This window comes from Nuphar pumila, chromosome 1 (genome assembly GCF_984573655.1).
Source record: "Nuphar pumila chromosome 1, dmNupPumi1.hap1.1, whole genome shotgun sequence".
Classification (NCBI taxonomy): Eukaryota; Viridiplantae; Streptophyta; class Magnoliopsida; order Nymphaeales; family Nymphaeaceae; genus Nuphar; species Nuphar pumila.
This window is the reverse complement of record NC_143249.1, coordinates 71250260-71322348: the sequence shown is the minus strand read 5'-3', so window position 1 is coordinate 71322348 and position 72089 is coordinate 71250260. Positions and strand designations below refer to the sequence as shown.

Sequence of the window (72089 nt, the reverse complement as noted above, 5' to 3'; positions counted from 1 at the left end):
GCGGGAAAAATGGAGAGACGGGATTTGCTCGTCGGTACGAGGTTCGACCATTCCTGGCGCCTTTACCAGGGGTAATCGAACCAAGGATCGAATCTATGCCTTTTGCTTTGCCTAAATATAATCTAAGGTTTTATTCTAACTCTAAATGCACAAGGAATCATGCTTGTGCAATGCGAGGATGTATGCTCTTTCGAAAAGATGTTTTGAAAAACCTCCAAGTATTGAAGAAATGATTGAATCTAACTTTAGAACTTGAGATAGATCAGAGAAGTTCTAAGTTTTTGAAATAAATCAGGATTGGAAGAATAAATGAGAAAGAAGGACTTTGAAGCTTTGAAACGAAAGGAAATGAAGTTTCAAAGTCAAAAATGGACTTTGAATTTGAATTTGAATTTAAGAAAGGAAATGAATACTTGAAATGGAATTGAATTTGAAATCTAGAATTGGGAATGGAATTGGATCTAAAGATGGATTTAAGATATGAGATATGAGATCCGATATAAAATTGGGTTCTGGATCCTAAGATGGATTTGGATCTGAAGTTTAAGATTCAAAGTAGAATTGGATTCCGGATCCTAGGATGGATTTTGGAGTTGTAATTTGAGATCCAAGGTGAGGTTGGATTCTGGATCCTAACATGGATTTGGATCTGTATTCTGAAATCCAATGTGGAATTGAATTCTGGATCCTGAAATGGAATTGGATCTGAAGTCTAAGATCCAAAGTGAAGTTGGAGTCTGGATTCTAAAGGGGAATTGGATCTGAAGTCTGAGATCCAAAAGTGGAATTGGACTCTGGATCCTAAAGAGGAATTGGATGTGAAGTCTGAGATCCAATATGAGTGTCGAATCCTGGATCCTAAAATGGATTTTGAGTTACATTCAGAAGATGAATCAAGAACTTCCAAGTTTAAATCGAATCTTGAAAATGAGATTTAGAATTTGAATATACAAACGAATTTCAAGGTCAAATTAGACCTTGAATTTTTGAGTTTGGAATTTAGAAGATGAATCAAGAGCCTCAAAGCTAAAATTGAACTTTGAGTTAGGGTTTTGAATATAAAATGAATTTGGAGTTTTAAAGTCAAATTGAACTTTGAAATCTGATTTGATTTTGAATACAAAAATGACTTTGAAATCTCAAAATTAAATTGAACTTTGAGATTGAAAATAGAACTTTGAAAAATGAAAGGATGAACTGGATTTGATAAGGATAGATTGAGGAGGATATTTACATTTACTTGAAGTTTTTGAAAAAAACGAATTTTTGAAAGTATGATGTAATTCTATCCTAAATGATGAATGAATTTGAAGAATTTGAAATTGGAAAAAGCTATTCCATTCTTTAAATGAATTAAAACAAGATTGAGGATATAATACATCCTTGACTATGGTCATTGAATGTATTATATAATAATCTATATTTAAATTCAAGAGAAGAATAAAATACATTTGGTGCTTTTATAGAATTTAACATGAAATTAACCCTCAATATACCCTGACTATGGCCATTGGTATATATATTGAATTAATTTTAAGTTAAACTCTGATAAAAGATGAAATATTTGAAAATATGATGATTTTTGAAAAGGATCCAGTGTGGATCCAGTGTTATTTCATAAAAGATAAAAATACTAAGTCTTGTTTACATCCCGACTATGGCCGTTGATGTAAATCATCAACTTAGCATTAATTTACCTCTTACGAAATGGTGCATGTGCCATTCGTGTTTCACCATTGTGAGATTTTTGCAAAAAAAAGAGAAAATGATGTGGAAAACAAACAACTCTAGAGAAATATGTATGCTCCTACATTCTGATCTAGTGTAAGGAATAAGAATTTCTTATTACAATATTAAATTGAATTTGAGATTTGGATTTAACATTCCTAAGCTAAAATGATATTTTTAACTTACTTCCTACAAAATAGAGTTAGTGAAGCAAGGACATAACTTGAGAGAAATAGTGGAAAACATCAAACCAAAATCTATATATTTGACTAATGAAGATGTATATACCTGAATGCCTGATGACTGAGTCACCTACATGATTCATTTATATTTGTACAAGCAATTTGTAAGATGATACATGAATATACTGAGATATAACAATGTGGATATGAAAGCAATGCCACAAGAGGTATGCTAAAGGGGAATTGATTACTAATGTAGGTTGCTGATATATGTTGTGTATTGAAGGTATACAACAGATGTGCATAAGTGGTACTGGAGGTGCTTTTGAAACTGTACCAAATGTGTCACATTTGTGATAGCAGTGAATGAAGGCAATGGGGGATTGAGTGCCGACGATGGTATGCAGCAGTGGTGTGCACATAGCATCCATGCATGTATTTACAGCAGGAAACGATGTATGGTGGCAATGTGTTGAAGTTTATGGGGTATAGTTCACTGTTGTTCATATGAAAATGTTGGAATACAGGGAAGATAAAGATGCAGTGATAGGCTGGGATGCAATGCTATAATGGATGAATACTAGCATTAAGGTGAGGAAAATGACAAGGGGCAGCAATATACTATGCTTATGGATGTTGCTGTTTGAAGGATAATGGAACTGGAGGTATGACTATTTAAAGATAGCAGGTGCGGCTGGGAAGAAGAGATACAACCAATTGATGGCTGGGCTGCTGCACAGGGCTATGAAGGCATGGACTGGAGCAGTGAATATGATGTTACAGAGTGGCTGGATTGCTGTGAAGGTGGGTGGATGCTTGTGTGGTGGGCTGTGCTGGTAATATAGGTGATGTGGCTGTGTTGGAGCATACTAGATAAATAAAACATACGCTGAAACTGATGCTGGTATATATTACAAAATGTTGAAACTGCTATTATGTGCTTGGTGGAAAAGAAATTAAGAAAAGCATTAAGGAACAGAAAACACTTACCGTGAAGGGCAACAATTAATGAGAGCAAAAGGCGTTTGAGAATCACTACTTCACAACAAATAAAGACACGATAAAAACTCAAATGTAAGAAACAATTAGTTGTAAAACAATGATTATGACACACTACCTAACACACCCATTGCTAATCATACTCTAACTTTGTTAATAATATGCTAACATATACTGACGGCTAATATACAACATTAACCCCTCTTTTAACTTTTAGAAATACAGACCATTAACCGCTAATGCTAGTGTATATTCGCTGTTAATCGTGATTTTCATTGATTGCCTTAACCATAAACCCACTCCTAGCCTAACTGCAGACATCATACCATTTTGCCTTGATACTAACGATACCAGCATTCTGTGTTAACACAATACATACTGACAAAGGCCAACACCTACATTATAACACATACTCATGATGTATCACACTGCTAATATACCTATCCTCCAATGTTTAATATCCAGCTTTCAATTGCACTGTATACATTACATCCTATCACACTGAAGATACAATTTGTTTGCTACCCATATTTAAAAAAAAAAAACTGACACGCCATACCATCAATATATATATAAGTATATTACACATGTCAACCACCTCACACGACACTAACACATTCTGTTAACACCTACTAACTACATACTGATTGTCACATTCTGCACTAGTATTCGATAACCAGTACTAACCCACTAGATATTCATCTATAGTAATCAAATTCCACTTCCAAACCTGCAGATAACATAATAGAGCTCATATTTAACAATGCCCAATGGCAACTGGCTGTGAAGCAACGAGTATGTATGCAGTGGTGATGGGGTACTAATGCAGATGCTGAAGTAGTGACAACAGCAAGTGAATGAGGTGCTGATGGTATGGCAGGTACGCTAGGACTGTAGTAGGAAACAAAAATAGCTGAAGATATGTGAAATGATGTTGTGTGACAAGTAGGTGAATATGTAATTGTGATATACAAGGAGAAAAAGATGTAGCTGAAATGTGCAATATGAGACCGTGACAACAATGCAACAGAGGAATGAGCTGGGAGTGTTCGTAGAGTGGTGGCAGCACTGCGTGTGTATAGTTTCAGCAGATAGTTATGAAGGTAAAACACGCGAAAGCACACTTTAAAGAACAACATATATGTGACTACAGTGGATGTGTGGTATACGATTATACCCTATGGAATACAAGTGTAAGATGGGAAGTGAAGTAATGAGGAACAATGATGTTATGCATGTTAGTGGGGCATAATGAAATGGTGTGGATTTATGAGAAAAATAATTGTTGTGCTGAAAAGCAAAAAAAAAAAAAACAACTTTCATTACAAAGTGGATACAGCAAGGGACAATGGTTGATACAAATGGAGGCATCAATATACAACTATATGGTGATTGTAAGTACGGTGGAGGTAAAATGAGGATGTGGGGAAATGGCTGGATGTAGCAGATATAATCTGATTGTGATTCTGTAGAGCACCCAATTTTAATGCACATTTTACAACAAATCATGAATTTGATATTGAACTATCAAAACATCATGGATGACAGAACCATGCAAAAGTGAGTCGGATTCCTTTCTTTAAGGATGCCAGAAATGATGCATTGTGCTGCAATTCTATGACCTTCCTATAGTCAAATATTACCGTGACAATATCATATGACCCTAGTACACCGACTCCCTGATAAGTTTTGTTATATCCGAATCATCACTTGTAGACATGCAGGTCTCCTGTTCACTACCAGCCATTGGGTCCTTGCATGCTTGTCCTTGACATCAGAAGACTATCCTTTAGCCTTTTTAATCATACCTTCTAAGTTACAAGCCTCAACAATACTTCCATATATAGAAACCTTAACATCTTTCTCAGCAACGAATGAACAATATCATTGTTTTCAAAATTCTGAAAAGGGTTGGGATTAATGGAATGAACAAAGACTACTGTGAGATTGACAAATATATTGTTGTGGACATACATGTGAAATTATTTGGTTGAGTTATCAGAGACATACGTCTGGGGGAATTGACGTGGAGTGAGAATCACTGGGTTTAAATGTTGGAAATGGGGAGCTAGTGGGGAGTGATGGACTCAATAGGTATGCCTACTGTGTGTATGCATGCTGGGAGTATGTGATGAAAATATGCACATATATATATGGAAAATGTGACAAACCGTTGTTAACATGTGATGGTATTTACAAGTTATGAATGCTAATACACATATCAAATGCAGATGAAGTAAACTAAATATCAGATAAACGCAAAATAATGCTGAATCCAGGTGTTCAATGTTTACGAATGTAGATGACACACAAAAGAAACACAGAAAAATGCTTAACATGAGAGTGATATTCAGAGCCAACCACAATAAGGAGAAGACTGCGAATCTAAATGACGATGGTTTGCTATGCCCAAATGAACCGGTGATATCATTGAGGGATATCATCGATTATTAAGGTGTAATGCTACTGTAGATGCAAATCAATCTTAACAGAGATTTCTGCAAAATGATAATGGGTTTTGCAATGCGCGTTACCAACAGAAGATTTAATTTCCCCAGAAGTAACTACATGAGGCAATGGGAGCCGAATGTCATAGTAATAATAATAAAAAAAGATAAGAAAAAAAAAGACAAGACTCAATAATTCAATAAAATGATTACAGGGACTGCAAAAGAAAATGAAAGCGTAATGATGTATATATAAAAAAAAAAAGGATGAGAAGGGCCGATGCTAATGTGATTACTTCAGAAAACTTATAAAACAACCACGGGTAATGAGAAATATGAAGAAGCCAGATGAATTTTGATACTGAAACAAGATGCAGAGGTAGATGAACGGGAAAATGGTGATGATTACAGTAAAGAAAATGGCGTAAACAGAATAAAACGAGTCACAAGAAGAAGGGAAAGGAAAAAGAAAGAAAAAAAAATTGTCGGAATATGGAGTATTCCGTTGATTTCACACAAATGTAGACCGATCTTGCCACAAGCAAATCGGTATTACATGGGTATTTCAAAATAAGAACAAGAAAAAAAAGAAAAAAAAGAAAAAGAGAAACCAATCATGAAAACAAAGGGAAAGGAAGAAGAGAAAGGAGACTTACTGTTTATTCGATCCAGTGTTGGTGCCCCCTCTGGAATATGAAGATGGATCCAATTCTTTTGTTGTCGCTGCTGAAATTGAAGCTCACCTTGGTTCTTCGTTACAGGATTAATCTGGACTGCTGAAGGATTGATCGACCATAGCCTTGTTTTGCAGAAGAGGACTTAATGTTCAACCGCGTAGTTGATGCTTCGTGATTGAAGTTCTTTCAATCAATGGGGAAGACCAATAGAGCAGAAGAAGAAGACGGATCGGAGGGAGGAGGATCGAGAAGAAGAAGATGGAGGGGTAGAAGCTGGATGCCGATTTGAAGCCATGCGCGCTCTTTTTAAAGAGGAAAAGGGGAAGGTTCGGGAGGGTTTGTTAGAGATGGGTGGCCGGAGGTGAATTCGTTGGTGATGGAGGGCTTATGGAGGAGAGCACATGGGGGTTCCAGTGTGTCGTGGAAGGGAAGACGAGAAGGGGAGAGAGGCGAGAGTGAGGGGGCGGCGTTCTTTCGCCCCTTCCTCATTTACGAAGGGTTTTCAAAACCCTAAAATCCGTTTTTACAGAGGAGCCTCCTTGAATTTTAAAGATTTTACAAAGAGGAACTCCCCTTAAAAAAAAAAATTTTTGATTTTCTCGTAGCTTTTTCCATTTTGTTTTGGTTTTTTTTTTGTGTTATTCTTCTATTTTTTTGTATTTTTAAAATAAAATCCTAAGATTTACGAGAGATAAAGATTTAAAACCGATTTTTTGTATTTTTGCAAAAATATTTACAAAAGAGAGTTTTTTGAGAAAATTTTTTTTCTCAAAGAGGGGATCGGATCCGATTTGGATCAAAATTGGGTCAGAGCTAAGACTTTGGGTCCGAATTCTAACGAATCCGAGGGATGAATGGAGTTTTTTTTAAAAATTGACCCGATTACTCAGATGACGGAGGTCAGGGGCAAAAAGGTCATTTTTTGAATTTTTGGAAAATTTGGGGTGTTCACAGCTCCTACGACATTCCCCCTTCTCCACTCTTGCCCCCAGCCCCCCTTTTCAAGTAAGAGAGAAGAAAGGGAAAAGAAAAAGAAAAAGAAGAAGAAAAAAGTGGTTCTTGTCTTAATGGATGCAGGCATGATGTTCAGATTGGTTATATAGACCAAATCAGAATGGATCAGGTCTATTTGGATCCAGTAAAACAAGACTGGATCTGATTGAACCAAAATATCATAATGGATCATACCCATTGATATAGATCAAATGCATCTAGAGTGGGTCAAGCCTTTGGACTGACTCAGTGCACTTTGGGCCAACTAAATTTGGACCTAAATGTCTGAATAGATCTTATTAAATTTGTTTAGATCCATTCAAACTAGATTGGATCCAAGTACTAGCATTCAAGCTCACCAGTCTTGGAGATTCAGGTGAACTGGATGGGATTTAGTCAACTAGATTGGACCAAGTGGACTCGTTTGAAACCAGTTGAACCAATGAGACCAGGATTGAAACTGAACCAATTATAATTTGGGACTCATGTACATGTATGATGGACTATTGTTTGCATGATATTAAGGTAAGTCCAACTTGATGATTTGGATTTATGTTGATTATCATATGTATATGGGTCAAACTTATGAGTTTTGTGGATAGTTTTGGGTTGGGTAACCCAATATTGGATCCAGATATTGAGATTCAACTGAATGGTTGATACAAAACTCAAAATATACTTTGGATCCAGTTATGATTTGAATTGGATCATCACCTGTTTGGATCCAGTTATGATTTGAATTGGATCATCACCTGGGAGAGGCTGATCAATCTGACAACAACACTATGCTGGAAACTCATAGCTCAACAAGTGCAAACTGCTATTTGGATCAAGGAAGCAAATCAGTCATGTCGTCTAGAGCATGCTAAGGAGAATTTTGAATTTATGTGTCTCAGGAAATGATAGGAAACCATCATGGCAAACACCACTAAAGAATTGTGTTAATCTTAGTCCTAGAGAAGAAGAAATTAAGAAGCTCCCTTCAAGACCAGAACGTCTTTCTGTATATTCTAAGAGTCTGGAAACTACAGGTTTGTATTTTATTTATATTCATCTAATCATCAATGTGAAATATTGTTTAAGTGCATAGTTTTTTGATAGTCGGTTCCAGATTGCCAATGCTCTAGAACAATGTGCTCTATGTTACAATCTTAATATGGTAACAAACACTGCACTCACAAAAGCATGCTTGTGTGTAAAATCTTTGTTGCCTATATGCTATGTCACATAGGTGGAGGTACAGATGCGGGTGCGGGTGGTGTGAAGGTATATATATATATATATATATATATATATATGTGTGTGTGTGTGTGTGTGTGTGTGTGTGTGTGTGCGTGTGTGTGTACCATAAAATATATTTACAATTATAAGTTTTTAAAACCTAGACGATTTTGGACTTGGTCAAAGTTGACCAAGTCCAAAATTGGACCAAAATGGTTGGTGCGGGGTTGACTGCATCCAACACTTGTTGATCTATACTCAGCTGTGTCTGGTGCTGCACCCACACCCATGTTGCACCATGTTGACATGGGTGCTTTGGAGGTGTAGAGTACCCATGTTACATAGCTTATACATCACTAGGATCTGAAATAGAAAAAGATAAAAGGCAAAAGTTGAGGCCATAAATTGGGCTTTCTTTTGCGCCTTGTTTGAAACAAGCGGATATGGTGTTTATATTTTCTTAGTAGTTGTTTATCTGTTGGTGTCATATTTTGTTGGATATGTTGATGAAACCCACATTTTTCTGTGGCATGATCAAAGTCTCTTTTATCATCGTTTGTTTCTTTATATTCATTTGTTATTTACCTATTGCATTAGTAGCTGAAGGAAATCCTTTAAATGAATTATTCACAAGAAAATGGCTAGGGCTGGTAAGCGAACCGAGCAGCTCATGACTCGGCTCAGTTTGGCTCGTCACATATGTATTCATGATCGGTTTGCATAGTTGATGAGCTGAGCCACGAGCAGCTCATTTAGCTTAAACAAGTCGAGCTCGAACAAAGGGTGTTTGGCTTGGCTTGGCTCAGGTGAGCTTGTATAGATAAATATATATTTTTATGCATAATATATATGTAAGTGTAATATGTAAAGAGAAGCATAGAATATATATATTAATATATATATATATATATATATATATATATATATATATATATATATTCCATGTATAAATAATGTGGAATTTTTTACATGAACCAGGTTGTGTTTGCCTCGTCTCATTCACGGATGAGCTCTAGCTCTAGCTTCAGTTCGGCTCAGCTAAATATGAGCATGAGCCGATCGGCTCGTTTACCAGCCCTAGAAAATGTTAGTTGCCTGATCTCTTGTATACAAAGAAGTGAAGTCTTAATTGACTTTTTAAAATTGAAGCGCACAGGATATTGGCCTAAACCTGCGATGCAGGTCCAATCTCTTTTGCCAGGTCAGATTTAAGCTATTTGTGTAGGTGGCTTCCCCTCACCATACATTAAAAACTCTACAGGGGCTGATGGATGTGCGATCCTAGCATGGCATTCTTCACTCACATATCTAATTCTCTTTGACATCTCCATTGTTTTTGAGGTTTAATGTGCACTTAATATGTATCATAGTCACCTATATTGTTCAAGGTATTATCTTGGCAAGGGTATTTCTTGGAGAGATTTTCAAAAGTTGAAAAAACTCAGAAAAATCTCAGGAGTTTAAAAAATTAAAAAATATAAATAATAACCAAAAAGATAAGAGAATAATAAGTTATGCATTATTTTTCTTCCAAAAATATAAAAAAACAAAAAAAAGGAAACACAAACTTGAAATATAAAAAAAGAGTTTTTTTTTTTTAAATATTGTGATATTATCGCAATAATTTGTCTTCTGGCAACATTTTGAAAATATCACAAGATATTTCCTTTAATATCGACTACCTTAAAATATCAGTATTTCTTGCTCTATTTTCAAAATATTGCCGATACTGGTGACAGTTATATATAGGACATCTATTTAATTCAGTTGATTGTAGGTACAATCTAGTTGAAATCACCATGATGCAAGTTGTTTTAACTCAATCTAACTTCGTAGATGTGTTCAGCATGCTTGATTTAGTGGGAAACGACCCTTAGGTCATGTTTTTTCTGAGTCAGAAAAAATTGATGCATTTACAACCATCGAATTTTGCATCACTGGAAAAACCGTATACAAGTCGGATTCTGGCAATTCAAAAGCCGGTTGCCACTAAAAGCATGTAAATCACATCCATGGGGTCATTTGGACCAAGAAAAAAAAAATATAAAAAAATGGAATTTGCTAAGTCATACATACAAATGATTGCAGCAAACTTTAATCCATTATAAATTTATAATACTGATCAGGCTGATCCTAGCACAAGTAATTGACTCAAGTACAACCCAAGAAGTATGGAACAACCTAAAAAATTCCCATGTACATCACTCTCAGTCCGACACCATTCATCTAAAGAAGCAACTTGCTGACTGCAAGAAAGAAAACCAATCCGTGTCGGAAACCAAGCTTAAATTGGCTTAATCAAGCCTGACAAACTCATTAGCCCAGTCAAGCTCAGCTCGTTTGTTTATTTTATCCATTCTATCTTGCAACCAGATTTGTTTTGCTTCTGTGTCACCTTTTGTCAAGTACAACTCATTTTGCTGCTCACTCTCTAAATTTTTTGAGCCAAGGAATTATCAACTAGGCAAATAAATTGCATGCCATTTCTTTTTCAACTTGATTGTCTAGATTTGTCTAACAAGTAGATAATGATTCATCCTTTTCAGCAAGTTGGAGAGAATTATGTAATGAAACACTAGGCAAAGAACAATGTAAAAAATGACTATAAGAGATGCACAAGCATACAAGTACGAGGCCACTAATGGGCAAGATACAATAGGCCACAAAGTGGCAAGTGACAAACACACAATATGAGAGAGGACTTAAAAATATAAATGAACTTCTTATTGAAAAGGGCTCTCAAAAGCCTTACGTTATAGTGGGGCAAGACCCCCCATTTATACAACAAGAGGGAGCAAATAGGGGCTCCCGTAGAGTCATTGGGAGCCCCTCCAACGGTCACATTTGTGACCGTTGGAGAGGGTCCCCAACGACCCTATTCCAACAAAAAGAAAATAAAAAATATAAAAACAAAAATAATAAAAATACAAAAAAGGAAGTTCCTAATGGACATGCGTATTTACAAGTGAAAAGATGAATTTGCCCCTAGTGGACATTACAAAAGTCATATATATATATATATATATATATATATATATATATATATATATATATACTTTAACAAATTATTGCTCTTTTGCTTCTGCCTGGAGTGTCCAACCAAATTCATCCTTTGGTGTAGGCTAGATAGTCTTATTGCCTTTTTCTGTCTACCTGGAGAGTCCGTCTTATACACGTGCATGGGTTGACTACCTGGAGACTCAATTTTTGCCTATGAACTATTTGTGCCCATGGATTAGTTCTATCCAAGAGTATCTACAAGATGCAGCTGTTATGCCTTCAGTAGCAAATAACATGCTTGATGTACCATGCAAAAAATAAAAATTTGAAATGCATAAATGTTTTTCAGTTCAAATGTTATTTCTGAACAGGGCCTAAATGAAGAAAATAGAAAGTAAAATCAAAATTAACCAACTGTAGGAAAGAATATTTAATAGAATACTAGTAGTGGCAAGAGGGATATTGGGAGGGTACAAATCAGCAATGCATCTGCCTAGTGGTCAAATGCACTACTAATCATTCAACTAGTTGCCTAGTTGTCCTAGATCCTGGCTGACTGTCTTAGTCCCAGCACTGGCCAGTTACTAGTCGACCGACTAGTTGCCTTAGGTCTTCTATTTGTTGACTAGGCAAGCTGTTAACTAGGCAACCAGGACTCAAATTTTTTTATTTTTCTAAAGAAAAAGTAGTAGACTCTCTCTCTCTCTCTCTCTCTCTCTCTCTCTCTCTCTCTGAGCTAGCGCAAGAAGAAGAGGAACAGGATAGTCCAAGTACTCTTCCTCCCTCTCTCTAGAGAGTACTTGGTCAATCCCATCCATCTTCATCTTATTTGTCTCCCGACTCTCCCCCACCCTTTTGTTCTTCCTCTTCTTTTTCTCCCATCTGGTCCTCTTTCTTCTTGTTCTTCTTCTTTTGGTATTTTTATTTTTTATTTTTTGGATGCTTTGATGACGTTTAGGAGCATAGCAGCTAAGCAGCACCTAGGACTTTTGACTACTTAGGCATCTAACATATATGTGTTGTGTAAGAACCATATTTATGAGTTCTTGAAATATTGTCTTCAAGTTACCCATTAAAGGATGGCATGTTTTATGTACATGATCATGTTTCTAGAGTAAAAAAAACTGACTAATTCTAGAGCTTCAATTTATTCAAATGTTTTAGTTGCAAATAGTGTTGGGATTTTGGCTCAAAACTATTTAGGTTTGCTTACTCATCTTCCTACATTTACCTAAGTTAGTGGGTGTTCATTTATTCCTACAAGTTTAGTCCCACATTAAGGAGTGTGAGAGCTTCACTTGGCTTTATTAAGTGAGGTGTTGCCTTTATGGGAAAGACCCATTGGGGACATATCAATTTGAACCTTGAAGAACTTTGGACTTTGGACTATGGACTTTGGACTATGGACTTTAGACCTTGAATTTTGGACTTTGGATTTTAGACTTGGACTTAGATTTGAGTTTTGGTTTTTGTTTTGGTTTCGGTCTAGTCTGGCTTAGCTCGACTCAATTCAATTTGGTTTGGTCTTTGACCAATCTTTTTTGGAATTTTGGGATGATTTTATCTCCAAGTATTTAACCTACCCATTATGAGCCTTGACCATACTCTTTTGTACCTTGACCCAGTCTTCTTATCCGTTGAAACCCTTTTGACTTTGACCAGAACCTGCCCAACGTCTTTTGCATGGGGCATTTATGGTCAAACTGTCTATTAGGCACTCCTCCCTATTGACTGCTGACCGCGACCCAAGATTTGAACCTTCTTGACCTTGGTAGGGTCGTTTTGGACCAAGGTTATACCTTTCTGTCTGTTGACCATGCTTAGCCAGTGTGCCTCCCTTGACAAGTCGTTTGGGCCATTAAGGCTGGTTGTTTGGCCAACCTAGGCTCTTTATTTCTGGTTGTTGGTCTGGGGCCTATATATACCCCAACCTTCTCTCATTCTCTCCATTACTCGTCTCTCTCTCTCTCTCTCTCTCTCTCTCTTGAGTTCCATAGCTCACTCACGCTCTCTTTTTCTCTAGTGCTTTTCCTATTTCTCACTCTAGTAAGTTCAGACCTTAACCTAGTCAAGGCTTTGCCTAAGTTTAGCCTAGGGTCAGTGCCTAAGTTGTGTAAGGAAAACAAGAGAAATACAAAAGAGCCACCAAGGGCATACAATAGACAACAAGAGAATGCTCAAACACAAGTTCACAAATGGATAATACACAAGCCAAACAGTGGCAAATACAAAAGATTACAATAGCCACTGGTGGGCATACAAAAGAACACAAAACACATAAAAATATGATTTTATTATGAGAGAATGCTTTGAAAATCATTAAGAAACAAGAGAAGGCATTACAAGAGGCCATATAGCTGTTGAGGAGATCCCAATTAACCCATTTAAATAAGCATTACAAGAGGCCATATAGCCGTTGAGGAGATCCCAACGATTATATTGGACTGTCCAATATACCTCATACAAAAAAGAGAAAAGACAAAAAAAATATAAAAAATGTACAAGGACAAAACTGCCCCTAATGAGGGGTACCTATTACATAAGTGCAAATAACCAAAATGCCCCTACATGGACAAAACCTATACAATAATAAAATAGTTAATATATACATATATACTCCTATATGAATATATACACTCATATATATATATATATATGAATTAATACATTTTAACTTTACCCTTCAAACTTACAGTGTGATTACCGAAAGTTTGAAAATACAAAAAGAAACAAAGGGAAGAATCCAAGTCTTCATTGATAATCTTCACCAAATGCTCTTATCGGCTATCTCCATCTTCATAATGCATAAAAAATAAAATTTTTTTCTCGACCCATATCATCTTTAAGAACTTGCAGAGAGAACAAAACAAAGGTTCCAACTATACAAAGGAAGATATCATAAAAGAAAACATTTTAACCCAATAGTTATAAGATATATGTATATAGTTTCAAAACAAATATATATTTTGAACAAGAATAACACAGATTAATATATATATATATATATATATATATATGAAGAGAGGATGGTTAAGTTCCCCAACAAAACATAAAAACACTATAAACTAAACCATTTTTAAAAGCGAGTAAGATGTTCACCTTAAGCTAGAAACATTAGCAACAATTCAAGCAAGGTACAATAGTCGTTAAGATAAACACAAGGAATATACTTCAAAACCATTTTTTAAGAATTTCTTGTTTAGACAATCATATAAAAACAACATATTTTCAAGGAAATATAAATTCTAAACATATTAAAAATTCTTATCCTTAAAGTCTAAAAGACACACACATGTTAGACATAAAATAAACAATTTTGCAATAATGTCTCAAAGGCTTATGTAAACTTTCAAATAAAGATACATCTCATAAAAAAACCGAAAACATGTATATTAAATGTAAGAACTCAAGGGAGTTTACAATAAATGAGGAATTAATTAAATTCATACAAAAATGCAAGATAACCAACATGGAACAAATCTAAATATCCTCAACATATATATCCAACATGCAATTAAAGCATATTTAATGCACATAATAATGAATGAGAGCAATCTCATAAATCACAACCCATTAGGATTCACTCACACAACCCGAAATTGATTTAAGTACAAAGGGCCAAACAACAATCATAAAAGTATAAATATTATTATCAATGAAATACACATAAGATGCATGAATGAATAAACATTTTTCATACAAGGAAATGTGGGCAGCAAAAAAGATTATAAAGTACATGGAGAGATTTTAAAAATCCTACATACAACAAATCATATCAAAAGAAATGATATTTGCAAATTTCAACAATAGTTTGCTCATTACAATCAATCACCTCTTTGACCTCCAATTCAATATCTTCAAAATTTAAGTATATCAACGCGTAGGATAAGAGATAAAACACAAATGTTAGCAATAACCAAACCATTGACCATGCACCTGCAATACCGGCTATCTAAAATGATAATAACAACCAGCTACAACTACAAGAGGTGCACATCCCTCACCTCACAAATGATTGTAAAATTGTAAGCAACAATATCAATTTCAACGGGTGCACATAACTCACCACACTTAAAAAACAAAATCTCTTAACCAAAGGAAAAATTACTCAAATAAGAGGAGAGAGTGAAGAAAACAAGCAATAAATAATATTTTAATGGAAACAAATTAATGTTGATAAGCAAGGAGATTTGAAAACAATACTCAAATCAAGGTAAAAGCAATAAACTTTGCAATATTATGAGATTTAATTCATAAGGACCAAAATAATCACAAGCAAATAACAATTGAACCATCATTAACGAAGATCGATACAAGCATCTAATAAACAACGGCCAAATAAGCAATTGAGTGATACAACTCACTCATAGAACCAGAGGTCAATCAAGTGTCCGTCAGAACCAAAACAAGTGTCAATACAAGGATAAAAAACACAATAAATTTGAAGTCATACATAAGGACATGTTTTGATATTTATAACCACAAAGTGTTCAAATAAAGTATCTAAGTGTCAAGAACACATAAACTCCAAAAACAATAAATCACATACTTACATGTTAAAAAGATTTATAAAAGCATACACTTGCATAAATATTATTTCACAAAATAATATAAGCCCTGTGAAAGCATTTTAGCATAAATATGAGTGCAATTTAAATCTAACAATAAATTTGAAAAATCATTTTAAATATTTTAACAAATAACCCCATATACCCAAGGGAATTCAAAAAAACCCAATCATTTACTAATTAACAATCATAAAACAAAGGAAATTTCAAAAAAGTTTAAGAAATAATAAATAATTTTTCAAATATAAGAAAATGAGTGTTTTTTTCATGCATAAAGCATGAGATAGACAACTCAAGTAAAAATAACTAAAAGATTTAAGTTATATACCGAGTCAAGAACTCCCTTGAATCCCAAGCCATACATCGATCATGATTTCTTCACGAAGCATGAATCTAAACCAAGGAATCCCAAAACCCAAATAAGCAAAATACCAAGAATTTTTCTCTTGGCTTTGATACCATGTAAGGAAAACAAGAGAAATACAAAAGAGCCACCAAGGGCATACAATAGACAACAAGAGAATGCTCAAACACAAGTCCACAAAGGGACAATACACAAGCCAAACAATGGCAAATACAAAAGATTACAATAACCACTAATGAGCATACCAAAGAACACAAAACACTTAAAAATATGATCTTTATTATGAGAGAATGCTTAGAAAAGCATTAAGAAACAAGAGAGGGTTTTAGCTCATTTAAATAGGCATTACAAGAGGCCATACAGCCATTGGGATGCTCCCAACGGCTTTATTTATAGCCATTGGGGAGATCCCAATGACTATTTTGGACTTTGGCCAATATACCCTCATACAAAAAGGGAAAAGACAACAAAAATGTACAAAGACAAAACTGCCCCTAATGGGCAATACCTATTACATAAGTGCAAATAACCAAAATGCCCTACATGGCTAAAAAACTATTACAATAATAAAACAATTACAAAAATATATAATATATACATATACATGAATCAATACATTTTAACAAGTTGAGCTTAGGGTCTAGCCTATAGTAGAGATTAAGTCAACCATACATAGTCAAGAGGCTATTCAAGGTGGTTCATGTCGAGTTTATCGGTCTCACCCAGTGCAGAGCTTGGGTTGATCTTCGCGAGAAGGCAAAAGCTCAGCTGTATCCTGCGAGCAAAGTTGCACGAATACCCATTGCACAAAGGACTTGATCTTAAGTGGGGCAACTATCGCTTGAAAGACAGTGTGTGTAATGCGTGCCTTTAAACACACCTGATTCAAGCTCAGTTGCCTTATCCATTGAGTGAAATATTTTTCAACAGGTAGGGCTGGTAAACGAACCGAGCAGCTCATGACTCGGCTCGGTTCGGCTCGTCATGAACTTGTTTGTGATCTGTTCATATAGTTGGTGAGCTAAGCCATGAGTAGCTTGTTAAGATGAAACAAGTCGGCCCCATCATAGGGTGTTCGGCTTGGGAGAGCTCATATAGATAAAATATATATTTTTAATATATAATATATATTGTAAGTGTAATATATAAAAATAAAAATGCATAAAATGTATATAAAAAGAGAAGGATGAATGAAAAATATATACATAAAATATGAACGATTAAGCATAATATATAAAAATTATAATATTTTAAGTGCATTATATGTATATATATATATATATATATATATATATATATTCCATGCATAAATAACATGAAATGTTTCAAAACGAGCTAGCTCATGTTCAGCTCGTCTCATTCAGGGATGAGCTGAGCTCGAGCTCATCTCGGCTAAACACAAATACAAGCCGAGCCACGAGCTCAATCCATTGGTAAATGAGCCAAGCCCGAACATGCCCTGTTCGGTTTGTTAGGCTCGTTTACCAGGCCTAGCTGCAGGGAAGTATTCTAGATGACGTTTCATTTACTTTCAGTTTCTAATCCTTGTGATTTCTTACCTACTTTGGGGCTTTCTGTTAAATCAAAGGGTTTAGGTGTTAGTTTTGAGCTACCTTCCTTTTTTTTCTTTTCCCCCCCTTTTGTTAATCATGCTGGATGATGTCCCCTGGTATATGTTGAATCAGAGACCTGTTTGGCTGGTGACATGACTTATTGACCAAAGCAGTTCTGATAAGTCTTACCTAAAGATGGACATAGTTGCACATCACCAGCTTAGTTTAACATTTGTCCAATTTGGTCAATGTGGAACAATGGCGATAGCTAGAAACAATCATGAAAACTTCTCAAGGGAAAGATGTGGAAATTTATGTGCCGCATATATAGTTTACTTTCATACAGATGGTAATTTGCATGCATTGCAAATGAACCATAACTAGAGGATATTTTTAGTTTATCATGTTTGTAAAACCAAAGAACACAAACCATAGTCTCCTTTTCCTGTGGATAGTTTTTTTTTTCCTTGATTATTCTGATCTGTTGCCTTCTACAGGCATTAGTCCAGACATGTTTAGATTGAATACCATATTTTGGCAAGAGCAAGTGATTCAATATGAGCAGCTGATGGGAACCAACTATACAGAAATTCAGAATGTCATGGATATGAATGCTTACTGTGGTGGGTTTGCAGTTGCTTTAAGTAAATTGCCTCTGTGGGTTATGAATTTAGTTCCTGTGACTATGAAGAACACACTAGCTGCAATATATGACCGTGGGCTGATTGGTGCTTTCCATGATTGGTGAGAATACCTGCATCATTAGGTTTTTTTCTTTTCCTTTTGTGCATATTTTTTATGGTCCATCTCCAACTTGTTGGTACCTCAGGTGTGTGCCTTTCTCCACATACCCAAGAACGTATGATTTGTTACATGATTCTCACCTTTTTTCACACTATAAGAACCGAGGTGAAGGTTGTTTAATGGAAGATATTATGCTAGAAATGGATAGGATCATCCGGCCTCAGGTACCGTGCTACACTTTTTGCATGACCCTCTTATGGTGCTTCTTTGATTCTGCAGATAGTCCATTTTACGATGTCCACTTTATTCAACATTTCATTTCTTTTTATGCAATGCCTTGAGAAAGCTGCTTAGTTCTTATATTCTTCAAGTTGAAAGAACTCCATGGTTTCTCATGTGCCATGTTATTTGTTTGTATTCTTTATGCCAATGCATGTTTTGTGAAATTTTACTTCACTTGGTAAAAAAACATTGTAAAACTATTCTTCAATTTCTGCCTCAGAAAGTCAAAATCCAAATGAAAATATGCTATTTTGTCGTGTTTGAGTGCAAACATTAAATTGGCAGCAAATACCTAAAATCTTACTATGTTAGGTATACTAGATAAAAAGTTACAGTCATAGCATGGAGGGGAGGGGGAGGAGAAACCAACCTTCCTTACTACCCATGGGAGGAGAAAAAAAAAGGAATTTTAATCTGCCACCCCCGCTCCTAGTCAGCCATGAAGACTAACACAACAGGTCACTGAAAGAGTTGAAACCATGGTTGCCAGTCGAGGAAGCGGGAAGCGATACCGGAAGCGGAAGCTGAGACAACTTAGGAGCGAATCAGGAAGCGTCTTGGAAGTGAACCGGAAGCGACCTAGGAAGCGAGGGGGAAGCGAAAAAAGAGAAAAAAAACAAAAAAAAAATAAAAATACAAAAAAAAAATGAAAAAAATGGGGGAAGCGCGCTTCCCCCAAAAAATGTGCTTCGGGGAAGCGCGCTTCCCCAGTTACCTAGGCGTTTCCGGTAACTCTGGTTGAAACCCATTATGGCAACATTAGAAAGTGGACAATGGAGAAAGAGGTCTGTTTTGGAGGAGCCTGGGAAATGATGGCTGAGGATTTCAAAAGAATCTGCACATTTTCATTGGTTAATTGCATGGGAAACCATAGTTTGATACTAAAATAATTATGATGTTGAACACCAGATTTCAGATGTTGACAAGTTCACAAACTTTTAGTGCCACCAATATATTTCATAATTTCATAGCAGTACTTTGTTTTGACTAGCACCAAACCTAGTTTTACAAAGTTGCAAAACATATAAACACAATAAATTGTATTTTCAGTGGTAATTACATATGTTATAAGTTATCAGAAAATACTGTTGGTAGTCCTATTCAGGAGAGTCCTACAACGAGTTCCAAAAAATGTCAAGGGCAGTAAATGATGGTCAACTTGTTAGTATTTGCTATAGGCCATAGGCTTCACAGTAGTCCAAGTCAGTAGACAAATAAATAGTAGTGCAAGTGTGACTATCTAGAAAGCGTTGTCATACAATAGTTGATGTTCAGTATAATTTATAGATATATTCACGATGCATTTTTCAATATAATGACATCAGAGCAAAATATAGAGAAACTTTTAAAAGGAAGGATGGGTAGGACACTTTTCAAACATCTCCGATCGAAAAAAGGAGGAGTTGGAGTTGCTTGCAAAATATAAGTTGACAATCTGTAACATGTTTTTTACCATATAAACCATTTAGGTTATATGTGTAGGGCTTTTTTTTTTAGAGAAAAGATAATAAAATTATTAGAAATAGGCACAATGTAACAGATCAATCTAGTTAGGTGGCGTGTGATGAGGTATCACACCCCCATTCAAACCGAATAGCCAAATTCATTCCCAATACACAAAGTTAGAACATGACCAATCCAAAATCAGCAGCAAAGAGAGGAAATGTGCAGAACCGAATGTGACCGAGCATGGTGCTCATGTCGCAGCCCTGTTATTCCCTAACCAATCAGTTAGCAGTCCGGCCATTTGCGATGCACCCGTTCCTTGACTTCCCACTTCAGCTGGTACAAAATGCCTTCCAGGTCAGGAGCCTTACCCCTTGAAGATGCGCTGATTTCTTTCGATCCAAATAAGTCTCCAAGCTGTTAAGAACCATACACGCCATACAAATTTCCAGCGAGAGCCTTTTGAGTTCATGCGGGATGCAATCAAGACCTCTCTTAGGAAAGCGATGTTGTCCCAATTCATGAAATGGTCATTCCACGCTCGGTGCATTAAGGTGCAGATGAAGATACAATTCCAAAAGAGCCGAGAAGTGGACTCCTCCTCACAATAACAAAGCGAGCATTGGCTAGCAAGGTGACACCCCCGACGCTTGAGTCTAAGTTTCGTATTAACTGCCTCACAAAGAATCATCCAACCCATGAGAGACCCTCTAAGTGGGAGCCCACCATCCACAAAGATTTCTTCAGTAGCCATGTAGGGGGGGGGCATGCCAAGGAAACGGTACATGGTAGACACTTTAAAGTCACCTTCCTTAGCTAGTGGCCAACAAACCTCATCTTCCCATTGAGAATCAGGAAAACTATCTAATTCTCCGGAAGAGTAACCCTCCAATAATGATGCCATAAGTGTTGTCCATTCGCAAAAGACCATATCTGATGGCTCTCTTCTTAGTACAATGTCCCATACCTCTTCTAAACTCAACCAAAAATCACTATTTGGCTCTAGTTATTCCGAAGTTTGGTATCCCCACACCAAACATCTTTGCCAAAACAAAGTACCAGAGTATCGTTACCCACCTCCACCCGAATAACCGAATTGAAGTGGTCCAATGTCGTGACCCACCCTTTCCAAATCCTGGAACCTTTTTTCCATTTATGATTTTCGGACCAGCACCAACACCAACCCACCAAATCATGTTTTTCCAATAAGATTAGACTAAGTGTGCCCTCTTTCGTATATATCCTCCATAGCCATTTAGACAAGAGGGCAAGGTTGAATTTTCTCAAATTATGGATCCCTAATCCCCCAACTTGTAGTGGTTGGAAGACAAAAGACCAATTAATGGGCACCTTAGACTTCCCTTCGATCTACCCGTGCCAAATAAATTTTTGAAAGAAAGTATTTAGGTGCTTTTCTACCTTGGGCAACTTGAAAATTTATAGGAAGTGAAGCGCGAAGCAAGAGATGTTGAAACAAACAAGGTTTATTCTACCCGCTCTTGAGAGCAAACGGGAAGCACAAGACTGAACTTTTTATCAAATTTTATCCACCATGCTCCAATGAGACTCCGTAGAGACCCCCAAATGTAGTTGCAGCCCCAAGTATTTCAAAGGCAAGGAACCCTCTTCACAATTAAAAATTGCCGGGGCTAATCTTTGGGAGTCCCCATTAGGGTCATTCAACGCCATTATTTGTCTCTTTCCTTCATTCATACGAAAACCGAAAATTTTCGAAAAACATTTAAGCAACACCCATCGGGTCCACATGTTATTCTCCGAAGCCTTCCCAAAAATCAAGTCATCCGCAAAAGGGTGGGAATTTGTAATTGAGTCTGATACTTTGCATCCCTTGAACACACCTGCCTCCTCGGCATGTGAGATCATCACCGATAGCGCTTCCATAGCCATGATGAAAAGAAGAAGTGATAACGGGTTGCCTTGCCTCAACCCTCTTTTTGGCATAAAGAAGTCACCATTCTCCTCATTAAGGGAGACCACAATCGAGGTTGCAGAAAGAAACCCTTCAATCAAATGCTTCCACTTCTCACCAAACCTCATCTTTTGCATACAACACAACAAAAATCTTCAATCTAAAGAATTAAAGGCTTTTTTAGGGTCTATTTTTAAGACAAAAGATTTCTTACCTTGGAGCTTGATGGAGTGGAGCGTCTCATGTGCAGTAACACACGCATCATGGAGGCGGCGACCATGAATGAATGCGCTTTGCCATTTTGAGATGAGGTGTCCAATAACTCCCTTGATTCTCATTGCCAAAATCTTTGATATGATTTTGAAGACGGTGCCCACCAAAGAGATGGTCTAAATCTTTCAATGTTTTGGGCTTGCGGGTCCTTAGGGACGAGGACAAGTGTCAACTTGCCCATAACCCCTGGTATCTTGGCATTTGAATGAAACTCCATCATCAATTAAAGTAGATCAGCCTTGACACACTCCCAAGTGAGCTTTAAAAACTCTATAGGGAACCCATCAATACCCAGGCTCTTGCCATTTGGAAGAGACCAAATAGCATTCTTGATCTCGTCCACGGTGAAAGCGCTAGTGATGCTCCTCCTTTCCTCTTCGCTTATGGATTTGAAAGCCATGTTAGAGATGTCATAATCCGCACCCACCACATAAGAGAAGCGGGCTTTGAAGAATTCGGTGGCACAAGGCAAGATTTGAGAGCCCTCCTTCCTATAGGGCTTGAAATTCAAGAATAAAAAACAAGGGTTTCTACTAATGTATGGTACTAATACAACTAGCCTATTTTTTCCACATGTATACATGTAACCATGCATTTATGTACCCTTATCCATGTCTTTATAACATAGTTCAGAGAATGTATTTCTCTTGTATAAATAATTGTTGTATTTGGTATATTTCCTGACATTTTCGCACTCTCAATGGGTATGTAAGATTTCACAACTCTTCTGCATCATTTAAGAGATTTACCCTATTTCCTGGAATTGGACCATAGGGTAGCTGTTTTATAAGATCATCTCCTTTTGCAGGGTATCATTATTATCAGAGATGAGGCAGTCATTGTGTCAAGAGTCAAAGATCAAGCTCCTAAATTCCTGTGGGATGCTGAATCACATGTTCTTTCGGATGAAAGTGGCAATAAAGAAAATGTATTGATATGTAGAAAGAAATTTTGGGCAATTTCTTAGTATGTATAGCTTTTTAGCTATTGGCTGAAGGCGGTCCCGATTCTTTGAATGCATTTTGTTGTAATTTCATTAGATGAGCTCAACTTTCTTTTATGATCAACAATCAGTTACTAAAAGTGCTTATTTGTGTTTTCCTCTGATATTCTATGTAGCATGCAATGTACTATTATTACTAGAGTAACTATTTGCTGGTTGGAAGATATTCATAGAATTGCCAAGAAAAATTTGGATCCTGCTGTGCAGCTTCTGCCATTTGAACAAGAGTACTCAATAATAGGTGACACTTTTTTTTTCTTGATAATGGGGAGAAACCAACACTCTAGTTTACATGTCCTGTTACAGGTTGAAAGGTGTCATGTTGACCATGCCCTGTTTTGGTGTTCACAGTATAAAACTCCTCGAGTACTCCCCCTTCCCTTAAGGCAGGGGTTGCCCTTCCCGAGTATCAAACTCTTGACATCCAACTTAAATGTCTTAAGCTGACCTACCCTAGCCAGATGTGTGGAGCCCCTGTGATCTAGAAGGCCTCTGCTTTTAAAAAGAAAAGGCGAGTAAAAATGGGAAGGGTCCACTAGCTCTTGGATTGATAGTGGATTTACCACCTACCATCTCATTGTTCCACAGATTGTACTCCCAGATCTGCACATCATTGGGGATGTCTTGGTGGCGGTCTAATAGATATGAAGCATTTTATCATGCCTATAATTTATTGATTTTGGGCACATGGTCTTGGATTTAGGGACCTCAATGGTTGTATTAGAGGTCAGATGTCCAACAGAATCCAAATCCATTTAGTCGGATTTAATAAGAGCGAATGACATTTGTTCAATAATCAGATACAGATTCAGTTCAGTGTATCACATCCCAATCAGTATCCTATGGATACTTGAAATCCAATTACGTGTAAAGGGCATATCCAGTTAGCTACTTAAATTGTAATCTGAAACGGAGTCAGGCCCCAAATATGCAACATTTGACTAGGTTGGATTTAGTAATGCCTACTGCATCCAAACCAATATGTTTCTACTAGGATCAATTTCAAAAAAAAAAAAAAACGGAGTCTGTATAGATAGAGTTGATCCAAGTAGGAACAGACTCCAATTAAGCTCTGTATGGGAGTTGTAGTTGAGAGTGGCGATGGAGGGTTCACCAAATCCCAAGCATCTCCATTGATTGGAGTCACCGTTTTGGGAGGGGAGCCGGAGATGGAATCAGTGTTGGGAGGGGAGATGGTATTATAAATGGATGGACTTCAAAAACGTCCTCATGAGGATGTTGTTGCAAAATCCACCAATTTCAACACCGCTCCCAACAATGGCTCCCAAACAGAGCCTTATTATTACTTATTTGTTATTTCAAGCGAAAGAGTTGTGAGAGAGGCGACGTGCTTATTGAGAATTGATTGCAATCGAAAGACAAAAAATCGTAAAGAAGTTCACTATTCTCCATTAGTTACTGCAGTGTAATTGGATGTGTATAAGTAAAACTAATTCATTCCAAAAAGTGATTGGGTTGCAAAAATAAAGAACTTATACTAAAGAAACATTACAAGTCCTGGGATTTATTTTTCATTGGATTTTGACAAAGCCATTTTTTTTTTTAGATATGAACTATGAATCATTCAATAATAGGAATCTTTATATCCTTGTATATAAAAAAACAAATACATGCATGTTATGTTCGTTTAAACATATACTGCATTTAGCTGTTGGAGTAAGAGAAAGTGCTAAGGTCCATCTGTCAAAAAGACAAGTAAATGATGAATATCTTACATAAAAGAGAGGGTTAAAATCAAAGTCAGCTGCTATGGTTCAACAAAAGGACATAATTTATAGATTTCAAGATAAATATTCAAACGATTAGGTATTTCAATTTTCATGGGGATAAATTTCAAAGCTCAATATGAACCATTACCAGAACATAAACACAAGTGACTCTTGGAAAAGGAAGATCCTTTCCAAAGTCAGGCCAGCTTCTTCCTGTTCATTCTTTGAATTCAGAGTGTTCTACTATTAGATTTTATATGATAAGGAACCATCCCTTAATCACAATCTATTGTATTCTGACTCAACGATTCAATTGTAAATTGCTAAGATCATGCGGTTTGATCTGAGTTATGGTTTAGTAACCCTGAAATATTGAGTTGTCAACCTAATCGATTCATCAAGAGAAAGACCATGATCCCAATCAATTCTCTATTTATACGAGATGTTCAGAGATAGAGTGGTTCATACCATCTAGCAGGATAGGGATGACCATTTTATACTGGACAAATGGAAGATTGAATCATGTGAGGATGGAGTATTTCCTATGTTCTTTTGGCAAATTCAGCCCTGCAGATGTGTTCGGCATGATCCATTTGCTAGGAATCGACACTTGGATCGTGCATTTTCAATAAAAAAATGACTTTTTGATCATTGAATATTTATGAAATTTCTCGACTGTTGATTCTCAAGCTGTAAGAAAACATGCTCACTTGTCATATTTGGGTAATCCAAGAGCCTACCCCTATAAAACAAAGCATGTAGGATGCATCTGTATGGTGAAACTTAAAGGTAAAAAAAAAAACTGAATCTTGGTTCAAACGAAAGTTCACATATTTCTAGTGCACAAAATAAAGTTGTACTCAAGAAAAGTTATAGAGTGCAACTGCGTGAGCACCTAAAAACAGAAGCAACAATGACTTCAAAGATTAGTTTGACACGAGACTAAGTGATAGAGACACATTGATAAATTAGTAACTGCGGATTTGTAAGAGATCATCCGGGGGAGAAGATATGGAGGGACGATCAGGTGCAATGTGATTGCACACTTTTAGTGTGCTGTTGCACCTGATCATTCTCCATCTTGGGGATACAGGATGTTAGCCATGGGGCCCAACAGCAAATGGTGGGTGATCAGGTGCAGCAGCACACCAAAAGTGTGCAATCACATTGCACCTGATCTTCCCTCAAAAATATGAGACTCAAAAGGATTCCTAGGTCAGTGTCCGAAGCCTGCTGCCAAGTTAGTGCTCTAAAAAGATGACTGGTTTCATGTCTCAGATCAAGTGAATCCAATTATGGCTTTGTTATGATTCTCTTCCAAGCACAGGGGAATCCAGTCATCTTGAGCAAGTCTGACCAAGGTGTTGTCCAGACAAGGATAAAGCCTTCCCCAGCCTTCAACTGAGAGATTATGCCAGGTTTGGTAGTTGATCAGCAAGACTCAGTTATGTGCAACACCTAATCAATAAAGCCAAACAAGACTACTGACATAAGGACCTCAGTAATGGCGAGAACCAGGTCTGTAGCCCAAGAAAAAGTTTGTTCAATGTCTATGCAATCAAGCCACCAGACTGGCCTAGCGCTTGGTCTGGTTTGGCCAGCCTTCCATTCGTTTTTTGCCTGATCAATACAGGGTCTAAACCTGACCCCATATTCATCAGGTTGGGTCCAGGCTGGGCTGATTGGAGGATAGGCCGGGTCAGTAAAATATTAAAAAGAAATAAAACAAATTGAACTAAGACTTTTTCAAGCTTAACGGACCAGGTTCAGCCTTGTTCAGGCCCGAAATTGCCTGATAACCTTGCATACTGGGTCAATGTGCAGGCAATGGATTTTTTATCTATAACTAAAGCCCTCAGTAACAGAAAGAACTACTCTAAAAACACCAACCTTCTTCGTTGGTAAAGATGCACAAATACATGGTAAATTCAAACGCATGTGGATGCATCAAAACTAAGTGTCCTAGATAATTAGCTAGCCAGTACATGCGTTGCATCTACTTTGATGGGGCAGTGGCTTCAGAGCTTGCTGCATCTCTGGAGCACTGTGCCACATAGGGCTTCAGCTGCACAAAAAGGCAAGGTTCACAAATATTAGGTTCACATCTTTATTGAAAACATGAATGACAGTTCACAGTAGAAGAATGATACTGATGGGAGCACTAAACAGGAGCTTTGGTCAATATCACAGATTACCAAGCTTGAAAGGTCGCACAGAAATGTAACAACCATAAGTATGCAAATTAATAGCATGTGCCCACCCAAACAACCATCAGAAAAATGTAGACCAAAGTGCCAAAAATTGCAGGCTTATGCTATCAAGTGAAGATGGAGTCCACCAAAGTGAGATTAGGATGACTTGGAAGATTAGACATTAACTTGGATATCTCAGGTACCCATATACATATCAAGACTGCAGCATTTAGTACTTTGTCCAACGGCAGCCAAACATGAGACCTTAATTGGAAGACCTCAAGTTCAAAATACATCTTAAAATGGTATCAATTTTTTAGTTGCCAGTAATGTTGATAAATAACCAAACACCAACGCATAGCTAGTAGTTGCTTGATTCAGTATGTCTTCTTCTTTGATAAATAACCAAATGCCAAACCAATTACTACACTATGTTTATTGTAGAATCTATTAAAGTGTGACCCACTATTCATATAGGATGATGTGATGCACTATAACATTAAATCCCATCTCTTTCAGGTGTTGTAGATGATAATGTAATCGCTCCTAACATTGCAATTTATAGTGAGAACATTGATGCTACTGCCAAATATACATCAAACCCAAAATTTATGCAGTTCCAAGTCAGATCTCGCTAAAAAATAACAGTTTATTAATGCTCGAGTATCTCACTAGGCAAAAACCAAGACTCAACAAATGCAAGAGTTACAGGCAGATATAGGATCTGTGTGTAAAAGCAGTAATATGAATTATTCGCTAAATACCTAGCACTCATTCTTGGGCCTTCTTTGGCATATCTTTGTTATATATATATATATATATATATATATATATATATATATATAATTTCTCTTTTTGAGCCAGGGGTATTTTGGTCTTTTCTCCTTGTAATAAACTTTGTCCTCTAGGGACAGCCTTTTTCTTTTACTTTTTTTTTTTCTTTTTGTCTTTTAACCAAAGACTAGGGGCTCTTTGGTCATTGGACCAAAGAGTCATTGGAGCTCCCAATGGCCTCCCCTTTATGTGCGGTATTATGTATAAATAGGGGTTAAACCCCACTTGTTCTTTCAATGCTTGTGTTAAGCATTTGATCAATAAAGGCTGATATTTTTACGTTCTTGTGTATTTATTTTTTGCCTTATGACTTTTGTATTGTCTCATAGTGGACTTGTGCATATGCACTTGTATGATTGTGATCTTGTAAGCCCTTAGTGGCTAGTGTTTCGTGCTTTCGCATATTTCATTACATGGTATCATAGTCATAGTGCTCTTCGATTTGTGAAAAGTTGTCATCAAGTGATTGTGTTCTAGACAGTTTTTTAAGAGATCATGCCCTCCTTCTCTCCATTTCACTCTCTTCCTCTTCCTCTCTTTCTCACATAATCAAGACCAAAATCAACCTCTCATTTAAGCTCAATAGAAAAAACTACATAATGTTGCCATCCGCTATGGAAAACAATCTCAAATGAAAGAAGCTTTGGGGGTATGTAATGGGCACTATCCCCGAACCCCAACTCAAGCTCACAAAAATTGAAGGAGCTTAAGAGAAGGCTTTAGAGGAAGATGCTTATGCCAAGGCCATTGAGGATCATCATAAGTTTAAGATTGAGAGAGCAACCATGCAAAAATTCTTGCATGGTTCATGAACAATGTCGAGCTTAAGGTATGTGCAAACATTGCTAAATTTTGAAAAGCCAATGAAGCTTGAATTTTTATGAAGGGTATGTATACCTCCAAAAAAAAACTTGCAAGAGCATATTTTTTTGCAAGAAAAAGTTAGAACCTATGTCACACGAACTCAGCTCCAAGGTCGACGCACCCGCATCGACACGCACGGACACGGGTGCGGCTCGGACTCGGTCAAACCGACCCAGGGTCAACGCACCCAGGGTCATTTTGGTCCATTTTTATTTTTATTTTTTTAAAAAAAAAAATCTGGGCTACAGAATTTAAGGAAAAAAACCCCTCCTGTAAGGAAAAAAACCATGAATCAGGCTTCACAACTCATCACCTGTCCCCTAATGGGCACAACTTTGATCGAGTCTTATATATATATATATATATATTTATTTATTTATATATTTTTTTTAAATATATATATATAGCCGAGTCCCCGTGTCCAAAATTTTTGAAATTGCGCCGCACCCGCACCCATGTGACATAGGTTAGAACTACTAAGCAAGGGGACTTAAGTATCCAACATTTTTATAGTGCTTTAAATCTCCTATGGGATAAACTAGTACTTTTGGAGCCTGAGTTGCCATTGAAGATGTGAAACTTAGGCAAAAACAAATGGAACAAGAGAGATTTTTTCAATTCTTGTATGGGCTTCATTCCGAATTTGAGCAAATTAGATCTCTCTTACATAGATCTACTCCTTTTCTTCTTAAAGATGCTACTGTCGAAATTGTTCAAGAAGAAACTCGTCTTTGAATGAGTAAAAGTTGTGATGAAGTGTTGATAGTATCTAAACCCGACAACAATGTTAAGACCTATAAGCCTCCACACTTTGAGAGGCAAAACAACTATAATAATAATAATAATAACTATAGTGGTGCAAAAAAAATGAATATTTGTAATCATTGTAATGAGCCAGGTCACATTAAACCAGGGTTACCGGAAGCGCCTAGCTAAAAGGGGAAGCGCGCTTCGAAAGCGCGGAACGTCGCGCTTCCGAAGCGTGGGGGGAAGCGGCCGCCTTTTTTGGGAAGCGCGCTTCCCTTTAATGGGGGACACGCTTCCCTTTAATGGGAAGCGCGCTTCCCCCTCGCTTCCCCACGCTTCCCCTGTTTTTTCAAATTTTTTTTGTATTTTTTATTTTTATTTTTTTCGCTTCCCCCTCGCTTCCGAGACGCTTCCTATGTCGCTTCCGAGATGCTTCCTAGGTCGCTTCCGAGACACTTCCCGAATCGCTCCTAAGTGGTCCCACACTTCCCCGCTTCCTAAAATTTTGAAAGTGCCTCGCTTCCCGCTCCCGCTTCCCGTATCGCTTCCCGCTCCCGCTTCCTCAACTAGCAACCATGCATTAAACCCGCTTGTCCTAAGTTGAATGAAACCTTCAAGTATAAGGTTGCTTTCGTTGAAGAATCTACTTTCAAGAAGAAAGGAGAAGAAAGCAAAAGTGGAGGCAATCTTAAAGACACACTTGGTCAAATATCCATGACACTTCAACAAATTCTTAAAGCAACCTCATCTACATCGGGTACCGTCATTGCCTCCTCATCTTCACCCGGTATGTATTCTTGGATTCTAGATTTGAGAGCATCTTTTCATATGATCCCTCATGAGAATGCCTTATCTGATATATGCATAAACTCAAACTTGTCTTGTGTTTCTACTGCCGATGGAACCATTTTGAAAATTGAGAGTATAGGAACTTTGGATTCAAAAAATGTTCAAAATTTTCTTGTTACAAAAGTTAGAGTTGTTCCTAAACTAAAGTTAAACATTTTTTCAGATTCTCAAATTGCCAACCATGGGTAAGAAATATCTTTTTCATCTAAAAGTTGCTTTGTGCAGAATCTCTGATCCGAGAAGTGGATTGGGCAAGGCCATAGGAAGGAAGATCTTTACTTTATGGACTCATTGTCTCTCCCTTCAAAATCTTTTTGTAACCATGTCCAAAATAAGGGAATTGAAACTTGGCATAAAAGACTTGGACATCCAAACTATTCTAAAATGTATGTTTTTTCTTTTGAAAAGAAATTTTGTGGTATATAATGCGAGCCAGTACCTATCGATCACTTGACCTGACATAGCACATGTGGTCCATAGTGCGAGCCAGTTTCAACATGCACTTACCTCAGTTCACATGGTTGTTATGAGAATTGTCAGATATTTGAAGGGACACCATAACTAAAGGGTTTTTCTTATCCTCTTCATCATCTCTAAATTTAATTGCTTATATTGATTCAGATTGGAGAGATAATCCTAATTATCGCATTTCTACTACATGTTATTGTATTTTTCTTGGCTATTTGCTCATCTCTTGGAGGTATAAGAAGCAACAAAAAGTCACTTTCTTCCACCAAAGCAGAGACTTAGGCAATGACAACTACAACCACAAAGATTGTTTGGCTAAGAAGTCTGCTAAAAGACATGGGCGTCATTATCTCTACACCATCGAAAATGTGTTGCAACAACAAAATTGTCATTTACATTGCGAGCAATCACACATTTCACTTTCACAAAGCATATAGAGATGGATTGTCACTATGTTCGAGAGGAATTTCTTAAAGGGACCATAAAGCTTTCATATATGACATCAGAGTTCTAGCTCATTGACTTCTTCACCAAAGCATTACCATCGTTGCATTTTTCTTTTCTCCTTGGCAAACTTTTGGTCATCTCATCGTCATTTTAGGGGGGAGTGTTAAATATATATATATATATATATATATATTCTTTCTTTTTAGAATATATTTTAGAAAATTATGCATTTTTCTTTTTGCTTTTTTGTTTTTATTTATTTTTGTTTCATGACAAAAAAGCTATCAAGGGCATTTTTGTCTTTCCTGTTTTAGCCGTTGGGCTGGTCCAATTATTAGCTCAACTAGCCGTTGGACTAGCCCAATGGCTAGTTGAGTCTCTCTTTTCTCTCCTTTGTGTATATATAGGGGTTACACCCCTCTTGTGATTTATGCTTCTCTAAAGTATCTGTAAGATAAATAAAATTTATTTTTTATATTGTTTGCTCTTGTGCTTTCCCTTAGTGGCTCATGTGCTTTGCCCTTGGTGGCTTTTTGTATTTGCCTATAGTGGCATGTGTTCTTTGCCCTTAGTGGCCCTTGTACTTGTGTGCTCTTGATTCCATTACAGTATGACTCACTTTTCTTACCAGGTTCCCTAGGATGAATTGCTTATAGACATTGCTATATTAATTTAAAAACATACCTAAAAAAGTAATGATATTGTAGACAAGTTACAAATGCACAAACCTTGAAATTGATTAAATCAGGAACAACATAGTGGGGCAATTTTTCATCCATCACAACATATCCACCTGCACAAAAGTGATTTCTTTAGAAAGGACAAATTTTCATCCATCACAACATATCCACCTGCACAAAAGTGATTTCACCTTTGCGTGTAGGGAAACCAGTAGGCTTGCAATTTTTTCCCTTGTAATAATCACGAGGGCCTCTTTTAGAAGAGAGGATGTCAAGAGAGGAGCTACGCTTTCTTCTCATTGCTGGACAAATACCCATTATTAACCCCAATGCCATTGTTCCCCTTGCCTTAGCTGTACACAAGTACTACTGTACTGGCGCCAAAAAGAACAGCCAAATTCAAAAGCCAAGACCTTGGCAATGGATCCATAAGCAAAAATGAGAAAATAAATAAACATAAAGCATAATTCTCTACATTCACAAAATGTATTTTCAAATAACTAGAAAAGAGAAATTTAACATTTCCTAATTCCTATGGATGACTACAACCAACAAGAAAATGTTTAGCATCATGATTACACAGTCTATTTCTTACTACCTTTTGAGCTAAGTAGGGTGAAATATTACAACTGGATTGAGAGAACTATCTCAACCCAGGGATCTCAGTTTAAATCACATCAGGGCTATCCATCAGTTTGACCACAAAGAAATAATAAAAACAGTAACTTGAACTGCATGACACATTTTTGTATAAGATATCATACTCTCTCGATGGCATTGAAGAAATTGCCCCATCAACACCATAGTAATGTAAGTGAACATTGCCAAACAAATATTCAACGTAAAAATGCCAGCAATAACTTCCATAAAAAATTGGATGAGCCTGAGCATGCCTATATCTCTAGTAGCACCCAAGTTCATTCTACTTTGTTAAATCAAACATAAATTTTACTCCCATAACCACTTGGTTATGAAGTAATTGCCATTTAATAAGATGCATCTCTGTGTTATGGCTCCAGTCATCATAAAATGACTTTGATGTTACTTGCTATACAATATATTCAAACTGAAGAATAACCAACAAAAGTCACTAATAACAATGTAACTTCTGATATTAAATTTGGAAACCATGTTGGAATCTTTTCCTGTACATATGACACTGTAATGCATGACAACAAATGTCATAGGTTAATAATATCTATTAAAATTCTTAAGCGTACCAACAAAGATCCACAAGATGCATAAAAATGGATGCTCTTCTTAGCAAAGCATACATAAGAGCACCACCTAGCACAAAGCCTAGCGTAGGGCCTACAAGCATAGAGCAAAGAAAATTCTCTTCTTTGAGCATAGAACTGCTACGCAGGACTATAAAAAGCCAATAGCACTAGGCGAGATGTCTGAACCGAATCTCGTGACTGAGATTCACAAAGATAGAACTCATGTCACTAACAAAAGTGTCTTCTCAGAATGAGTGTCCAGCAAAGTGGAGCAAGCAGAGGGGGTTACTAGATTGGTAAGGGTGAATATGCAACAGAAAAGGCAGCAGACCCGGGACCAGCAGCCAAGCCAGCCACGCTACACCAGAATGTAATTTCTTGGAAAGACAGCCTTTCTCAGGAAAAATGTGGTTAGCTTTTTATAGATTTTTTTTTCATTCTTAAAGAAGTACGATATATTTTGTGACATCTTAAAAATAATGTCTCTTTCATGATATTGTCTGCAAGAAATTCAAAGTTCTGGTACTTTTTGAATTATTCAAGAGATTGCAGTAGATTAAAGTTTTTGAAAGTTCACAAGATCATGCTGCAAGAAATTGAAAAGGGCAGATATTTGTAATTATGTCTTAATAGGCTAATTCACGAACATGCCAACTTATATTTCCGTGGATATAAGGCCAAGCAATAATGAGCATAACCTACAAATGGTAAGATAGAAATAGTTCCTTATCTCAGAAGGCCCAGTTAGCCACAAAAAAAGTAATTGAAGTTGCAGTTTCCTCTGTATCCAACATTTTCAAATTTTTAAGTATTTTCGACATTTTTTAGTAGCTTAAAGTTTCTCATTTCTTTTAACTATTTACTTTTAGGATCTGTTAGGAGAAGATAATTGACAAGAACAGATGGAAATGAGTTGGAGCGAAACAGATTTGGAAGGAATTGAATGAAATTTACTAGTTTGGCAGAACCTTGTCATTGTCCAAGGATTCAGGCTAACCAATTCTTTCTGATTCGTTATTTTGTTTGGTGGCGATTCCTTATTTACATAGAATAAGTTCGGGTTGGATCTATGAACTGCTAATTGCAATGGTTTCTAAAACAAAGAGTTTTTGTAACAGGGTGGGTTGGTATATCATTCGAAATACCCTTGAAGCTTTGAGAAGCTATCAACCTCTATCCCTCCCTCACGCTAAGCGGCCATGACATGAGCCCACATTCATTACCTTAATATGATACCTCACAAAAACGATATGAAGTCAGTGCATTGTAAGAGGTGTTTCAGCAACAAACAATAGAAAAATACATTGTGAAAAGGTTTCCATCTTTTCAACCAAATCAACATGTTCAGTTTCAGAAAAGAATACCCACAATGTTGGACTCAAAGAAGCAATCAAGCAACGTCTAAGCAACAAAACTAGTCATGAATAGAGCACCCAAATTTAGAACCTTTCAGATAGCAGCATATTCAACATCTGTAACACCCAACCAATGGGAAAAAATAAACTAAGAAAAGAAGGATGAGATCCAGCAAGACCCCAATAATAAACAAACAAGCATGAATAATTTATCACTAGAGCCACTATCCTGGACATTACAGAAGCTGCCCTCATATCTTTTCCCTTGAACCTCAAAATACCTTCAAGATTTAACATACCAACAAGCCAGAATCCAAAAACAAAACGCAAAAGAAAGGATCCATTCTTCATTCTATTAAGATTGAAACAACACCAAACGCGATTTCTCTTTGGGGCTTTCGTTATGAATCTTTGAATAAGAAAAGAAGAAAGATCACTCCTTTCGGGAAAAAAAAAAGATCATGAGTTCTCAGCGTTCATTTCAGAAATTCAGAATACCAAACAAAATTAGAATAAAGAAAAAGAAAAAAGAAAAAGGGATTACCAAACCTCCTCCTCCTCCTCCTCTCTCTCTCTCTCTCTCTCTCTCTCTCTCTCTCTCTCTCTCTCTCGGGCAACGGCATGGTTAACCGGATCAATATAATGGACCGAATCAATCATCGGGTCAAGCTAGGTCCGATGAAGTTTGTTTGGTCCAACCGATTGGATCGGATCAGTGGTCATGTCCAAATTGATCCGCTTTGATGTTTCGGTTTCACTGCATGACTGGGTGTGGGTCCTTTTTTTTCCTCCTTGGGCACAAGCGGATCCGACCTAATTTTCCTAGCATTGTGGCACATAATCCAAACTCCTAAGGAAACCCAAAGTTTCAGCCCAACTTCTATGTCACAATGATACGGGTACGAGCTGAGTGGTGACACGAGTTTGACAAGCAAGTTGGAAATATTTTTATTTGGAAAATGGGATAGGAGGACACAATTTTTAATTAATAAAAAACCATATTTTGATATTTTAATATGAAAATATATTTTTACTAAAATATTTTTAAAACTTTTAAAATAACATTTAAACTAATGTCCACAGGGGTTGTGTCGGCATGTCAGTGCTAGGGATGGCAGTAGATCCAGGCGGGGGACAAGGTCTCCATCCCCACCCCGTCTCAAAATCTTGCCTTCCATTCTTGCATGGGTTTTGATTTTAACCTTCATCCCCGCTTTCATCCTTGTTTCATGTCCTTCGCCTTCCGTCCAAACAGGGCAAGGCGGAATGAAGCCATGTTTCTCCTTTTTAAAGTAGGAGAGAAAGCTTTAATAAAGGGGATCAAGGATGTGGCAGGGTGAAAAAAAGGGTAAGTCCATCCTTGCCTCCCTCCTCGCATGGGTTTTGATTTTAACCTTCATATCCATTCCATGTCCTCCATGCCCGGTCCAAACAAGGCGAGGCGGGGCAGGGCCCAGTTTCCCCCCACTGCCATCCCTAATCAGAGCATGTCCCATTCGTATCATATGATAGCTCTCTACAACACAAACATGACCCATTTAATAAACCGGTTAGGCGGGCGGGTCAACCCATTTACACGAACCCATACCCCTTTACACGAACCCATATATATATATATATATATATATATATATATGGGTTGTGGGTTTATCAAACGGGTTAGCAGGTTGGCATACCCCTAACACAAACATGACCCATTTAATAAACCGGTTAGGTGGGTCGACCCGTTTACAACACAAACCCGTTTAAGCCAAACCCTAACCCGGCTAAGAAGCGGGTCGGGTCAGAATTTGCTACCCCTAGCTGCCAGTGAGTTGGGTACCCGACCCATCAGGATGTAACCAAACATGAGATAAGGAACTATTTCTAACCTGAAATATATATATGGGTTCGTGTAAAGGGGTATGGGTTCGTGTAAAGGGGTATGCCAACCTGAGATAAGGAACTATTTCTATCTTACCATTTGTAGGTTATGCTCATTATTGCTTGGCCTTATATCCACGGAAATATAAGTTGGCATGTTCGTGAATTAGCCTATTAAGACATAATTACAAATATCTGCCCTTTTCAATTTCTTGCAGCATGATCTTGTGAACTTTCAAAAACTTTAATCTACTGCAATCTCTTGAATAATTCAAAAAGTACCAGAACTTTGAATTTCTTGCAGACAATATCATGAAAGAGACATTATTTTTAAGATGTCACAAAATATATCGTACTTCTTTAAGAATGAAAAAAAAATCTATAAAAAGCTAACCACATTTTTCCTGAGAAAGGCTGTCTTTCCAAGAAATTACATTCTGGTGTAGCGTGGCTGGCTTGGCTGCTGGTCCCGAGTCTGCTGCCTTTCCTGTTGCATATTCACCCTTACCAATCTAGTAACCCCCTCTGCTTGCTCCACTTTGCTGGACACTCATTCTGAGAAGACACTTTTGTTAGTGACATGAGTTCTATCTTTGTGAATCTCAGTCACGAGATTCGGTTCAGACATCTCGCCTTGTACAACACAAACATGACCCCTTTACATGAACCCATCAACCCACAACCCATATATATATATATAGACTTATCTAACCCTAACTCCTAACTTTATACTTTAGTCACCTACCTAACTCCTTCCTAACCCCCCCCCCCTTTATATATATATTGAAGTTTTATGTTGATGGTTTATATTAATGTTGGCAGTACAATTTCATATAGTATAATATGTACTTTTTTGTGTGTTTCTAATTGTGTTATTCAGGTTAGACAGGTTATTGGGGTTACTCGGGTCGGTTATCGTGTCTATGTTATCGGGTTGACCCGTTTAATAAATGGGTTGGCGTGTCATGTAAACGTGTCGTGTGGACCCGATCTGTTTAATGTTAACCGTATTGTGTTGGGTTACCCGTTTAATAAATGGGTCATGTTCATGTTCATGTTTGCCACATCCGACCCGTTTAATAAACGAGTCGTGTTCGTGTTGATGTATTCTGACCCACCAACCCGTTAACCCGCCCCACCAACCCCCAATTGCCACCCCTAGTTATAGACACATACAGAGTTTTAGGCTTAAGCCTGGCCATACCTAAGTCTTCCACATAAGCTATCATTATTTTCACTTTACATTTATTAACATGTGCCAATTTAGGCCCACAAGGCTCTGAACACCTGGCTAGGTAAGTTGAGTTAGGGCTTTCAAGTTGAAAAAGGTTGAGAGTTTACCTAAGTTTTTCTAAAGCAATCATTATTTTCACTTTACATTTATTAATATGTGTCAATTTAGGCCCACTAGAGCTCTTCCCATTTGACTAGATTAGTTGACTTAAGGCTGCCCCAAAGGTGTTTGAAGTAGTAGGCAGGCGGTCTAGGTTCAAACCTATCGACCCATATGAGACATCCAAATCATAATGATGGTTCTCCATGCGATATAAAAAAAAAAGCAAACGTGTACCAATCTAGCATGCCAAAGTTATCATCGTCATCATGGAGCTTTGATGTATGAATCATCTGATGTCTAAATTAGTCAGTACTGCGAGCCCTACAATGGGGGATAAGGCAAGAGTACACAATTCATCAACTTCTCAAACATGGTCATCAGCAGACAACTAACCAAGACCCAAAAATATGTCCTTAACAAATATTAAAAAACGCTCGTCCTTACGGACGGGTCACCTGTACGCATAAAGTCACACGCTGATCAAACATGATGTGTAAGCACACTTTTTTTTTTTAAAGGCAAGCTGGGGTTAGGCAGAACCACTTATACAACTATATCATTGGCTTTTGAACTTGCAACGTCTCAACACAAGGTGACGTGCACTGGCTGCTCCCACCCCCTCCCTTGGTGTAAAAGCACACATATAGTAAAGCATGACATCAAATAACAATGATAACTGCCAACATTGATTTTGGCAATTAAAAAAGTTATCTATAATTTAACTAACTTTTATAAATAAATACATTATTAATTAAGTATATAGAGAAAGAGAGGGTGTCATCAAATCTATGAGTGTAACTTGGTCGGGTAAACCCAAACCGGACCAAGTCATGAAATGACCCAATTTTGAGAAATCTATGGGTTTGGGTCAAGTATAAAATCCCAAAACATTTAAAAAATGGGTAAGCTCTGGATATGATAAACGAAAAATGATTGTACTGTACAACAAAAAAATGACACATTTATCAAAATCTTCTAGAATTTTTGAAATCTGCCCTATGTCCAAATTCACAAATGCTCAACTTCTTTAGGACCTTTTTACTGTTTGCACGAGCAACCATCATGAGGTTCGCACTATATATCAATACACTCTCCTAGTATCATAAACTCTCACTAAAATGTAGGTTCACACTTTTTTTTTGCAGACCTCACGAAACTCGCATACTAAATTTGTGAACCTCCTGAAACTGAAACCTATGTAACTTTGCATATATAGTAAGACATTCACGAGATACCGTGTGAACCTCCTTTCAATAACAGATCCTCAAGAAGATATGCAAATATGTGACTATCTACACAAATTTTTGGCATGTGAATTTTCGTACATTCGCATGTTTGTTAAATCATATATAAAGTCATTTTTTTATATTTTTTTTCTTGCAAAGAACCTGAATCCTATTTCCTTTAGAACCCTCAATATTTTCCCTCTAGAACCCTTTTCTGCAAAATACTGTGTGATTCTTCTATATTTTTTTTGCTGTATTTCGATGAGGTTTTATTTTTCTTCTCATCGACTTCTCAAGTTAGGTTGAAATGTGAGTTCCATACAAACAAACAATATATATATATATATACATATTATTTTATTTCATTCCAAACTTTTTATTTTTTTGGTACATATGAGCATTTAATGACCCCATGTGTATTTTTGTTTTATTGTTGTTGCAGATTTTTTTTTTTATGTTTTCTTGTATTTTATTTAATATTTTTATCAAATTTATCGTTTAGGGTTTATTATGCTTAGTGTTTTTTCATAGATATATATTTATTTGTATTGTAAATGATTTGTGTTTGTTTGTTTGTTTGTCCTTTAGTTAATATTCAATGTTTTTGTGTTGGTGTATTGGAGCTAGGGTTGATTGTGTACAAGCATTGAATTAAGGTTAGGGTTTATTATGGGTAGTTTGTTTTCAGAGTGTATATGAATGATCTTTTCTCATATGCTATTTTCATTAAATGAATGATATGTTGTGTGGTTGGTGCAGGCAGTTAATGATGACCTCTGAAATGGTTAAAGTATACTATCATAATACCGATCACCCTACTTAAAGATCTATAGTAGTTTTAAAGAACAATTGCTATAAGGAATTTATAGCTTTGATCTCTCATAAAATATAATATATGAAAGAGTCAATGATCATTTGGTATAGTTGTTCTCCAAAATTAGATAGCCAATATCTATTTATCTATCTATATGTATGGATAGATGTCTTAGACGATAATGATATAGAATCAATATTATTTAGTGTTCGCCTGATTGACAACAATACAAGGGGTCATAGACACCATAAGTTCATCGGCTTTTTCATGTGGTTGCATGCAAAGGACCTTTGTTGTTCTCAGGTAGCTACAAGCAGAGGAGGAGCGTTGAGAGGCCGCTCCTCTCTTCCTTGATTTTGCAAATCGAGGCACCGTAGAGGGGAGCCTCATCATTCACCAGTGGAGAGCTCTCTGGTGGCCGCTCCTTTCCCTCTCTCTGCCTTTCGTAGGCATATGTGGTGCAAAGGTGGCGGAGGCTTGCCGATCGACGACGAGCCGCACTCTTGCGACGTTCTCCCTTCCCCACTCTCATGAGGTGCAAAGGTGGTGGTGGCTGACAGATCACCAGTGAGCTGTGCTCCTGTGATCATCGCAAAATTTTTCCTCTCTTTATGGTTTCTCTCTCTTCCTTCTCTTTTCCTTTTCTAACCTCTATTCTCCTCCTTTTTGAAGGGAGAAGGATAAAAGAAAGAAAAGAAAGAGAGAAGAGAAAAGAAAGAAAGAAAGAGAGAGAGAAGAGGAACTATTTTGCGTGGTTTTCACTTGACCTTTATTTGAAAACATTTAGAAAATTACTCGCATCCGTTTTAAAAATTCGCGGGAAAAATGGAGAGACGGGATTTGCTCGTCGGTACGAGGTTCGACCGTTCCTGGCGCCTTTACCAGGGGTAATCGAACCAAGGATCGAATCTATGCCTTTTGCTTTGCCTAAATATAATCTAAGGTTTTATTCTAACTCTAAATGCACAAGGAATCATGCTTGTGCAATGCGAGGATGTATGCTCTTTCGAAAAGATGTTTTGAAAAACCTCCAAGTATTGAAGAAATGATTGAATCTAACTTTAAAACTTGAGATAGATCAGAGAAGTTCTAAGTTTTTGAAATAAATCAGGATTGGAAGAATAAATGAGAAAGAAGGACTTTGAAGCTTTGAAACGAAAGGAAATGAAGTTTCAAAGTCAAAAATGGACTTTGAATTTGAATTTGAATTTAAGAAAGGAAAATGAATACTTGAAATGGAATTGAATTTGAAATCTAGAATTGGGAATGGAATTGGATCTAAAGATGGATTTAAGATATGAGATCTGAGATCCGATATAAAATTGGGTTCTGGATCCTAAGATGGATTTGGATCTGAAGTTTAAGATTCAAAGTAGAATTGGATTCCGGATCCTAGGATGGATTTTGGAGTTGTAATTTGAGATCCAAGGTGAGGTTGGATTCTGGATCCTAACATGGATTTGGATCTGTATTCTGAAATCCAATGTGGAATTGAATTCTGGATCCTGAAATGGAATTGGATCTGAAGTCTAAGATCCAAAGTGAAGTTGGAGTCTGGATTCTAAAGGGGAATTGGATCTGAAGTCTGAGATCCAAAAGTGGAATTGGACTCTGGATCCTAAAGAGGAATTGGATGTGAAGTCTGAGATCCAATATGAGTGTCGAATCCTGGATCCTAAAATGGATTTGGAGTTACATTCAGAAGATGAATCAAGAACTTCCAAGTTTAAATCGAATCTTGAAAATGAGATTTAGAGCTGGGTGTATGTTGTTTGCTGATGATATTGTTTTGATTGATGAGTCTAGAGCTGGGGTTAATGCTAAGTTAGAATTATGGAGACAGACATTGGAAGCTAGAGGTTTTAAGTTGAGTAAGAGTAAGACTGAATATATGGAATGTCGGTTTAGTAAGCAACGAAGTAGTGATGGGAGTGTAGTGAAGCTTGGTGAGCAAGATATACCGGTGAATGATTATTTCAAATATTTGGGATCCATCATTCAAAAGTATGGAGAAATTGATGGAGATGTAAATCATAGGATAAAGGTTGGGTGGATGAAATGGAAAAGTGCTACTGGAGTGCTGTGCGATCGTAGAATGCCATTGCGGTTGAAGGGAAAGTTTTATAGGACGACTATTAGACCCGCTTTACTATATGGTACGGAATGTTGGGCTGCCAAGAGACATCATATTCAAAAAATGAGTGTAGCTGAGATGCGGATGCTTAGATGGATGTGTGAAAATACAATAAAAGATAAGATTCGGAACGAAGAGATACGTAAGAAGGTAGGTGTTGCACCCATTGAAAATAAGATGCGAGAGAATCGTTTACGGTGGTTTGGACATATTCGGCGAAGGCCTAATGATGCTCCAGTTAGAAGGTTGGAGAAATGGGAAAATATATTAGTTAAAAGAGGTCGGGGTAGGCCTAGGAAGACTTGGATGGAGATGATAGGAAAGGATATGAATGCTTTGAACCTCACCGAGGACATGGCGTTGGATAGAAATGATTGGAGGAAAAGGATTCATGTGGAAGACCCAAAATGAATTTCTTTTTTGGTTCATATCGCTGACCCCAATTGTTTTGGGATGAAGGCGTAGTTGTTGTTGTTGTTGTTGTTGTTGAAAATGAGATTTAGAATTTGAATATACAAACGAATTTCAAGGTCAAATTAGACCTTGAATTTTTGAGTTTGGAATTTAGAAGATGAATCAAGAGCCTCAAAGCTAAAATTGAACTTTGAGTTAGGGTTTTGAATATAAAATGAATTTGGAGTTTTAAAGTCAAATTGAACTTTGAAATCTGATTTGATTTTGAATACAAAAATGACTTTGAAATCTCAAAATTAAATTGAACTTTGAGATTGAAAATAGAACTTTGAAAAATAAAAGGATGAACTGGATTTGATAAGGATAGATTGAGGAGGATATTTACATTTACTTGAAGTTTTTGAAAAAAACGAATTTTTGAAAGTATGATGTAATTCTATCCTAAATGATGAATGAATTTGAAGAATTTGAAATTGGAAAAAGCTATTCCATTCTTTAAATGAATTAAAACAAGATTGAGGATATAATACATCCTTGACTATGGTCATTGAATGTATTATATAATAATCTATATTTAAATTCAAGAGAAGAATAAAATACATTTGGTGCTTTTATAGAATTTAACATGAAATTAACCCTCAATATACCCTGACTATGGCCATTGGTATATATATTGAATTAATTTTAAGTTAAACTCTGATAAAAGATGAAATATTTGAAAATATGATGATTTTTGAAAAGGATCCAGTGTGGATCCAGTGTTATTTCATAAAAGATAAAAATACTAAGTCTTGTTTACATCCCGACTATGGCCGTTGATGTAAATCATCAACTTAGCATTAATTTACCTCTTACGAAATGGTGCATGTGCCATTCGTGTTTCACCATTGTGAGATTTTTGCAAAAAAAAGAGAAAATGATGTGGAAAACAAACAACTCTAGAGAAATATGTATGCTCCTACATTCTGATCTAGTGTAAGGAATAAGAATTTCTTATTACAATATTAAATTGAATTTGATATTTGGATTTAACATTCCTAAGCTAAAATGATATTTTTAACTTACTTCCTACAAAATAGAGTTAGTGAAGCAAGGACATAACTTGAGAGAAATAGTGGAAAACATCAAACCAAAATCTATATATTTGACTAATGAAGATGTATATACCTGAATGCCTGATGACTGAGTCACCTACATGATCCATTTATATTTGTACAAGCAATTTGTAAGATGATACATGAATATACTGAGATATAACAATGTGGATATGAAAGCAATGCCACAAGAGGTATGCTAAAGGGGAATTGATTACTAATGTAGGTTGCTGATATATGTTGTGTATTGAAGGTATACAACAGATGTGCATAAGTGGTACTGGAGGTGCTTTTGAAACTGTACCAAATGTGTCACATTTGTGATAGCAGTGAATGAAGGCAATGGGGGATTGAGTGCCGACGATGGTATGCAGCAGTGGTGTGCACATAGCATCCATGCATGTATTTACAGCAGGAAACGATGTATGGTGGCAATGTGTGGAAGTTTATGGGGTATAGTTCACTGTTGTTCATATGAAAATGTTGGAATACAGGGAAGATAAAGATGCAGTGATAGGCTGGGATGCAATGCTATAATGGATGAATACTAGCATTAAGGTGAGGAAAATGACAAGGGGCAGCAATATACTATGCTTATGGATGTTGCTGTTTGAAGGATAATGGAACTGGAGGTATGACTATTTAAAGATGGCAGGTGCGGCTGGGAAGAAGAGATACAACCAATTGATGGCTGGGCTGCTGCACAGGGCTATGAAGGCATGGACTGGAGCAGTGAATATGATGTTACAGAGTGGCTGGATTGCCGTGAAGGTGGGTGGATGCTTGTGTGGTGGGCTGTGCTGGTAATATAGGTGATGTGGCTGTGTTGGAGCATACTAGATAAATAAAACATACGCTGAAACTGATGCTGGTATATATTACAAAATGTTGAAACTGCTATTATGTGCTTGGTGGAAAAGAAATTAAGAAAAGCATTAAGGAACAGAAAACACTTACCGTGAAGGGCAGCAATTAATGAGAGCAAAAGGCGTTTGAGAATCACTACTTCACAACAAATAAAGACATGATAAAAACTCAAATGTAAGAAACAATTAGTTGTAAAACAATGATTATGACACACTACCTAACACACCCATTGCTAATCATACTCTAACTTTGTTAATAATATGCTAACATATACTGACTGCAAATATACAACATTAACCCCTCTTTTAACTTTTAGAAATACAGACCATTAACCGCTAATGCTAGTGTATATTCGCTGTTAATCGTGATTTTCATTGATTGCCTTAACCATAAACCCACTCCTAGCCTAACTGCAGACATCATACCATTTTGCCTTGATACTAACGATACCAACATTCTGTGTTAACACAATACATACTGACAAAGGCCAACACCTACATTATAACACATACTCATGATGTATCACACTGCTAATATACCTATCCACCAATGTTTAATATCCAGCTTTCAATTGCACTGTATACATTACATCCTATCACACTGAAGATACAATTTGTTTGCTACCCATATTTACAAAAAAAAAACTGACACGCCATACCATCAATATATATATAAGTATATTACACAGGTCAACCACCTCACACGACACTAACACATTCTGTTAACACCTACTAACTACATACTGATTGTCACATTCTGCACTAGTATTCGATAACCAGTACTAACCCACTAGATATTCATCTATAGTAATCAAATTCCACTTCCAAACCTGCAGATAACATAATAGAGCTCATATTTAACAATGCCCAATGGCAACTGGCTGTGAAGCAACGAGTATGTATGCAGTGGTGATGGGGTACTAATGCAGATGCTGAAGTAGTGACAACAGCAAGTGAATGAGGTGCTGATGGTATGGCAGGTACGCTAGGACTGTAGTAGGAAACAAAAATAGCTGAAGATATGTGAAATGATGCTGTGTGACAAGTAGGTGAATATGTAATTGTGATATACAAGGACAAAAAGATGTAGCTGAAATGTGTAATATGAGACCGTGACAACAATGCAACAGAGGAATGAGCTGGGAGTGTTCGTAGAGTGGTAGCAGCACTGCGTGTGTATAGTTTCAGCAGATAGTTATGAAGGTAAAACACGCGAAAGCACACTTTAAAGAACAACATATATGTGACTACAGTGGATGTGTGGTATACGATTATACCCTATGGAATACAAGTGTAAGATGGGAAGTGAAGTAATGAGGAACAATGATGTTATGCATGTTAGTGGGGCATAATGAAAATGGTGTGGATTTATGAGAAAAATAATTGTTGTGCTGAAAAGCAAAAAAAAAAAAAACAACTTTCATTACAAAGTGGATACAGCAAGGGACAATGGTTGATACAAATGGAGGCATCAATATACAACTATATGGTGATTGTAAGTACGGTGGAGGTAAAATGAGGATGTGGGGAAATGGCTGGATGTAGCAGATGTAATCTGATTGTGATTCTGTAGAGCACCCAATTTTAATGCACATTTTACAACAAATCATGAATTTGATATTGAACTATCAAAACATCATGGATGACAGAACCATGCAAAAGTGAGTCTGATTCCTTTCTTTAAGGATGCCAGAAATGATGCATTATGCTGCAATTCTATGACCTTCCTATAGTCAAATATTACCGTGACAATATCATATGACCCTAGTACACCGACTCCCTGATAAGTTTTGTTATATCCGAATCATCACTTGTAGACATGCAGGTCTCCTGTTCACTACCAGCCATTGGGTCCTTGCATGCTTGTCCTTGACATCAGAAGACTATCCTTTAGCCTTTTTAATCATACCTTCTAAGTTACAAGCCTCAACAATACTTCCATATATAGAAACCTTAACATCTTTCTCAGCAACGAATGAACAATATCATTGTTTTCAAAATTCTGAAAAGGGTTGGGATTAATGGAATGAACAAAGACTACTGTGAGATTGACAAATATATTGTTGTGGACATACATGTGAAATTATTTGGTTGAGTTATCAGAGACATACGTCTGGGGGAATTGACGTGGAGTGAGAATCACTGGGTTTAAATGTTGGAAATGGGGAGCTAGTGGGGAGTGATGGACTCAATAGGTATGCCTACTGTGTGTATGCATGCTGGTAGTATGTGATGAAAATATGCACAGATATATATGGAAAATGTGACAAACCGTTGTTAACATGTGATGGTATTTACAAGTTATGAATGCTAATACACATATCAAATGCAGATGAAGTAAACTAAATATCAGATAAAAGCAAAATAATGCTGAATCCAGGGGTTCAATGTTTACGAATATAGATGACACACAAAAGAAACACAGAAAAATGCTTAACATGAGAGTGATATTCAGAGCCAACCACAATAAGGAGAAGACTGCGAATCTAAATGACGATGGTTTGCTATGCCCAAATGAACCGGTGATATCATTGAGGGATATCATCGATTATTAAGGTGTAATGCTACTGTAGATGCAAATCAATCTTAACAGAGATTTCTGTAAAATGATAATGGGTTTTGCAATGCGCGTTACCAACAGAAGATTTAATTTCCCCAGAAGTAACTACATGAGGCAATGGGAGCCGAATGTCATAGTAATAATAATAAAAAAAGATAAGAAAAAAAAAGACAAGACTCAATAATTCAATAAAATGATTACAGGGACTGCAAAAGAAAATGAAAGCGTAATGATGTATATATAAAAAAAAAAAAGGATGAGAAGGGCCGATGCTAATGTGATTACTTCAGAAAACTTATAAAACAACCACGGGTAATGAGAAATATGAAGAAGCCAGATGAATTTTGATACTGAAACAAGATGCAGAGGTAGATGAACGGGAAAATGGTGATGATTATAGTAAAGAAAATGGCGTAAACAAAATAAAATGAGTCACAAGAAGAAGGGAAAGGAAAAAGAAAGAAAAAAAAATTGTCAGAATATGGAGTATTCCGTTGATTTCACACAAATGTAGACCGATCTTGCCACAAGCAAATCGGTATTACATGGGTATTTCAAAATAAGAACAAGAAAAAAAAGAAAAAAAAGAAAAAGAGAAACCAATCATGAAAACAAAGGGAAAGGAAGAAGAGAAAGGAGACTTACTGTTTATTCGATCCAGTGTTGGTGCCCCCTCTGGAATATGAAGATGGATCCAATTCTTTTGTTGTCGCTGCTGAAATTGAAGCTCACCTTGGTTCTTCGTTACAGGATTAATCTGGACTGCTGAAGGATTGATCGACCATAGCCTTGTTTTGCAGAAGAGGACTTAATGTTCAACCGCGTAGTTGATGCTTCGTGATTGAAGTTCTTTCAATCAATGGGGAAGACCAATAGAGCAGAAGAAGAAGACGGATCGGAGGGAGGAGGATCGAGAAGAAGAAGATGGAGGGGTAGAAGCTGGATGCCGATTGGGAGCCATGCGCGCTCTTTTTAAAGAGGAAAAGGGGAAGGTTCGGGAGGGTTTGTTGGAGATGGGCGGCCGGAGGTGAATTCGTTGGTGATGGAGGGCTTATGGAGGAGAGCACATGGGGGTTCCAGTGTGTCGTGGAAGGGAAGACGAGAAGGGGAGAGAGGCGAGAGTGAGGGGGCGGCGTTCTTTCGCCCCTTCCTCGTTTACGAAGGGTTTTCAAAACCCTAAAATCCGTTTTTACAGAGGAGCCTCCTTGAATTTTCAAGATTTTACAAAGAGGGACTCCCCTTAAAAAAAAAAAAATTGATTTTCTCGTAGCTTTTTCCATTTTGTTTTGGTTTTTTTTTTTGTGTTATTCTTCTATTTTTTTTTATTTTTACGATAAAATCCTAAGATTTACGAGAGATAAAGATTTAAAACTGATTTTTTGTATTTTTGCAAAAATATTTACAAAAGAGAGTTTTCTGAGAAATTTTTTTTTCTCAAAGAGGGGATCGGATCCGATTTGGATCAAAATTGGGTCAGAGCTAAGACTTTGGGTCCGAATTCTAACGAATCCGAGGGATGAATGGAGTTTTTTTTTAAAATAGACCCGATTACTCAGATGACGGAGGTCAGGGGCAAAAAGGTCATTTTTGGGATTTTTGGAAAATTTGGGGTGTTCACAGCTCCTACGACATTCCCCCTTCTCCACTCTTGCCCCCAGCCCCCCTTTTCAAGTAAGAGAGAAGAAAGGGAAAAGAAAAAGAAAAAGAAGAAAAAAAAAGTGGTTCTAGTCTTAATGGATGCAGGCATGATGTTCAGATTGGTTATATAGACCAAATCAGAATGGATCAGGTCTATTTGGATCCAGTAAAACAAGACTGGATCTGATTGAACCAAAATATCATAATGGATCATACCCATTGATATAGATCAAATGCATCTAGAGTGGGTCAAGCCTTTGGACTGACTCAGTGCACTTTGGGCCAACTAAATTTGGACCTAAATGTCTGAATAGATCTTATTAAATTTGTTTAGATCCATTCAAACTAGATTGGATCCAAGTACTAGCATTCAAGCTCACCAGTCTTGGAGATTCAAGTGAACTGGATGGGATTTAGTCAACTAGATTGGACCAAGTGGACTCGTTTGAAACCAGTTGAACCAATGAGACCCGGATCGAAACTGAACCAATTATAATTTGGGACTCATGTACATGTATGATGGACTATTGTTTGCATGATATTAAGGTAAGTCCAACTTGATGATTTGGATTTATGTTGATTATCATATGTATATGGGTCAAACTTATGAGTTTTGTGGATAGTTTTGGGTTGGGTAACCCAATATTGGATCCAAATATTGAGATTCAACTGAATGGTTGATACAAAACTCAAAATATACTTTGGATCCAGTTATGATTTGAATTGGATCATCACCTGTTTGGATCCAGTTATGATTTGAATTGGATCATCACCTGGGAGAGGCTGATCAATCTGACAACAACACTATGCTGGAAACTCATAGCTCAACAAGTGCAAACTGCTATTTGGATCAAGGAAGCAAATCAGTCATGTCGTCTAGAGCATGCTAAGGAGAAAATTTTGAATTTATGTGTCTCAGGAAATGATAGGAAACCATCATGGCAAACACCACTAAAGAATTGTGTTAATCTTAGTCCTAGAGAAGAAGAAATTAAGAAGCTCCCTTCAAGACCAGAACGCCTTTCTGTATATTCTAAGAGTCTGGAAACTACAGGTTTGTATTTTATTTATATTCATCTAATCATCAATGTGAAATATTGTTTAAGTGCATAGTTTTTTGATAGTCGGTTCCAGATTGCCAATGCTCTAGAACAATGTGCTCTATGTTACAATCTTAATATGGTAACAAACACTGCACTCACAAAAGCATGCTTGTGTGTAAAATCTTTGTTGCCTATATGCTATGTCACATAGGTGGAGGTACAGATGCGGGTGCGGGTGGTGTGAAGGTATATATATATATATATATATATATGTGTGTGTGTGTGTGTGTGTGTACCATAAAATATATTTACAATTCTACAATTATAAGTTTTTAAAACCTAGACGATTTTGGACTTGGTCAAAGTTGACCAAGTCCAAAATTGGACCAAAATGGTTGGTGCGGGGTTGACTGCATCCAACACTTGTTGATCTATACTCAGCTGTGTCTGGTGCTGCACCCACACCCATGTTGCACCATGTTGACATGGGTGCTTTGGAGGTGTAGAGTACCCATGTTACATAGCTTATACATCACTAGGATCTGAAATAGAAAAAGATAAAAGGCAAAAGTTGAGGCCATAAATTGGGCTTTCTTTTGCGCCTTGTTTGAAACAAGCGGATATGGTGTTTATATTTTCTTAGTAGTTGTTTATCTGTTGGTGTCATATTTTGTTGGATATGTTGATGAAACCCACATTTTTCTGTGGCATGATCAAAGTCTCTTTTATCATCGTTTGTTTCTTTATATTCATTTGTTATTTACCTATTGCATTAGTAGCTGAAGGAAATCCTTTAAATGAATTATTCACAAGAAAATGGCTAGGGCTGGTAAGCGAACCGAGCAGCTCATGACTCGGCTCAGTTTGGCTCGTCACATATGTATTCATGATCGGTTTGCATAGTTGATGAGCTGAGCCACGAGCAGCTCATTTAGCTTAAACAAGTCGAGCTCGAACAAAGGGTGTTTGGCTTGGCTTGGCTTGGCTCAGGTGAGCTTGTATAGATAAATATATATTTTTATGCTTAATATATATGTAAGTGTAATATGTAAAGAGAAGCATAGAATATATATATATATATATATATATATATATATAACACGAATTATTAAGTGTAGTATATAAAATATATATATATATATATATATATATATTCCATGTATAAATAATGTGGAATTTTTTACATGAACCAGGTTGTGTTTGCCTCGTCTCATTCACGGATGAGCTCTAGCTTCAGTTCGGCTCAGCTAAATATGAGCATGAGCCGATCGGCTCGTTTACCAGCCCTAGAAAATGTTAGTTGCCTGATCTCTTGTATACAAAGAAGTGAAGTCTTAATTGACTTTTTAAAATTGAAGCGCACAGGATATTGGCCTAAACCTGCGATGCAGGTCCAATCTCTTTTGCCAGGTCAGATTTAAGCTATTTGTGTAGGTGGCTTCCCCTCACCATACATTAAAAACTCTACAGGGGCTGATGGATGTGCGATCCTAGCATGGCATTCTTCACTCACATATCTAATTCTCTTTGACATCTCCATTGTTTTTGAGGTTTAATGTGCACTTAATATGTATCATAGTCACCTATATTGTTCAAGGTATTATCTTGGCAAGGGTATTTCTTGGAGAGATTTTCAAAAGTTGAAAAAACTCAGAAAAATCTCAGGAGTTTAAAAAATTAAAAAATATAAATAATAACCAAAAAGATAAGAGAATAATAAGTTATGCATTATTTTTCTTCCAAAAATATAAAAAAACAAAAAAAAGGAAACACAAACTTGAAATATAAAAAAAGAGTTTTTTTTAAAAAATATTGTGATATTATCGCAATAATTTGTCTTCTGGCAACATTTTGAAAATATCACAAGATATTTCCTTTAATATCGACTACCTTAAAATATTAGTATTTCTTGCTCTATTTTCAAAATATTGCCGATACTGGTGACAGTTATATATAGGACATCTATTTAATTCAGTTGATTGTAGGTACAATCTAGTTGAAATCACCATGATGCAAGTTGTTTTAACTCAATCTAACTTCGTAGATGTGTTCAGCATGCTTGATTTAGTGGGAAACGACCCTTAGGTCATGTTTTTTCTGAGTCAGAAAAAATTGATGCATTTACAACCATCGAATTTTGCATCACTGGAAAAACCGTATACAAGTCGGATTCTGGCAATTCAAAAGCCGGTTGCCACTAAAAGCATGTAAATCACATCCATGGGGTCATTTGGACCAAGAAAAAAAAATATAAAAAAATGGAATTTGCTAAGTCATAGATACAAATGATTGCAGCAAACTTTAATCCATTATAAATTTATAATACTGATCAGGCTGATCCTAGCACAAGTAATTGACTCAAGTACAACCCAAGAAGTATGGAACAACCTAAAAAATTCCCATGTACATCACTCTCAGTCCGACACCATTCATCTAAAGAAGCAACTTGCTGACTGCAAGAAAGAAAACCAATCCGTGTCGGAAACCAAGCTTAAATTGGCTTAATCAAGCCTGACAAACTCATTAGCCCAGTCAAGCTCAGCTCGTTTGTTTATTTTATCCATTCTATCTTGCAACCAGATTTGTTTTGCTTCTGTGTCACCTTTTGTCAAGTACAACTCATTTTGCTGCTCACTCTCTAAATTTTTTGAGCCAAGGAATTATCAACTAGGCAAATAAATTGCATGCCATTTCTTTTTCAACTTGATTGTCTAGATTTGTCTAACAAGTAGATAATGATTCATCCTTTTCAGCAAGTTGGAGAGAATTATGTAATGAAACACTAGGCAAAGAACAATGTAAAAAATGACTATAAGAGATGCACAAGCATACAAGTACGAGGCCACTAATGGGCAAGATACAATAGGCCACAAAGTGGCAAGTGACAAACACACAATATGAGAGAGGACTTAAAAATATAAATGAACTTCTTATTGAAAAGGGCTCTCAAAAGCCTTACGTTATAGTGGGGCAAGACCCCCTATTTATACAACAAGAGGGAGCAAATAGGGGCTCCCGTAGAGTCATTGGGAGCCCCTCCAACGGTCACATTTGTGACCGTTGGAGAGGGTCCCCAACGACCCTATTCCAACAAAAAGAAAATAAAAAATATAAAAAAAAAATAATAAAAATACAAAAAAGGAAGTTCCTAATGGACATGCGTATTTACAAGTGAAAAGATGAATTTGCCCCTAGTGGACATTACAAAAGTCATATATATATATATATATATATATATATATATATATATATATACTTTAACAAATTATTGCTCTTTTGCTTCTGCCTGGAGTGTCCAACCAAATTCATCCTTTGGTGTAGGCTAGATAGTCTTATTGCCTTTTTCTGTCTACCTGGAGAGTCCGTCTTATACACGTGCATGGGTTGACATATAATGCAACTTGTCAGACAGTGGGTAATGTGGGATTTCCCTGTTTTCTCACCCAATAAATATACTCTCTTTCGGCCAAGAATGATTGATTGAATTGTCCATTCAATTATTCACTCAGGACCCAAATGACTCAATTTTTGCCTATGAACTATTTGTGCCCATGGATTAGTTCTATCCAAGAGTATCTACAAGATGCAGCTGTTATGCCTTCAGTAGCAAATAACATGCTTGATGTACCATGCAAAAAATAAAAATTTGAAATGCATAAATGTTTTTCAGTTCAAATGTTATTTCTGAACAGGGCCTAAATGAAGAAAATAGAAAGTAAAATCAAAATTAACCAACTGTAGGAAAGAATATTTAATAGAATACTAGTAGTGGCAAGAGGGATATTGGGAGGGTACAAATCAGCAATGCATCTGCCTAGTGGTCAAATGCACTACTAATCATTCAACTAGTTGCCTAGTTGTCCTAGATCCTGGCTGACTGTCTTAGTCCCAGCACTGGCCAGTTACTAGTCGACCGACTAGTTGCCTTAGGTCTTCTATTTGTTGACTAGGCAAGCTGTTAACTAGGCAACCAGGACTCAAATTTTTTTATTTTTCTAAAGAAAAAGTAGTAGACTCTCTCTCTCTCTCTCTCTCTCTCTCTCTCTCTCTCTCTCTCTCTCTCTCTCTCTCTCTCTCTCTCTCTGAGCTAGCGCAAGAAGAAGAGGAACAGGATAGTCCAAGTACTCTTCCTCCCTCTCTCTAGAGAGTACTTGGTCAATCCCATCCATCTTCATCTTATTTGTCTCCCGACTCTCCCCCACCCTTTTGTTCTTCCTCTTCTTTTTCTCCCATCTGGTCCTCTTTCTTCTTGTTCTTCTTCTTTTGGTATTTTTATTTTTTATTTTTTGGATGCTTTGATGACGTTTAGGAGCATAGCAGCTAAGCAGCACCTAGGACTTTTGACTACTTAGGCATCTAACATATATGTGTTGTGTAAGAACCATATTTATGAGTTCTTGAAATATTGTCTTCAAGTTACCCATTAAAGGATGGCATGTTTTATGTACATGATCATGTTTCTAGAGTAAAAAAAACTGACTAATTCTAGAGCTTCAATTTATTCAAATGTTTTAGTTGCAAATAGTGTTGGGATTTTGGCTCAAAACTATTTAGGTTTGCTTACTCATCTTCCTACATTTACCTAAGTTAGTGGGTGTTCATTTATTCCTACAAGTTTAGTCCCACATTAAGGAGTGTGAGAGCTTCACTTGGCTTTATTAAGTGAGGTGTTGCCTTTATGGGAAAGACCCATTGGGGACATATCAATTTGAACATTGAAGAACTTTGGACTTTGGACTATGGACTTTAGACCTTGAATTTTGGACTTTGGATTTTAGACTTGGACTTAGATTTGAGTTTTGGTTTTTGTTTTGGTTTCGGTCTAGTCTGGCTTAGCTCGACTCAATTCAATTTGGTTTGGTCTTTGACCAATCTTTTTTGGAATTTTGGGATGATTTTATCTCCAAGTATTTAACCTACCCATTATGAGCCTTGACCATACTCTTTTGTACCTTGACCCAGTCTTCTTATCCGTTGAAACCCTTTTGACTTTGACCAGAACCTGCCCAACGTCTTTTGCATGGGGCATTTATGGTCAAACTGTCTATTAGGCACTCCTCCCTATTGACTGCTGACCGCGACCCAAGATTTGAACCTTCTTGACCTTGGTAGGGTCGTTTTGGACCAAGGTTATACCTTTCTGTCTGTTGACCATGCTTAGCCAGTGTGCCTCCCTTGACAAGTCGTTTGGGCCATTAAGGCTGGTTGTTTGGCCAACCTAGGCTCTTTATTTCTGGTTGTTGGTCTGGGGCCTATATATACCCCAACCTTCTCTCATTCTCTCCATTACTCGTCTCTCTCTCTCTCTCTCTCTCTCTTGAGTTCCATAGCTCACTCACGCTCTCTTTTTCTCTAGTGCTTTTCCTATTTCTCACTCTAGTAAGTTCAGACCTTAACCTAGTCAAGGCTTTGCCTAAGTTTAGCCTAGGGTCAGTGCCTAAGTTGTGTAAGGAAAACAAGAGAAATACAAAAGAGCCACCAAGGGCATACAATAGACAACAAGAGAATGCTCAAACACAAGTTCACAAATGGATAATACACAAGCCAAACAGTGGCAAATACAAAAGATTACAATAGCCACTGGTGGGCATACAAAAGAACACAAAACACATAAAAATATGATTTTATTATGAGAGAATGCTTTGAAAATCATTAAGAAACAAGAGAAGGCATTACAAGAGGCCATATAGCTGTTGAGGAGATCCCAATTAACCCATTTAAATAAGCATTACAAGAGGCCATATAGCCGTTGAGGAGATCCCAACGATTATATTGGACTGTCCAATATACCTCATACAAAAAAGAGAAAAGACAAAAAAAATATAAAAAATGTACAAGGACAAAACTGCCCCTAATGAGGGGTACCTATTACATAAGTGCAAATAACCAAAATGCCCCTACATGGACAAAACCTATACAATAATAAAATAGTTAATATATACATATATACTCCTATATGAATATATACACTCATATATATATATATATATATGAATTAATACATTTTAACTTTACCCTTCAAACTTACAGTGTGATTACCGAAAGTTTGAAAATACAAAAAGAAACAAAGGGAAGAATCCAAGTCTTCATTGATAATCTTCACCAAATGCTCTTATCGGCTATCTCCATCTTCATAATGCATAAAAAATAAAATTTTTTTCTCGACCCATATCATCTTTAAGAACTTGCAGAGAGAACAAAACAAAGGTTCCAACTATACAAAGGAAGATATCATAAAAGAAAACATTTTAACCCAATAGTTATAAGATATATGTATACAGTTTCAAAACAAATATATATTTTGAACAAGAATAACACAGATTAATATATATATATATATATATATATATATGAAGAGAGGATGGTTAAGTTCCCCAACAAAACATAAAAACACTATAAACTAAACCATTTTTAAAAGCGAGTAAGATGTTCACCTTAAGCTAGAAACATTAGCAACAATTCAAGCAAGGTACAATAGTCGTTAAGATAAACACAAGGAATATACTTCAAAACCATTTTTTAAGAATTTCTTGTTTAGACAATCATATAAAAACAACATATTTTCAAGGAAATATAAATTCTAAACATATTAAAAATTCTTATCCTTAAAGTCTAAAAGACACACACATGTTAGACATAAAATAAACAATTTTGCAATAATGTCTCAAAGGCTTATGTAAACTTTCAAATAAAGATACATCTCATAAAAAAACCGAAAACATGTATATTAAATGTAAGAACTCAAGGGAGTTTACAATAAATGAGGAATTAATTAAATTCATACAAAAATGCAAGATAACCAACATGGAACAAATCTAAATATCCTCAACATATATATCCAACATGCAATTAAAGCATATTTAATGCACATAATAATGAATGAGAGCAATCTCATAAATCACAACCCATTAGGATTCACTCACACAACCCGAAATTGATTTAAGTACAAAGGGCCAAACAACAATCATAAAAGTATAAATATTATTATCAATGAAATACACATAAGATGCATGAATGAATAAACATTTTTCATACAAGGAAATGTGGGCAGCAAAAAAGATTATAAAGTACATGGAGAGATTTTAAAAATCCTACATACAACAAATCATATCAAAAGAAATGATATTTGCAAATTTCAACAATAGTTTGCTCATTACAATCAATCACCTCTTTGACCTCCAATTCAATATCTTCAAAATTTAAGTATATCAACGCGTAGGATAAGAGATAAAACACAAATGTTAGCAATAACCAAACCATTGACCATGCACCTGCAATACCGGCTATCTAAAATGATAATAACAACCAGCTACAACTACAAGAGGTGCACATCCCTCACCTCACAAATGATTGTAAAATTGTAAGCAACAATATCAATTTCAACGGGTGCACATAACTCACCACACTTAAAAAACAAAATCTCTTAACCAAAGGAAAAATTACTCAAATAAGAGGAGAGAGTGAAGAAAACAAGCAATAAATAATATTTTAATGGAAACAAATTAATGTTGATAAGCAAGGAGATTTGAAAACAATACTCAAATCAAGGTAAAAGCAATAAACTTTGCAATATTATGAGATTTAATTCATAAGGACCAAAATAATCACAAGCAAATAATAATTGAACCATCATTAACGAAGATCGATACAAGCATCTAATAAACAACGGCCAAATAAGCAATTGAGTGATACAACTCACTCATAGAACCAGAGGTCAATCAAGTGTCCGTCAGAACCAAAACAAGTGTCAATACAAGGATAAAAAACACAATAAATTTGAAGTCATACATAAGGACATGTTTTGATATTTATAACCACAAAGTGTTCAAATAAAGTATCTAAGTGTCAAGAACACATAAACTCCAAAAACAATAAATCACATACTTACATGTTAAAAAGATTTATAAAAGCATACACTTGCATAAATATTATTTCACAAAATAATATAAGCCCTGTGAAAGCATTTTAGCATAAATATGAGTGCAATTTAAATCTAACAATAAATTTGAAAAATCATTTTAAATATTTTAACAAATAACCCCATATACCCAAGGGAATTCAAAAAAACCCAATCATTTACTAATTAACAATCATAAAACAAAGGAAATTTCAAAAAAGTTTAAGAAATAATAAATAATTTTTCAAATATAAGAAAATGAGTGTTTTTTTCATGCATAAAGCATGAGATAGACAACTCAAGTAAAAATAACTAAAAGATTTAAGTTATATACCGAGTCAAGAACTCCCTTGAATCCCAAGCCATACATCGATCATGATTTCTTCACGAAGCATGAATCTAAACCAAGGAATCCCAAAACCCAAATAAGCAAAATACCAAGAATTTTTCTCTTGGCTTTGATACCATGTAAGGAAAACAAGAGAAATACAAAAGAGCCACCAAGGGCATACAATAGACAACAAGAGAATGCTCAAACACAAGTCCACAAAGGGACAATACACAAGCCAAACAATGGCAAATACAAAAGATTACAATAACCACTAATGAGCATACAAAAGAACACAAAACACTTAAAAATATGATCTTTATTATGAGAGAATGCTTAGAAAAGCATTAAGAAACAAGAGAGGGTTTTAGCTCATTTAAATAGGCATTACAAGAGGCCATACAGCCATTGGGATGCTCCCAACGGCTTTATTTATAGCCATTGGGGAGATCCCAATGACTATTTTGGACTTTGGCCAATATACCCTCATACAAAAAGGGAAAAGACAACAAAAATGTACAAAGACAAAACTGCCCCTAATGAGCAATACCTATTACATAAGTGCAAATAACCAAAATGCCCTACATGGGCAAAAAACTATTACAATAATAAAACAATTACAAAAATATATAATATATACATATACATGAATCAATACATTTTAACAAGTTGAGCTTAGGGTCTAGCCTATAGTAGAGATTAAGTCAACCATACATAGTCAAGAGGCTATTCAAGGTGGTTCATGTCGAGTTTATCGGTCTCACCCAGTGCAGAGCTTGGGTTGATCTTCGCGAGAAGGCAAAAGCTCAGCTGTATCCTGCGAGCAAAGTTGCACGAATACCCATTGCACAAAGGACTTGATCTTAAGTGGGGCAACTATCGCTTGAAAGACAGTGTGTGTAATGCGTGCCTTTAAACACACCTGATTCAAGCTCAGTTGCCTTATCCATTGAGTGAAATATTTTTCAACAGGTAGGGCTGGTAAACGAACCGAGCAGCTCATGACTCGGCTCGGTTCGGCTCGTCATGAACTTGTTTGTGATCTGTTCATATAGTTGGTGAGCTAAGCCATGAGTAGCTCGTTAAGATGAAACAAGTCGGCCCCATCATAGGGTGTTCGGCTTGGGAGAGCTCATATAGATAAAATATATATTTTTAATATATAATATATATTGTAAGTGTAATATATAAAAATAAAAATGCATAAAATGTATATAAAAAGAGAAGGATGAATGAAAAATATATACATAAAATATGAACGATTAAGCATAATATATAAAAATTATAATATTTTAAGTGCATTATATGTATATATATATATATATATATATATTCCATGCATAAATAACATGAAATGTTTCAAAACGAGCTAGCTCATGTTCAGCTCGTCTCATTCAGGGATGAGCTGAGCTCGAGCTCATCTCGGCTAAACACAAATACAAGCCGAGCCACGAGCTCAATCCATTGGTAAATGAGCCAAGCCCGAACATGCCCTGTTCGGTTTGTTAGGCTCGTTTACCAGGCCTAGCTGCAGGGAAGTATTCTAGATGACGTTTCATTTACTTTCAGTTTCTAATCCTTGTGATTTCTTACCTACTTTGGGGCTTTCTGTTAAATCAAAGGGTTTAGGTGTTAGTTTTGAGCTACCTTCCTTTTTTTTCTTTTCCCCCCCTTTTGTTAATCATGCTGGATGATGTCCCCTGGTATATGTTGAATCAGAGACCTGTTTGGCTGGTGACATGACTTATTGACCAAAGCAGTTCTGATAAGTCTTACCTAAAGATGGACATAGTTGCACATCACCAGCTTAGTTTAACATTTGTCCAATTTGGTCAATGTGGAACAATGGCGATAGCTAGAAACAATCATGAAAACTTCTCAAGGGAAAGATGTGGAAATTTATGTGCCGCATATATAGTTTACTTTCATACAGATGGTAATTTGCATGCATTGCAAATGAACCATAACTAGAGGATATTTTTAGTTTATCATGTTTGTAAAACCAAAGAACACAAACCATAGTCTCCTTTTCCTGTGGATAGTTTTTTTTTTCCTTGATTATTCTGATCTGTTGCCTTCTACAGGCATTAGTCCAGACATGTTTAGATTGAATACCATATTTTGGCAAGAGCAAGTGATTCAATATGAGCAGCTGATGGGAACCAACTATACAGAAATTCAGAATGTCATGGATATGAATGCTTACTGTGGTGGGTTTGCAGTTGCTTTAAGTAAATTGCCTCTGTGGGTTATGAATTTAGTTCCTGTGACTATGAAGAACACACTAGCTGCAATATATGACCGTGGGCTGATTGGTGCTTTCCATGATTGGTGAGAATACCTGCATCATTAGGTTTTTTTCTTTTCCTTTTGTGCATATTTTTTATGGTCCATCTCCAACTTGTTGGTACCTCAGGTGTGTGCCTTTCTCCACATACCCAAGAACGTATGATTTGTTACATGATTCTCACCTTTTTTCACACTATAAGAACCGAGGTGAAGGTTGTTTAATGGAAGATATTATGCTAGAAATGGATAGGATCATCCGGCCTCAGGTACCGTGCTACACTTTTTGCATGACCCTCTTATGGTGCTTCTTTGATTCTGCAGATAGTCCATTTTACGATGTCCACTTTATTCAACATTTCATTTCTTTTTATGCAATGCCTTGAGAAAGCTGCTTAGTTCTTATATTCTTCAAGTTGAAAGAACTCCATGGTTTCTCATGTGCCATGTTATTTGTTTGTATTCTTTATGCCAATGCATGTTTTGTGAAATTTTACTTCACTTGGTAAAAAAACATTGTAAAACTATTCTTCAATTTCTGCCTCAGAAAGTCAAAATCCAAATGAAAATATGCTATTTTGTCGTGTTTGAGTGCAAACATTAAATTGGCAGCAAATACCTAAAATCTTACTATGTTAGGTATACTAGATAAAAAGTTACAGTCATAGCATGGAGGGGAGGGGGAGGAGAAACCAACCTTCCTTACTACCCATGGGAGGAGAAAAAAAAAGGAATTTTAATCTGCCACCCCCGCTCCTAGTCAGCCATGAAGACTAACACAACAGGTCACTGAAAGAGTTGAAACCATGGTTGCCAGTCGAGGAAGCAGGAAGCGATACCGGAAGCGGAAGCTGAGACAACTTAGGAGCGAATCAGGAAGCGTCTTGGAAGTGAACCGGAAGCGACCTAGGAAGCGAGGGGGAAGCGAAAAAAGAGAAAAAAAAAACATAAATAAAAATACAAAAAAAAATGAAAAAAATGGGGGAAGCGCGCTTCCCCCAAAAAATGTGCTTCGGGGAAGCGCGCTTCCTCAGTTACCTAGGCGTTTCCGGTAACTCTGGTTGAAACCCATTATGGCAACATTAGAAAGTGGACAATGGAGAAAGAGGTCTGTTTTGGAGGAGCCTGGGAAATGATGGTTGAGGATTTCAAAAGAATCTGCACATTTTCATTGGTTAATTGCATGGGAAACCATAGTTTGATACTAAAATAATTATGATGTTGAACACCAGATTTCAGATGTTGACAAGTTCACAAACTTTTAGTGCCACCAGTATATTTCATAATTTCATAGCAGTACTTTGTTTTGACTAGCACCAAACCTAGTTTTACAAAGTTGCAAAACATATAAACACAATAAATTGTATTTTCAGTGGTAATTACATATGTTATAAGTTATCAGAAAATACTGTTGGTAGTCCTATTCAGGAGAGTCCTACAACGAGTTCCAAAAAATGTCAAGGGCAGTAAATGATGGTCAACTTGTTAGTATTTGCTATAGGCCATAGGCTTCACAGTAGTCCAAGTCAGTAGACAAATAAATAGTAGTGCAAGTGTGACTATCTAGAAAGCGTTGTCATACAATAGTTGATGTTCAGTATAATTTATAGATATATTCACGATGCATTTTTCAATATAATGACATCAGAGCAAAATATAGAGAAACTTTTAAAAGGAAGGATGGGTAGGACACTTTTCAAACATCTCCGATCGAAAAAAGGAGGAGTTGGAGTTGCTTGCAAAATATAAGTTGACAATCTGTAACATGTTTTTTACCATATAAACCATTTAGGTTATATGTGTAGGGCTTTTTTTTTTAGAGAAAAGATAATAAAATTATTAGAAATAGGCACAATGTAACAGATCAATCTAGTTAGGTGGTGTGTGATGAGGTATCACACCCCCATTCAAACCGAATAGCCAAATTCATTCCCAATACACAAAGTTAGAACATGACCAATCCAAAATCAGCAGCAAAGAGAGGAAATGTGCAGAACCGAATGTGACCGAGCATGGTGCTCATGTCGCAGCCCTGTTATTCCCTAACCAATCAGTTAGCAGTCCGGCCATTTGCGATGCACCCGTTCCTTGACTTCCCACTTCAGCTGGTACAAAATGCCTTCCAGATCAGGAGCCTTACCCCTTGAAGATGCATTGATTTCTTTCGAGCCAAATAAGTCTCCAAGCTGTTAAGAACCATACACGCCATACAAATTTCCAGCGAGAGCCTTTTGAGTTCATGCGGGATGCAATCAAGACCTCTCTTAGGAAAGCGATGTTGTCCCAATTCATGAAATGGTCATTCCACGCTCGGTGCATTAAGGTGCAAATGAAGATACAATTCCAAAAGAGCCGAGAAGTGGACTCCTCCTCACAATAACAAAGCGAGCATTGGCTAGCAAGGTGACACCCCCGACGCTTGAGTCTAAGTTTCGTATTAACTGCCTCACAAAGAATCATCCAACCCATGAGAGACCCTCTAAGTGGGATCCCACCATCCACAAAGATTTCTTCAGTAGCCATGTAGGGGGGGGGGGGGGATGCCAAGGAAACGGTACATGGTAGACACTTTAAAGTCACCTTCCTTAGCTAGTGGCCAACAAACCTCATCTTCCCATTGAGAATCAGGAAAACTATCTAATTCTCCGGAAGAGTAACCCTCCAATAATGATGCCATAAGTGTTGTCCATTCGCAAAAGACCATATCTGATGGCTCTCTTCTTAGTACAATGTCCCATACCTCTTCTAAACTCAACCAAAAATCACTATTTGGCTCTAGCTACATTATACAAATTTTCGAAAAACATTTAAGCAACACCCATCGGGTCCACATGTTATTCTCCGAAGCCTTCCCAAAAATCAAGTCATCCGCAAAAGGGTGGGAATTTGTAATTGAGTCTGATACTTTGCATCCCTTGAACACACCTGCCTCCTCGGCATGTGAGATCATCATCGATAGCGCTTCCATAGCCATGATGAAAAGAAGAAGTGATAACGGGTTGCCTTGCCTCAACCCTCTTTTTGGCATAAAGAAGTCACCATTCTCCTCATTAAGGGAGACCACAATCGAGGTTGCAGAAAGAAACCCTTCAATCCAATGCTTCCACTTCTCACCAAACCTCATCTTTTGCATACAACACAACAAAAATCTTCAATCTAAAGAATTAAAGGCTTTTTTAGGGTCTATTTTTAAGACAAAAGATTTCTTACCTTGGAGCTTGATGGAGTGGAGCGTCTCATGTGCAGTAACACACGCATCATGGAGGCGGCGACCATGAATGAATGCGCTTTGCCATTTTGAGATGAGGTGTCCAATAACTCCCTTGATTCTCATTGCCAAAATCTTTGATATGATTTTGAAGACGGTGCCCACCAAAGAGATGGTCTAAATCTTTCAATGTTTTGGGCTTGCGGGTCCTTAGGGACGAGGACAAGTGTCAACTTGCCCATAACCCCTGGTATCTTGGCATTTGAATGAAACTCCATCATCAATTAAAGTAGATCAGCCTTGACACACTCCCAAGTGAGCTTTAAAAACTCTATAGGGAACCCATCAATACCCAGGCTCTTGCCATTTGGAAGAGACCAAATAGCATTCTTGATCTCGTCCACGGTGAAAGCGCTAGTGATGCTCCTCCTTTCCTCTTCGCTTATGGATTTGAAAGCCATGTTAGAGATGTCATAATCCGCACCCACCACATAAGAGAAGCGGGCTTTGAAGAATTCGGTGGCACAAGGCAAGATTTGAGAGCCCTCCTTCCTATAGGGCTTGAAATTCAAGAATAAAAAACAAGGGTTTCTACTAATGTATGGTACTAATACAACTAGCCTATTTTTTCCACATGTATACATGTAACCATGCATTTATGTACCCTTATCCATGTCTTTATAACATAGTTCAGAGAATGTATTTCTCTTGTATAAATAATTGTTGTATTTGGTATATTTCCTGACATTTTCGCACTCTCAATGGGTATGTAAGATTTCACAACTCTTCTGCATCATTTAAGAGATTTACCCTATTTCCTGGAATTGGACCATAGGGTAGCTGTTTTATAAGATCATCTCCTTTTGCAGGGTATCATTATTATCAGAGATGAGGCAGTCATTGTGTCAAGAGTCAAAGATCAAGCTCCTAAATTCCTGTGGGATGCTGAATCACATGTTCTTTCGGATGAAAGTGGCAATAAAGAAAATGTATTGATATGTAGAAAGAAATTTTGGGCAATTTCTTAGTATGTATAGCTTTTTAGCTATTGGCTGAAGGCGGTCCCGATTCTTTGAATGCATTTTGTTGTAATTTCATTAGATGAGCTCAACTTTCTTTTATGATCAACAATCAGTTACTAAAAGTGCTTATTTGTGTTTTCCTCTGATATTCTATGTAGCATGCAATGTACTATTATTACTAGAGTAACTATTTGCTGGTTGGAAGATATTCATAGAATTGCCAAGAAAAATTTGGATCCTGCTGTGCAGCTTCTGCCATTTGAACAAGAGTACTCAATAATAGGTGACACTTTTTTTTTCTTGATAATGGGGAGAAACCAACACTCTAGTTTACATGTCCTGTTACAGGTTGAAAGGTGTCATGTTGACCATGCCCTGTTTTGGTGTTCACAGTATAAAACTCCTCGAGTACTCCCCCTTCCCTTAAGGCAGGGGTTGCCCTTCCCGAGTATCAAACTCTTGACATCCAACTTAAATGTCTTAAGCTGACCTACCCTAGCCAGATGTGTGGAGCCCCTGTGATCTAGAAGGCCTCTGCTTTTAAAAAGAAAAGGCGAGTAAAAATGGGAAGGGTCCACTAGCTCTTGGATTGATAGTGGATTTACCACCTACCATCTCATTGTTCCACAGATTGTACTCCCAGATCTGCACATCATTGGGGATGTCTTGGTGGCGGTCTAATAGATATGAAGCATTTTATCATGCCTATAATTTATTGATTTTGGGCACATGGTCTTGGATTTAGGGACCTCAATGGTTGTATTAGAGGTCAGATGTCCAACAGAATCCAAATCCATTTAGTCGGATTTAATAAGAGCGAATGACATTTGTTCAATAATCAGATACAGATTCAGTTCAGTGTATCACATCCCAATCAGTATCCTATGGATACTTGAAATCCAATTACGTGTAAAGGGCATATCCAGTTAGCTACTTAAATTGTAATCTGAAACGGAGTCAGGCCCCAAATATGCAACATTTGACTAGGTTGGATTTAGTAATGCCTACTGCATCCAAACCAATATGTTTCTACTAGGATCAATTTCAAAAAAAAAAAAAAACGGAGTCTGTATAGATAGAGTTGATCCAAGTAGGAACAGACTCCAATTAAGCTCTGTATGGGAGTTGTAGTTGAGAGTGGCGATGGAGGGTTCACCAAATCCCAAGCATCTCCATTGATTGGAGTCACCGTTTTGGGAGGGGAGCCGGAGATGGAATCAGTGTTGGGAGGGGAGATGGTATTATAAATGGATGGACTTCAAAAACGTCCTCATGAGGATGTTGTTGCAAAATCCACCAATTTCAACACCGCTCCCAACAATGGCTCCCAAACAGAGCCTTATTATTACTTATTTGTTATTTCAAGCGAAAGAGTTGTGAGAGAGGCGACGTGCTTATTGAGAATTGATTGCAATCGAAAGACAAAAAATCGTAAAGAAGTTCACTATTCTCCATTAGTTACTGCAGTGTAATTGGATGTGTATAAGTAAAACTAATTCATTCCAAAAAGTGATTGGGTTGCAAAAATAAAGAACTTATACTAAAGAAACATTACAAGTCCTGGGATTTATTTTTCATTGGATTTTGACAAAGCCATTTTTTTTTTTAGATATGAACTATGAATCATTCAATAATAGGAATCTTTATATCCTTGTATATAAAAAAACAAATACATGCATGTTATGTTCGTTTAAACATATACTGCATTTAGCTGTTGGAGTAAGAGAAAGTGCTAAGGTCCATCTGTCAAAAAGACAAGTAAATGATGAATATCTTACATAAAAGAGAGGGTTAAAATCAAAGTCAGCTGCTATGGTTCAACAAAAGGACATAATTTATAGATTTCAAGATAAATATTCAAACGATTAGGTATTTCAATTTTCATGGGGATAAATTTCAAAGCTCAATATGAACCATTACCAGAACATAAACACAAGTGACTCTTGGAAAAGGAAGATCCTTTCCAAAGTCAGGCCAGCTTCTTCCCGTTCATTCTTTGAATTCAGAGTGTTCTACTATTAGATTTTATATGATAAGGAACCATCCCTTAATCACAATCTATTGTATTCTGACTCAACGATTCAATTGTAAATTGCTAAGATCATGCGGTTTGATCTGAGTTATGGTTTAGTAACCCTGAAATATTGAGTTGTCAACCTAATCGATTCATCAAGAGAAAGACCATGATCCCAATCAATTCTCTATTTATACGAGATGTTCAGAGATAGAGTGGTTCATACCATCGAGCAGGATAGGGATGACCATTTTATACTGGACAAATGGAAGATTGAATCATGTGAGGATGGAGCATTTCCTATGTTCTTTTGGCAAATTCAGCCCTGCAGATGTGTTCGGCATGATCCATTTGCTAGGAATCGACACTTGGATCGTGCATTTTCAATAAAAAAATGACTTTTTGATCATTGAATATTTATGAAATTTCTCGACTGTTGATTCTCAAGCTGTAAGAAAACATGCTCACTTGTCATAATTGGGTAATCCAAGAGCCTACCCCTATAAAACAAAGCATGTAGGATGCATCTGTATGGTGAAACTTAAAGGTAAAAAAAAAACTGAATCTTGGTTCAAACGAAAAGTTCACATATTTCTAGTGCACAAAATAAAGTTGTACTCAAGAAAAGTTATAGAGTGCAACTGCGTGAGCACCTAAAAACAGAAGCAACAATGACTTCAAAGATTAGTTTGACACGAGACTAAGTGATAGAGACACATTGATAAATTAGTAACTGCGGATTTGTAAGAGATCATCCGGGGGAGAAGATATGGAGGGACGATCAGGTGCAATGTGATTGCACACTTTTAGTGTGCTGTTGCACCTGATCATTCTCCATCTTGGGGATACAGGATGTTAGCCATGGGGGCCAACAGCAAATGGTGGGTGATCAGGTGCAGCAGCACACCAAAAGTGTGCAATCACATTGCACCTGATCTTCCCTCAAAAATATGAGACTCAAAAGGATTCCTAGGTCAGTGTCCGAAGCCTGCTGCCAAGTTAGTGCTCTAAAAAGATGACTGGTTTCATGTCTCAGATCAAGTGAATCCAATTATGGCTTTGTTATGATTCTCTTTCAAGCACAGGGGAATCCAGTCATCTTGAGCAAGTCTGACCAAGGTGTTGTCCAGACAAGGATAAAGCCTTCCCCAGCCTTCAACTGAGAGATTATGCCAGGTTTGGTAGTTGATCAGCAAGACTCAGTTATGTGCAACACCTAATCAATAAAGCCAAACAAGACTACTGACATAAGGACCTCAGTAATGGCGAGAACCAGGTCTGTAGCCCAAGAGAAAGTTTGTTCAATGTCTATGCAATCAAGCCACCAGACTGGCCTAGCGCTTGGTCTGGTTTGGCCAGCCTTCCATTCGTTTTTTGCCTGATCAATACAGGGTCTAAACCTGACCCCATATTCATCAGGTTGGGTCCAGGCTGGGCTGATTGGAGGATAGGCCGGGTCAGTAAAATATTAAAAAAAAATAAAACAAATTGAACTAAGACTTTTTCAAGCTTAACGGACCAGGTTCAGCCTTGTTCAGGCCCGAAATTGCCTGATAACCTTGCATACTGGGTCAATGTGCAGGCAATGGATTTTTTATCTATAACTAAAGCCCTCAGTAACAGAAAGAACTACTCTAAAAACACCAACCTTCTTCGTTGGTAAAGATGCACAAATACATGGTAAATTCAAACGCATGTGGATGCATCAAAACTAAGTGTCCTAGATAATTAGCTAGCCAGTACATGCGTTGCATCTACTTTGATGGGGCAGTGGCTTCAGAGCTTGCTGCATCTCTGGAGCACTGTGCCACATAGGGCTTCAGCTGCACAAAAAGGCAAGGTTCACAAATATTAGGTTCACATCTTTATTGAAAACATGAATGACAGTTCACAGTAGAAGAATGATACTGATGGGAGCACTAAACAGGAGCTTTGGTCAATATCACAGATTACCAAGCTTGAAAGGTCGCACAGAAATGTAACAACCATAAGTATGCAAATTAATAGCATGTGCCCACCCAAACAACCATCAGAAAAATGTAGACCAAAGTGCCAAAAATTGCAGGCTTATGCTATCAAGTGAAGATGGAGTCCACCAAAGTGAGATTAGGATGACTTGGAAGATTAGACATTAACTTGGATATCTCAGGTACCCATATACATATCAAGACTGCAGCATTTAGTACTTTGTCCAACGGCAGCCAAACATGAGACCTTAATTGGAAGACCTCAAGTTCAAAATACATCTTAAAATGGTATCAATTTTTTAGTTGCCAGTAATGTTGATAAATAACCAAACACCAACGCATAGCTAGTAGTTGCTTGATTCAGTATGTCTTCTTCTTTGATAAATAACCAAATGCCAAACCAATTACTACACTATGTTTATTGTAGAATCTATTAAAGTGTGACCCACTATTCATATAGGATGATGTGATGCACTATAACATTAAATCCCATCTCTTTCAGGTGTTGTAGATGATAATGTAATCGCTCCTAACATTGCAATTTATAGTGAGAACATTGATGCTACTGCCAAATATACATCAAACCCAAAATTTATGCAGTTCCAAGTCAGATCTCGCTAAAAAATAACAGTTTATTAATGCTCGAGTATCTCACTAGGCAAAAACCAAGACTCAACAAATGCAAGAGTTACAGGCAGATATAGGATCTGTGTGTAAAAGCAGTAATATGAATTATTCGCTAAATACCTAGCACTCATTCTTGGGCCTTCTTTGGCATATCTTTGTTATATATATATATATATATAATTTCTCTTTTTGAGCCAGGGGTATTTTGGTCTTTTCTCCTTGTAATAAACTTTGTCCTCTAGGGACAGCCTTTTTCTTTTACTTTTTTTTTCTTTTTGTCTTTTAACCAAAGACTAGGGGCTCTTTGGTCATTGGACCAAAGAGTCATTGGAGCTCCCAATGGCCTCCCCTTTATGTGTGGTATTATGTATAAATAGGGGTTAAACCCCACTTGTTCTTTCAATGCTTGTGTTAAGCATTTGATCAATAAAGGCTGATATTTTTACGTTCTTGTGTATTTATTTTTTGCCTTATGACTTTTGTATTGTCTCATAGTGGACTTGTGCATATGCACTTGTATGATTGTGATCTTGTAAGCCCTTAGTGGCTAGTGTTTCATGCTTTCGCATATTTCATTACATGGTATCATAGTCATAGTGCTCTTCGATTTGTGAAAAGTTGTCATCAAGTGATTGTGTTCTAGACAGTTTTTTAAGAGATCATGCCCTCCTCTCCATTTCACTCTCTTCCTCTTCCTCTCTTTCTCACATAATCAAGACCAAAATCAACCTCTCATTTAAGCTCAATAGAAAAAACTACATAATGTTGCCATCCGCTATGGAAAACAATCTCAAATGAAAGAAGCTTTTGGGGTATGTAATGGGCACTATCCCCGAACCCCAACTCAAGCTCACAAAAATTGAAGGAGCTTAAGAGAAGGCTTTAGAGGAAGATGCTTATGCCAAGGCCATTGAGGATCATCATAAGTTTAAGATTGAGAGAGCAACCATGCAAAAATTCTTGCATGGTTCATGAACAATGTCGAGCTTAAGGTATGTGCAAACATTGCTAAATTTTGAAAAGCCAATGAAGCTTGAATTTTTATGAAGGGTATGTATACCTCCAAAAAAAAACTTGCAAGAGCATATTTTTTTGCAAGAAAAAGTTAGAACCTATGTCACACGGACTCAGCTCCAAGGTCGACGCACCCGCATCGACACGCACGGACACGGGTGCTGCTCGGACTCGGTCAAACCGACCCAGGGTCAACGCACCCAGGGTCATTTTGGTCCATTTTTATTTTTATTTTTAAAAAAAAAAAAAATCTGGGCTACAGAATTTAAGGAAAAAAACCCCTCCTGTAACGAAAAAAACCATGAATCAGGCTTCACAACTCATCACCTGTCCCCTAATGGGCACAACTTTGATCGAGTCTTATATATATATATATTTATTTATTTATATATTTTTTTAAATATATATATATATAGCCGAGTCCCCGTGTCCAAAATTTTTGAAATTGCGCCGCACCCGCACCCATGTGACATAGGTTAGAACTACTAAGCAAGGGGACTTAAGTATCCAACATTTTTATAGTGCTTTAAATCTCCTATGGGATAAACTAGTACTTTTGGAGCCTGAGTTGCCATTGAAGATGTGAAACTTAGGCAAAAACAAATGGAACAAGAGAGATTTTTTCAATTCTTGTATGGGCTTCATTCCGAATTTGAGCAAATTAGATCTCTCTTACATAGATCTACTCCTTTTCTTCTTAAAGATGCTACTGTCGAAATTGTTCAAGAAGAAACTCGTCTTTGAATGAGTAAAAGTTGTGATGAAGTGTTGATAGTATCTAAACCCGACAACAATGTTAAGACCTATAAGCCTCCACACTTTGAGAGGCAAAACAACTATAATAATAATAATAACTATAGTGGTGCAAAAAAAATGAATATTTGTAATCATTGTAATGAGCCAGGTCACATTAAACCAAGGTTACCGGAAGCGCCTAGCTAAAAGGGGAAGCGCGCTTCCCCGAAGCGCGCTTTAGAAGCGCAGAACGTCGCGCTTCCGAAGCGTGGGGGGAAGCGGCCGCCTTTTTTGGGAAGCGCGTCCCCCTTTTTTGGGAAGCGCGCTTCCCTTTAATGGGGGACGTGCTTCCCTTTAATGGGAAGCGCGCTTCCCCCTCGCTTCCCCACGCTTCCCCTGTTTTTTCAATTTTTTTTGTATTTTTTATTTTTATTTTTTTCGCTTCCCCCTCACTTCCGAGACGCTTCCTATGTCGCTTCCGAGATGCTTCCTAGGTCACTTCCGAGACACTTCCCGAATCGCTCCTAAGTGGTCCCACGCTTCCCCGCTTTCTAAAATTTTGAAAGTGCCTCGCTTCCCGCTCCCGCTTCCTCAACTGGCAACCATGCATTAAACCCGCTTGTCCTAAGTTGAATGAAACCTTCAAGTATAAGGTTGCTTTCGTTGAAGAATCTACTTTCAAGAAGAAAGGAGAAGAAAGCAAAAGTGGAGGCAATCTTAAAGACACACTTGGTCAAATATCCATGACACTTCAACAAATTCTTAAAGCAACCTCATCTACATCGGGTACCGTCATTGCCTCCTCATCTACATCGGGTACCGTCATTGCCTCCTCATCTTCACCCGGTATGTATTCTTGGATTCTAGATTTGAGAGCATCTTTTCATATGATCCCTCATGAGAATGCCTTATCTGATATATGCATAAACTCAAACTTGTCTTGTGTTTCTACTGCCGATGGAACCATTTTGAAAATTGAGAGTATAGGAACTTTGGATTCTAAAAATGTTCAAAATTTTCTTGTTACAAAAGTTAGAGTTGTTCCTAAACTAAAGTTAAACATTTTTTCAGATTCTCAAATTGCCAACCATGGGTAAGAAATATCTTTTTCATCTAAAAGTTGCTTTGTGCAGAATCTCTGATCCGAGAAGTGGATTGGGCAAGGCCATAGGAAGGAAGATCTTTACTTTATGGACTCATTGTCTCT

General features: G+C 36.9%; 4 long non-coding RNA genes across 4 annotated transcripts; 2 read left to right on the top strand and 2 right to left on the bottom strand.

Moving 5' to 3' along the window:
- Positions 1-18610: 18610 nt before the first annotated feature.
- LOC149848999 (uncharacterized) lies at positions 18611-23490 on the top strand. The gene is made up of 2 exons (XR_016433199.1): positions 18611-18700; positions 23216-23490. It is a non-coding gene; the product is annotated as an uncharacterized LOC149848999 (long non-coding RNA).
- LOC149849000 (uncharacterized) lies at positions 19048-19569 on the bottom strand. Its single transcript, XR_016433197.1, has 2 exons — positions 19474-19569; positions 19048-19337 (listed from the first exon to the last, which is right to left on the bottom strand). It is a non-coding gene; the product is annotated as an uncharacterized LOC149849000 (long non-coding RNA).
- Positions 23491-27017: 3527 nt separating the features above from the next.
- On the bottom strand, positions 27018-32336 carry LOC149848998 (uncharacterized). Its single transcript, XR_016433194.1, has 2 exons — positions 32270-32336; positions 27018-27205 (listed from the first exon to the last, which is right to left on the bottom strand). It is a non-coding gene; the product is annotated as an uncharacterized LOC149848998 (long non-coding RNA).
- Positions 32337-60474: 28138 nt separating this feature from the next.
- Positions 60475-64647, top strand: LOC149848997 (uncharacterized). The gene is made up of 2 exons (XR_016433193.1): positions 60475-60564; positions 64373-64647. It is a non-coding gene; the product is annotated as an uncharacterized LOC149848997 (long non-coding RNA).
- The last annotated feature ends 7442 nt before the right edge of the window (positions 64648-72089 follow it).